Source organism: Aquila chrysaetos, chromosome 14 (assembly GCF_900496995.4).
Source record: "Aquila chrysaetos chrysaetos chromosome 14, bAquChr1.4, whole genome shotgun sequence".
In the NCBI taxonomy this organism is placed as follows: Eukaryota; Metazoa; Chordata; class Aves; order Accipitriformes; family Accipitridae; genus Aquila; species Aquila chrysaetos.
This window is the reverse complement of record NC_044017.1, coordinates 5,725,516-5,797,604: the sequence shown is the minus strand read 5'-3', so window position 1 is coordinate 5,797,604 and position 72,089 is coordinate 5,725,516. Positions and strand designations below refer to the sequence as shown.

Here is a 72,089-nt window from a genome sequence, read left to right as displayed (position 1 = left end):
TCCACCGCTTCCTCTGGATGTGGAAGAACTTCATAGGGTGGACCACCACCGCATAGCGGAAGGCGCTGAAGCAGGTGAGGAAGAGGATGCTGCTGTACAAGTTGAAGTGGAAGCCGAAGCGGATGAACTTGCACATGAATCCACCGAAGATCCAGTGCTCCCCGCTGGCATAGTAGTGTATCAGGAAGGGAAGGCTGGTGAGGTAGAGCAGGTCTGTGAGTGCCAGGTTCAGCATGATTATGGTGCTGCTCTTCCAAGGCCTCATCTTGAAGCTGTAAACACAAATCGCAATGACGTTTCCTGGGAAGCCCACCAGGAAGATGATGCTATACATAATGGGGAGGTACAAAGTCTTCAGACCGACTTCCACATCAGTGCAGTTGGGAAAATCACCGTCAGTGTCTTGCCAGGTGGTGGGGTTGGCTACGTCGTCATTTGTTGTGTTCATGTTTTTTCCTTAGCGCTTAAGGAAGAGGGAAACGTTTGGTGTTCACTGACAGATAAGACCTTCTTGTAGCCCTTTAAAAACAAATAATAACCGGGTCTTTCCTTTCAACTTCCCATCAGTGCCACTGTTAAAATGCCTTTATTGAATAAGGAAAGGCCTTGCTGTCTTGATGAGAAGTGATCCTCATCCAGAGGCCTTTTATCATACCTATAAAGAGATAGGTACAGTTTTATTTTAAAATGCGTATTTTCAGGGAACAGTCTGCACAGGCACAATGAAGCTGTAATATAAGGGATTCCCAGCCCCACAGCGTGTGTGATGCGTCCCCCCGGTATACAAAGTTCATTTTCTGCTCTCATCAGGGGTCAAGTGGAGCAGGACAGACTAGTTGTGTTGTGCTACTGACCAAAAGCATAGAGACGAATGTCCAGAACATAACTGCTCCATAAAAGCTATTTGCAGCCTTGTTAATTAAGTGGAAAACAGGACAGATATTGAAATGTTCTCATATTCTTTTTGATACTGGAGTTGGTTAAAATTTTTCTCCCTGCTCCATGGAAACAACTGATAGAGGAATATTTCATTCTTTTAGTTCATTAACAAGATTGATGTTGCAAAGAAATAGGTTATTTTTAGGCTTGTCATTAGCTGCTATGTAAATGTCTATCCCTGCAAAATTTTTAAATAGTGTTTTGCTTTGACATTAGTCTTAGATAGAAGTTTTCTGAGACATCAGAATAAATTAATCCAACTTTGCAAAGCAGCCATTTGCAAGATATACAATATTAGACTTGAGCAGGATTCAAGGGAAGTAAAGATAGCCCAGTATATAATCTCTACAACAGAAAAATACGGGGCCACTGAAGCACATGGCAAATAACTGCTAACATGGCATCCAGTAAGTGCATTTGTGTGAATGCCTTCTTTCTTTTGAAGTGGAGTAAATGTCTGGATGGAAAAAAAATATATATATATATTTCTAGTGTAATTTTTTCCAGAGGAATGCAACTTCTTACAGGATGATGCCTGTCCTCAAATTACTGTGGCCTGGATCTGTTAAAATGGATCCTACTGAATCACCGCTTCTATTTCTTGTTCCACTCCGAATTTTCCTGATGTAGCTTCTACCCTCACTCACTGTGAGATCTCACAGAGACGGGTTGCAGGATTGGAATTCAAATTTGTGCAGAACATTTGGTTCAAACATATTTAAAACACTTTGAAAACTGAAGCTGGAGCTTGAGGAGGCACATGCCAAGCGCTGGCATTTGTTTTTGAGGAGCAAAACACCTTCAAACCTCTTCTCATGGCTGGGGATGGTGCAGGGGATGGTTTGGATAAATCCGTTGGCTCTAATTCAGTTAAGAAGTAACGCAGCAATACCGTCGTCCCCAAACAAACTTGTAGCCTCTGGTGTGGCTAATGGTTAACGAGGCTAATGAAAAAGGCCCCATCCTGCTGCCGCTGGAAGCCCCAGGGCTGCGCACACCGCGGCGTTTACAGTGCACAGCCATAAAGCGAGCTGAAGGGCACGGCTGGGTGCTGCTCCCCGCATCCCTTTCTTCACAGTTTTGTAGGACTATCATTTTGTCAGCAGCTTTTTTTTTTTTTTTTTTTCCCCACCAACCGGCGTGCTGCTGCAGCAAACGTACAGGGGCCGGAGAGCAAATACCTGCGATCGCCAAAGAGCACGGCAGCGGCACTCAGCTGCTGCGGTCCCTGCCGACAGCCACACGCGCTCGGGCGCTTTCGGAGCCGTCCCCTTTGCTATCGGTGTGGTAGGGCTGGATTTGGGTCGACGAACTCCCTCGCAGGCCAGGCCACCCCCCAAGCCCTGCACTGGTTATGGGAACGTGAAGCGGGGACGAGTATTGCAAGAAAAGCACGTGGGTGTGAGGTCTGGGTTCCGAACTGCCCCGAGATTGCGTCCAACCTGAAAGGTTTCTGCAGGGACCAAAGCAAGGAGACAGCAAGTCTTTGCTGTTGGCCTTATTATTTTGCTGCCCGAATTACAAATAGAATTTAGACAAAACTTAAATCTAATTAAGGAACAGTTTGTACTGTGGCAGATTTTATCACACTAAGTAATTGGCCATAATGGGACTTCTGCAGCCCAAGCTGAGGGCAAATGATATATGCTGTAGACACATAATGAACTTTAAATAAATTATCCAAGAGCAGAACTTGTAATAAAAGGGAACTAGATTATTGAAACAGAAACCCCCTTTCAGTCTTAATGGTGGAGTCACTGCTCTATTACGTGGTATTCTTTACTGTAACCAATTGATTGGAGTCACTTTAAAAAATGTTGTGATTGCATGTCTTTAATTGCAGTCACGTATAAGGGAAACTTGTCTGCTCCTGCATTGTGATAATTTAATTAGAGCCTGCTGGAAATAAAAGCCAAATGGCTGCAGCCATGGCAAAGTAACCTAATGCTTGTAATTGGACTATATTTCACACAGATGTGTTGCTGAATAAATTAAATAGGATTTGGCTCGCAGCGTTCGACTCTTCCACTGGCTCAGATTTAAGAGACGCAAATTATATATTTAGGGTTGAAGATGTGAGCCCTCTTTCCCTTACCCTTTATAATTCAGGGAGGTATCTCCATGCAGAAAGAGTATGTGGATTTAACTTGAGTATTGGATGCATCCCAAATAAGTTTAATTTGTTCCACGCTTCCACCGTGCTGTAGCCCTTTGCTCATCTCTCTCCACTTCGCCCCGCCTCTAAATTCACACTTTAAATCAAAATACGCGTTTTACCTGTAAATCCTTGGTGTTGCCTTCTCTCCTCTTCATAGCTGGTTCCTTAAATACCCTACTCCAGCTGGCAGAGCTGGCTTTTAAATTCCACGGGCTCGTGCAGCGAGACTGTCTGGGAAAGCCATAGCAACTCGTCCGGGCTACCGGGCAGGTTGCGGGAACGCTCTGCCTCCGTTCCCAGGTCCCTGCCGGGCGAAGCAGCTCTGACCCCTCTCTCTCGCCTACCCGCGGGGTAGCCGTCACCTCCCCGGCAGCGGGGCCGTGCGGGACCTGCCCCGTGTCACTTGCAAAATCGGTCGGGACTGCTCCGTAACCTGTCGGGTCTGGCCGGAGCGGTTTGTTACGGGCTCTTCCAGCCCCCGGCGAGGCAGCTCAGGCGGGGAGAAGCAGCCCCACCACGGTGCCCGCCTGAAGGAAGGAATATCTGCTCCCCGAGACCCCGAGCACGGTGTAGGAGAGGTGGGAGATGGGGGGAGAGCAGGCTGGGTGGCCTTGGTGGATGCTGGGAGCTGAGATCGAACCCTTGCCTCCTCTCAAGGAGGGGGAAGGTACCCACGTTCTCCAAACTGGGAGCTTGGTGGGACAAGCTGCCCCTTCTGCAGGGAGGGACCTGGCTCTGAGAAGAGCAGGGATTGTGCAACCGGAGCACAAGGCGGGTCTTGTGGCTGGGAGACCACGGTATCTAAGACCGTGTGCTTGTGAGGGCAACCTGGCTGGAGGAGGGCTTTGCTGGAGAAAGGGATTGCATGACTCTGCCAGACAATTATCCTGACCGTATGACATGGGTAATACACTTTTCTGCTGGCAAGACTTTTCCAGAGGTCAGAGGAATGAAGAAGCCTAGAAAGGAAATCAAACGATGTGCTCCCTTTGCATATGGTTTGAAAAAATACCCAGCCTGCTGTGTGATCTGCAGCATTTTACAGTCCCCAAGTATCCAGGCGATGAAGCAGAAGAAAGTCCAGCACTTCCTTGAATGTGATAGCCAGCCCTCAAGAAGGGGCTAGCAGAAATCGCCTCTCCCTTTGGAGAGGGAAAAAGGCCACGGGCACCTTCTGGAGTGCGCTGCGGCAGGGGTTTTACGTATTTTGCACAGTGAACTGCAAGGAGCATGGGCTCACCCAGAGGTACCAGAGTCGTCATGGTGTGGAAGTTAAAGGTTTTATGGGGTGACTTAGCTTTCCAGCGTGGGGTGCTAGCTGAGACTTTAACACTGTGGAGATCTCCTATTAGAGCCAGTATTTACACATTTTGCTTGATCTTCTCTCCCCCTTCCTTTTCAACAGGTTTTGACTCTTAGGCTAACTGTGCTCTGTTGACTTTCACCTTGTTTCAAAGCAATGATCCTTACACTGGTTTCAGACTTCTCTTCCTCCCCCCACCCAACCCCGCAAAGAAAACACTTTCAAAAGCATAATCATTCCAGATTTGATTTTGAATTAAATATTTGCAAACTTCTGTGAACAGGCAGGAAAGTTATTATCTTGAGAGGGAAATGTTTAGATGAGGCTGAAAAGAACTTGAATGTTTTCCAACACTGAATTAATTTCAGATCTTGTTCGAAGGTATTATTTACTTTCTCCTGATGTTGAGAGATGTGAACGTGGCGTTCCTCAGGGGTCAGTATTGGGACCAGCGCTGTTTAACATCTTTGTCAGCGGCATGGACAGTGGGATTGAGCGCACCCTCAGCAAGTTTGCAGATGACACCAAGCTGTGTGGTGCGGTCGATGCACTGGAGGGAAGGGATGCCATCCAGAGGGACCTGGACAGGCTTGAGAGGTGGGTCTGTGTGAACCTCACAGCGTTCACAAGGCCAAGTGCAAGGTCCTGCACATGGGTCGGGGCAATCCCAAACACAAATACAGGCTGGGTGGAGAATGGATTGAGAGCAGCCCTGAGGAGAAGGACTCGGGGGTGTTGGTTGATGAAAAACTCAACATGACCTGGCAATGTGTGTCTGCAGCCCAGGAAGCCAACTGTATCCTGGGCTGCATCAAAAGCAGCATGACCAGCAGCAGGTCAAGGGAGGTGATTCTCGCCCTCTACTCTGCTCTCATGAGACCCCACCTGGAGTACTACGTTCAGCTCTGGGGCCCCCAACATGAGAAGGACATGGACCTGTTGGAGCAGGTCCAGAGGAGGGCCACGAAGGCTATCAGAGGGCTGGAGCACCTCTCCTATGAAGACGGGCTGAGAGAGTTGGGGTTGTTCAGCCTGGAGAAGAGAAGGCTCCAGGGAGACCTTATAGCAGCCTTCTAGTGCCTAAAAGGGGCCGACAAGAAAGCTGGAGAGGGACATTTTACAAGGGCATGTAGTGATAGGACAAGGGGTAATGGCTTTAGACTGAAAGAGGGTAGATTTAGATTAGATATAAGGAAGAAATTCTTCACTGCGAGGGTGGTGAGGCACTGGAACAGGTTGCCCAGAGAGGTTGTGGCTGCCCCATCCCTGGCAGTGTTCAAGGCCAGGTTGGATGGGGCTTTGAGCAACCTGGTCTAGTAGAAGGTGTCCCTGCCCATGGCAGGGGGTTGGAACTAGATGATCTTTAAGGTCCCTTCCAACCCAAACCATCCTATGGTTCTATGAACCTGGAAGCATGAGCAATTATATGTGCTGCATAATGTGATGGTGAATCGGGCTCAAATTATTTAGTAAAGATAACTTTTTAAATGATTGCATAACTGTCCTGTGTCTTTACTTGATGCTTTCGGTATTTGCCATCTTCACATGAATGACTTTCAGTTTACTAGTTAGACATAATCTGTTCTCCTTAACTTTCTGGCTTAAGTTTGGCCACATCAACCTTGAATGCGAACATTACTTTTGGACTCCTAAGTACAAATATTCAGAAATAAACTGACAGTTGCCAACATATCCCTGCGTAACAGCTGATGTGAGCCACCATTTTTTATAGAAAGAGTTGAAACCACTTTTTACCATGTGACTAGCTACCAGACAGTAGTAATTTCAGTACTCTGCATCATGGAAACTGTATGTTCTGCAAAGTGCAAAAACACTCTTTGCAAAGGGCGTATAGGGAGTCATGGAGAGTCCAGGTGCGTGAAGCTGTATGTTCTCAGGAGTCCCAGTTTATCCCTACACACCTAGATGAAGAACTTTCTGCATTTTATTTATAAGTTCCTGTCAATGTATGAAGGATATCAAGTTCATTGCTCAGCTTTTTGATTTTTTTATTCATTGTTTGCTATATGGCTGCTCTGGTATGGTATTTTTGAGTAAGAATGGATATTGCTCTGGCGTTATCATTCAAATTATGTTAAAACGGGATCATTACTTGAATACTTCATCTCAGGCTTAGTGTTTGTAGTTAAGGAAAAGATTTTGAAAAATTGTGAGGAACTGAAAAAAAGCTTCAGGAATGAATGGAGTACTGAGAGATGTTGTGACACACCTTGAGAGACTTTTGAGGCTTTAGGGATTCTCTCTGGTTAGTTTTTATTTGAGAACAGATTTAACAGGAATGGGTGATAGCCATGATCACATCCATGGGAAGAGACTCCTGGCATTAGCATTGTTGGAGCTACGCCAATCCAGGCTGGCAGCAAAGCACAAGTATTTCTCCGTGAGGGTGGGATAGCTACTGAAACAAATCGCTGTAGTAATATGGTAGGTTCTTCAACTTTGGAATTTTTAAACCAACATTGAGTGTCTTTTGCATAAATATTGGTACAGTCGAAGAGCATCATGAGATGATACCATTATGCAACTTCACAGGAGAGATTCAAAGGTTTTAAAGGCTAGAAGGACCTCTAGAAAACCCATTCTAAAGGGTTGTATCCCCAAGGCCTTGTATGCCCAAGGCCATAGGATTTAGCTCAGAATTCCCAGTAACTTGTAGTTAGCCCTTTTTTTTTTTAATAGGAGGACAATCTTGATTTGAAGAGAGAGGGAGAATCCTCTTATTCCTTTGATACCTAGTTCTAAAGGTGAATGATGCCCACAGTTGAAATCATGTCCTTAGACTTTAATACGCCTCTCTAGTTTGTGCTTCCACCTTTCAACTTCTTCATACGTATCTCTGCTATAAGGAGAGAGAAGCCCATTTAGCAATGGCCGTTTTGGTTTTGTGGAAGTATTTAAACATTATAATCCAATCACCTTTCATACTTCTTCCTGATTAGTTTGGTAGCTTAGGGCATCCTATGACAAGCATCTGGGCTCCTCCAGCCCGTTCTTTTTCCTCCCACTGGTTTTGTTAAGTAGAACATGAGGTCCTCCAGCCTCTGTCCTGGGTTTCCGCATCTCAGGCAACGTGGCTGGAGCCATGTCTCTGCCTGTGGTACCAGACTCACAGAAATCCCAGGCATTCCCAGTGCGCATGCACCAGTCAGCTCTGCCCAAGCTACCCGGTAGGATTCTGCTGAGGGGTGTCAAAGGTGGCCTGTTCTGCACAATTGACCCTCCTGAACCCTAATATTCTCCTGAAGCAATCGGGGAATCCTTCCTGCTTTGGGGGCTCTCTGTCTATTCATCCACTGATCGCATAGGTATTCCTTCTTACCATGACTGGAGCACCAAGTGATGATTGTGGGCACTCTCTGTCCTGCTGCGGGGGGGAGAGGAGAGATCGTTGAATCCCTGTCCTCTTGAAAAATCTAGAAAGGGAGAAAATCTTCCTCTCCACCACCACAGTGGAAAGACAGGAATGTAAAGATAAGTTCTGGGCTAGGAAAACATCCCATCAAGGCAGGAAAGGCAGACAAAAGAAGAATTGCAATGAATGGAGTCTAAGGATCACAAAAAAAAACATTCCGCTGCTGCACCAGCAACAACACAACATGGAATGTATTATTCTGCCCACTTTTATCATATAAAGCAGTGAAGTCATGCAGCAAAGCAACCTCTGTCATGCAATGTCAGCAAGAAAAGCCTCCGTAACGTAGGCCTTGTCAGAGTGTCTCTCCTGCTTTCCAGGTCTGACTACACTGTGCTACGTTGTCTTCAGCTTGCTTCCAAAATATGTGTCATGGTAAAATACCTTAAGGTGATCCAGTTGTCAGAGATTGCCTCCTTCTGTCAGAAAATAAATGGGATCCCCCTGCTGTCTTTCCTAGCAAAATCTAGTTGTTTTTTTTTCTCCTTGGAAAGAGTTTTTCTTAAATAATTCAGTTAGCTTGGATTCTTTGCTCAAATTTAGATGTTTCTTAGCATGTATTTTTACACAAATTCCATGTGATCCATTGTGTTATCGCCCTATATACAGTTCTGAACCATTTTCATGCTGTGCAAAGAATGACTTTGAAATTACTCTGACTTTGCCATAATGTTTTGGGTTCCTTGTAACTGAAGACTTCAAAGATGTTACCTATCTAGGCGGGATTTCATGTTGACTGATAGGAGGTTTTCAAAAGCGTTATGGGCATCAACAGGCGTTGGATACTACTTGCCCTTGATTCCTCTAATAAATCTCTTCTTCTGACTTCATTGGCCACGTGCTTCCTTCCTCCTCTGTCGCTCCCCTCTGTCTCTTTCCCCAACAGAGTTTTTATACTTGCAGTGGAGACATTTTAAGGGCCCGCCATTGAAATGCGTTCACTGACTGTCATCAAGGTGATTTAAAACATGCACAACACCCGCACGTATTTTCATTCGCACTCACAGTTTTTCCTTTGCGAAAAACTTTCCTTTGCCTTTGATTCTGCCTAAAATTCCCAGGGTGCAGCTGTCCCGTGAGAGCTGGCAGCTTGGCGGTTTTCGCCACTGAAACACCCACACCGCGCGTTCTTCCGGCCATTCATTCCCCTTCCTGCGCTGAGTGCTTCCTTCCTGCGCTCACTGGGAAACTCGGACTGCTAAAATGTGATGCTAATACCTCTGTTTTTTCCTCTTGGTATAACAGCTTTGCCCCCAGGGGAGTACTGGTGCGCCTGCAGGACCTAGCAGGGTAGATGGGTGCGCACCGGCTGGATGCACACCCTTCCTGTCCAGGGCAGCTCTGCAAGTCAGACGTGTATATTCCAAAGACATATATTTGTTCCCTATTTATTTCCCCACGTGCTTTGTAATTGTTTATTGGATTGAAACAAACAAAAAAAATTATTGAAGAATGCCAAAAATACCCATGGGCCCTTGTACAACAGGATATGCAATTGGTACATTAGTCTTTGGTATGTTTTATTTGGAGTACTTTTTCTTTCTTTAAGTTCAGTGGGATTGTAGTGCTATGGCAAATTAGGCAACTACTGCAAAACATGTATTTCAGGGATGGGTTATCGTGTATCGCACTTGGGGGTCCACGGTCTGTGTCTTAACTGGAAGTTCATGCTGCTTAGTTTTATTCTCTGCTTTCACGAGTTTAACTTTTTTTCCTATCTGTTTCTGGCATAGCACTGAGAAAATCCTCCTGCCTTGTTTGTACTTGTCTTGGTTTAACCCCAGCCAGCAATTAAGCACCACACAGCTGCTTGCTCACTCCCCTCCACCCAGTGGGATGGGGGAGAGGACGGGGAAAAAAAATAAAACTCACGGGTTGAGATAAAGACAGTTTAATACAACAGAAAGGAAGACAATAATAATAATAAAATGACAATAATAATAATAAAAGAATTGGAATATACAAAATGAGTGATGCACAATGCAATTGCTCACCACTCGCTGACCAATGCCCAGTGAGTTCCCGAGCAGCAATTCACACCTTTGAATTGCTGGTCAACTGCCCCCAGTTTATATACTGGGCATAACTTCATAATGGTATGGAATGCCCCATTGGCCAGTTTGGGTCAGCTGTCCTGGCTGTGTCCCCTCCCAACTTCTTGTGCCCCTCCAGCCTTCTTGCTGGCTGGGCATCAGAAGCTGAAAAATCCTTGACTTTAGACTAAACACTACTTAGCAACAACTGAAAACATCAGTGTGTTATGGACATTCTTCTCATACTAAATCCAAAACATAACACTATAGCAGCTACTAGAAAGAAAATTAACTCTATCCCAGCTGAAACCAGAACAGTGCTACATCCTGTTAAAGATTTCTCTTATCTTTCAGGGTGTGTATTCTGCCAAGGGTGGATGTTACTGATGGATCTTTCTCCAGCTCAGCTGAGTCCTCCAAAGTTATCTCCTCATTCCCCTTCCCTTTATTGGGTTTGCAGTGTGAATTACTTACATGCCCAGTTCATAGTAGTTAAGGACGAATCTGCTGCTTTTCTTTAGCTGCAGAGGTCCTGTTTAGGCAAAACAAGACCAGCAAGAATGTGGAAAGGCAAGAAGGAGAGAGTGGTGGCCAACAGACAGGCAGGGAAGCGAAGCACGGAGCTCACTGGAGGAAGATGAGGCTCAGGAAGCCCATAAGATCTCATGTTGTGTGAAGGCTAGCTTGGGCAAAAAGCAAACATTGCCATTGATCACCTTTGCCCTTATGTCCTTTCACTGGCAGACAAGAATAAAAACTCTTGCATATGACATCCTTGCCCAGCGCAGACGCCAGTTACCAAACACTGAGCATGCCCAGTGGAGGAGCAGATGATGGTAGGGGTCTAGGTGTGACAGTCACCTCTTGTCAAACATTTCTTAGTCCTAAGCAGTGCCTGAGCCAGGCTGCTGGTGTCTGTGTATGCTTTCCCTTGCACGCTCTGCTGGCCCACGGGCCAGCTGGTGTTGGCAAAGGCCTGTGTTTTCCCTTATTCCCTCTGTTGCCGCCTTTCTGTGGTTAAAAGCTGAAAGTGTCACCCAGTCAAATTTTGTGGGAAGAAGAATTTGGAGAGCACGGTAAGAGAAACCTTTGCTCCCTACCGACAGCCGGGAGGTAGAACAGGCCACCCGGAGAGGCTGTGCAGGCACCATCCCTGGAGATTTTCAAGTCCGAGTGGGACACAGCCCTGAGAAACCTGGTCTGAAATTAGTGCCAACCATACTCTAAGCAGGTGATTGCGTAGGAGGCCTCCTGATGTCCCTTCCAACCTGCTTGATGCTAGGATCTTACAGTCCTCTGAAGTCTGCAAGCTATAAAAGTCAAGGGTAAGATCAAAGAGCCGTAAATTCAACAGAAAGAAGTATCTAAGTATCCTACTGCTTCAGGAAAGACGACTCATGATATAGCAAAGCTACCCTAGGCCTCATGGAATCCTTTTCCACAGCTACAGAGTCCTGTTTACCAACCAGGCTTGTCTGACCATTCCCTGTTTCTCAGGAGTCTTGAAGGCTGCAAAACTGAAGTTGTTAGCTGAAATAGCTTAATTTTCCTACTTTATTAGTTCTCAAGATTGTGCAGTCCTTTATATTCTTTTTTCATAGCTAGGATTTGGGTAAGTGTGGCTTGTGTGCATATGTGCAATATCTTGGTTACTCCCAGCATTCACATGCAGAAAGCAGCCTGGCTTTAATTTGTATCCTGAAATTACTCATTTGACTTGACTTGTGGCCTGAAAAATAGTTCTATTGTTTAATCTAATTTCTGATAAACGAATTGTCAAGCTTCTGTTTAACAGGAATGCTTTCTTTCAGGCCTGTGTATTTCACCAGGGAGCAAGGCTAGGAGTGTACACAAGTCCTCGTGGGGAAGCCTTGAGATCTGCGTTCACAGATTAGGTTGTAATCTGTTTTCAATATCAAAATGCTTCGGCTTTCAAATGGCATATGTGATTTGAGTTTGATTTCACATTCCGGATTCTCATTCCCTGTAGACTCCTCTTCAAAATGAAAAAGGATGTGGCTCTCTGGTTACGTACCCCCAATTCTTGAGAGCTCCCACCTTCTCGATTCATTGGTTTTGAATTGCTAGTAGTACTGCTTTGCTCATACGCGTCCTAGCTTTCGTACTAACAACTGCTAATTTAATTTTTATCCATCAACCAGAAGTTCGGGTGATTTGCTACTGTTTACTAAAATACTGACTCTCATTCATTTTAATTGACATTTTAATACGGACTGAAGACAGAAATGCACAGAATCCACCTCCACACGTGTCCTAACGCGGAGGGGGGGGGGGGGGTCAGCCAGCAGGACAGCGATTCATCAGCTCTGCGGCTGCGTCACTATCGTGACGAACAGTAGATGTCACTCTTGCCTAACGTATTGCGATTGGGTGCTCTGCTGAAGGGATGGCTCCTTTCTAAAGGTATGGGGGGGGGGGGGGGGGGAGTGACTGCTGATCACAATTGCTACTGAGTCAAAACAACTTTATTTTCAGATAAAAAGATGTCTACAAAGAAAACCATAGCTTTTATAGAATCGTAGAATGGTTTGGGTTGGAAAGGCCCTTTAGAGAGCATTTAGTCCAACCCCCCTGCCATGGGCAGGGACACCTTCCACTAGACCAGGTTGCCCAAAGCCCCATCCAACCTGGCCTGGAACACTTCCAATGATGGGCCATCCACAACTTCTCTGGGCAACCTGTTCCAGGGTCAAACCATCCTCATCATAAAGAATTGCTTCCTTATCTAAATCTAAACCTACCCTCTTTCAGTTGAAAACCATTACCCCTTGTCCTGTCACTATAGGTCCTGGTAAAAAGTGTCTCATCATCTTTCTTATAAGCCCTCTTCAAGTATTGAAAGACTGCTATAAGGTATCCTCAGAGCCTTCTCTTTCCAAAGCAAGATGCTGTACCCACACCTTGTTCTGAATTCCTAAAGAAAGGTCTATTGAATTCCTAACAAAACATGTATTTCTGGGGTTTTTTGGTACAGGGTTTTGGGTTTTTTTTAGTTCAGTCTTTGAAATGTGTGTTGGGGCCTGCTAAATTATGTAGAACTGCCCATCTCATCAAAAACTTGTCATTTTGATACATAAATCAGTGGAAACTTAATAGTAAATTTCGGTACTGAGGGGCTGAAGGAGAATTTCTCGGCCATTTGTCTTATGGGTGAAGAACAAATCAAAACAGCTCCAATAAGTGTGATAGGGTAACATCTGGCAATGGAAGGCTGCCAGCCTGGGCCATGCAGGCACAGCCTGCATTCCTCTCTGCTCAACAGCTCTCCGGCCGCTGTGCAACCGCTCCGTCGCAGTTATCCCTCAAGCACAGAGGGCTGGAGCATTCAAAAGGCTGCAGAGAAATTCATACTTCAATCATGTGCGTTGCTACGCCTCACTTATTTTTTAATATGTTCAGAGTCCCTTTGAGTATCTTGGGAGACCAGACCAGTGCCCAGGCAGGGGTAAAACACCTGCAAAGTTACAACCTGTAGGAGCACCTGTGCTATTTGGTCTTTTTCTCTTGGTAGGTGAGAACCAGGTTCCCTGAAGAGAAATCCTAGTTGCTCTCACAGGGGTGACAACTCTCACTGTACCTCACAGTATGCTTCACTTTTTAGCAATGTGTGGAACTCACAGTAATTTCTGACTTCTGCTGGAGTTCTGGCTGGTGGTCTCCTATCAAAATCAGTCTCTCTCTCAAATAGTGACTTTAATATCTCAAATAGTGATTTTAAAGATGTTTCACATAAGATAATTTTCCTTCCAGAAAAAACCCACTGATTTAACAACTACATAAATCCCTCCATTTGTGTCTGGATCCCTAGAGTTTCACTGTACAGGACCAGAAGGTGTTTACTAAAAGAGACACCAATTGTCTTTATTATTAATGTCGGCAGTGGATATGCAATTTCAAGAGCGAGGCAGAACGGAGGAATTACACAACTGGGACATCACTTGAGAGAGATGCTGAAGGCAAGATATTTCACTAATACACATCTGCCACAGACTCCTTTCCTTCTGAATCCCACCCTATACCCACTCCAACAGACATCTCAGTCAAGCATTAAATGCTTGTTTTTAGAAGAATCTTTGAAAAATCTAATCTTTATCAAATTAGCAGTGTTATTAATAACTCTAGTGAAGACAGTGACAGGGATGAATGTCAGTCTGGCAGTTCTTGAATTTCTCCAGAGGAGGTCAATGTACGGCTTCTTTCATAACAGCAAGTCGCATCCACCTAGGAGATTATACAAGAGGATGGTAGTGTGTCAGGAGGAAAAAAAAAAAAATCATTGGCAACTGTACAAGCCTAATTAAACCAAGGGGTTTAGGTAACATGAAGAGAAACCTCATGGATCTAGCCACTTACATTATTTGGGAATTGTATTTGGCTGAAAAGGATCACTTAAAAACAGGATGCTGTCATAGGCAAGACACAGTGAACAACGGCCTGCAGTGGCTCTGGATAACTGGGGTCTATTTAAGAAACAGTAAGACAAGAGTTTCACTCTACTTTCTGAGACACCTCGCTGACCCCAGCACTGTGGTCACAGGGTCTCACCATCCATCTCAGGTTGCTGCTGGCCCGGGATGGTCAAGCAGAAAGTCAGGCTGGTTCATGCCGTGCTCTTCGTTAACAGTCTCAGGCATTATGGGCCGCAAGCTGTCAGGTCTCCTGCATCTTCCCCCACTGCCAGGTTATTCCTTCAGGCAACATCTTTGCTTTCTATTTTCCGGGCTCCCTTCTTCTTTCTGAGACTGCTACTTCATTTTGGGAACCCCTCTCATCGGCACCAGCTCTTCTTTCCAGCACCCTGAGCGTAATTTTCCTGGTCTAAATAGTCTGTGTCCAGAAGCACAACATGTCATCAGCCTCCTAATTGCAGGGTTTGTCTCATGTCTGCTTGTTAATTGGAGGATTCAGGATGTGCCATGTTTGTTCAGTTCAGGTAGGATGAAAATTTACAACCAGCACATACAGGTCGCAGCTGGCAAGCAGCAGGCTTCGGCTTGAGAATTTCAGAGGTTCACCCCCACACACGTACACCCCGTTTTCTGCTGCCTGTTTGCATTCACAATTAAAATGATTTTTCATTTTATTCTTGTTTTTGCATTATGCCTCCATGTCAAGCATAGAAACTCAAGATACCTGATTTTCGATCCAAGATTTGACACCAGGTTTGCTATGTTCTGAAGCCTTGCCACTAGGTTGTAATGCCTTCATCCTTAAAAACACCAAAACACCCAAACCGCTCCCTTGGAGGCATAGACTGAAACATGATTTTTTTCTGTAAGGTTTATATGTTTTTATAGAGGGATCAGAAAAATTATGGCTGCTCTGAAGTAAAGCCTTTGATTATCAGCTCACTGCACAGCCACATGCCTGTCAGGCAAACAAAAGATGTGGGAGATATATGCTGGCCTCACACTTTACTTTGAGCAGAAGTTTGGTAGGACAGGAAAATTGGACTTTGTAGACATATTTTGAATCGAATATGTGATTATAAAACATCATGCAAGGGTGTTCTTTTTCATATTTCTTGAAGTAGAACTATTATACTGGACTGTAATGCCTCTATAAACACCATGCAATAGCTATACATGCATTATACCATGCCGAAGGGCAATATTCCTGAGCTTTGTGTGCTTCCTTTTAGGATATTAATACAGAGTATAAAGCAGCTCCTCAGCGGTGAAGACTATGGCAAACAGCTCAGCTGTGCCATCTCCCACTTACGATGACTTTCCACTCAGCAGCCACTCATGATGCTTCAGTGAAGCTCATCCTCAAGTGCTGGGCAGCCGAAGTGCTAAGGTAAGGATCATGGCCTGTCCTGAGAGGAGACGGGACACTGTGACACCTCCATGGTGAAAGTAAACCTCACCTCTGGGAGAGGGTTCCTGCAGGCTGCAAAAAGGCCCTAGGGTTGTCTCGCTGAAGACCCACTTTGCCCTGAATATCAGCGATGCCAGTACCACCAGCTCCATCCCAGTACAGGTACTCTGCTCTTCACTTTTTGACTTCAGCACTGAATGCACAAAACTGATCAAACATCACCAAAAAACCTTAATAAAATGCATTTTAGAAACTTCCTAACAAGGTAGTTCCCTTGGACAGGAAAGTTAAACAAATTTTTTTGTAGCAAATGGTCTCCAGGCCACTTACAGCCCTTTGAGCAGTGTCCAGGCACCGCAGTGGTGTCTATGGTGCTATGTGAACACTTAATGGACTATATTCTTGGCAATAATTGTGGGGTTTTTCCTTCCAATCTCACACTGTGTTTTTGTTTTAAAAAAAAAGGTTAAAAAGTAAGATCCTGAAACACATCTTAATCCTCTTTCACTTTTCAGAAATAGAGTGTACACTCAACAAGTAAATGAAAAAAAACTAAAGTATGTTGTAATATAATACACTAAATTTTTGATCATCAGGACAAACAAAAGAAATAAAATGCTATACTATATTACTGAAAGCTGACCAAAAATTATATTACTGAAAGCTGGTCCAAAAGCTGACCTGCTCCCGCTAGCTTTTACTCAACGGCTCAAGGAGAGCACAGTTGCCTGTCCTAAGGTTTGAGGGTGTTTCCCCTGCTCCATCCTCTGGGTCTTATAACAAGGAGAGTGCAGCATGCTCCTGAGAAGCAGGATATTCCAGCTTAAAACCCTGGTGGCCGTTCCAGAAGTTAAACCCAGTTTCCTCCCTTCCCATGTGAATTCTGTCGATTGCTGCCCACCCAGTCAGGGGGTGGCAGAAACTTGTCCGGAATGCCTATGACCATAGCTTCCCATTCCACTCCAGCCCTGATTCCAGATTGAAAAAAAAAAAAAAAACAGGAAAATTGGTATTGGCTTGGGGAAAAACAAACCCACCATTTTTGTCACGTTAACTGTTTTCTCAAAAAAATGTTACCCAAATCGAACAATAGTAATTCCCACAATATCATTCATTGCTAGGAGCTCAAAGGGAAAGCTCCCAAAACAGTAAATATGGACATTAAAATAATTGCTGGAAGGGGCTTTTTTCCCCTCTCTCTTTGCAACTATTTGTGCTCCTACTGATATGAATGTGAGAGCTTACTCTTATGTTTGCAATCAGCCTTGCCTTTACCTGCTGTCATCTACAGAAGCCTGCTCCGTACCTTGCTGAGTGCGTGACAGCTGAATGAGAAGTAAGCTATACAGTGAACCACATGCACATATGCATTGGGGCCTTAGAGTCACTGCATGGCTAGTTTATACAAAGCAAAGTAAGTATGGTATTGAAAAAAAAAAACCACTTAATTTTTAAAGGATCATCACTATGAAGTAAGACAATATACACCAGAGTGCCAAAAGGCCCTTTTTGGCTATATTCTGGCCAAATTTCAGTATCTTTCCCTAGTCACTTTGCCTAAGTAGTTTTTTAGAAAAATCAATAAGGTGTGTATATACAATATATGTATACATTTATGTCAGAAGAGGTATTTTTGCCAGTATTTTCCCTGCTCAAATGTTGTCTAACATTTCTGCTTAAACTTCAGAAACAGGTTGCCTTTCAGCAGGGACCAAGACTGGGATTTTCAATGAAAGTCAAGAAAATGTTACAAAAGTCAAGAAAATGTTACAAAGGTGCAGCTAGAATGGAATTAACTATAGTTGGAACACTCCTTGGTCATTTGCTGTCTTTTAATGCTGACAACTGGATATTTTTAATCAGTGCTTTCAAATCACTGGTTAAATTGTTAACCAGCTCCATATCCTTCAATGGCAACTGATAATCCCAACAATAGAGTTTAATGACTTTTTTACACTGTGTGAACTTTATGTATCATGGTTTAAAATACTTTTCAGTGGGCTACTTATACTGCAATATTTTCAAGGTAAAAAGAGTGTTTTCCGAAAAGATATTCTCAGCTGTTTTTAGTCGGTAACTTTGTTCGTCAAACTCTAGCCTACAAGGAAAGCACTGAAAATTTTTTCACCAGTGGAGTTACACTGGAAAACTCTCCTGGTGCAGCCTAGATTTTTTGCTTCTGTTAAAAGGAAATACTAAAAAAGCAACTTGGAGCTGCTAATAAGACACCAATTTATCTGTTAAAAACTTAGTCTGAAGTTTCACACAGGAAAACGAAAAGGTAGAGTTAGGGCTACGCTAAAATTTCCTGAAGTGAAATAAGCACTGAAATGAGTGTTAAGGGAAGAAAACTGCAAAAGAGCCACCAAAAAAACAGGGGAGGGGGGAGAAAAGTTTGTTGTATGCGATGCTACACCTAGCATGTGATTAAATACTGTAGCATAGCGAAAGCCGCACGGCTGCCAAGGGCACACATTTGTTTCCCCCTGCAGTCACGAGCAAGTGACTTGGCAGGAGCTAAAAGGCATCACGGATACTGTGCAGTTTATAGGATATTCTGACCTTCATAGTCTGCCTCATCGGTAGGCACTGCAGAGGCACGGGTGGCTAAGGCCAGCTCGACACCAGAAATATTTACCAGAGTCATGCTGCTACAGGGCACAGTATTTTTAAACAACACCTCTGTACTAATGCAGCTCGATGCAAGTGCAGAGCAAAAGACCGCGGTGCTGCCAGCGTCCCTCGCTTTGTACAGAAAACTGGAATAACGAACGCTGGTCTAATTTTGGAAATCTCCACCACCTTTCTGGGCAAACAGCTTCAACGCTTAACCACCTTCATTGGGAAGATTTTGTTTCCTTATGTACCACCGGCATTTTCCTTGCTGCCACTCGTGACCATGTCACCCCTTGTCCTTTGCTGGGCACCTGGGAGAAGGTTTGGGTTTCCTCCCTCTCTCCCCAGCCAAAGTTTGCCTCCCCTCCTCGCAGCGCAGCCCGGCCACCCCCCCCGATCATCCCTCCCGTGGGGCCTGGATGATTTTTTCAGCGGGGAAGCCCTACGGCCGCACTCCTCGTCCCGCGGGGAGGAGGTAATGGGGACCCCAGGGAGGCCGTCGGCACAGCGGAGGCAGGGAAGGGCTCCTTCCCTGGCCTTTAAAAAATACTCTTCTGACAGCCTGCTCGGCATTCTTCTGTCATTTTGTTTTCATTTACGGTTTAAATACTAAAAGCTTCATTATGATGCCATTCATTATTTGTATCTCGATCTAATAAACTTCCCACTCTTCCACCTTGACATTTATTTGCTGTTAATGCACAGGCCAGAATCATTGCAGTTTATTTGGCCCAGGTGAGGGTTATTTGCCTGTGAGCAAGAGGCAGACATAAGTTATCATTGTGCTATTTGCAGGATCTGTAGCTGAACTTGCTTTACGACTCTGCATCACTTGACTGCAAACAAAAGCGGCACCGCTATGTGTTATTTCCATGTTCTGTGCACAGTGCCTAGCTTGTGTACACTTAAAACCATGAAAAAGTCCATTTAGGCAGTCACTTTCTACCTCTTGCTAATGGAGAGACAGAGAAAATGGAGAAAAAATACACAAATCCCTGTAACAGCAATAAAAAAAATTATAAAAATAAAGATGACAGTTTAATGGAGATTTGTTTGAACAGTATGTTTTTCTTTTAACCAGTTATTGTGGTGCATTACTAATGGTTTTCGACAGCCTGAAACGGAGCTGCTGAGAACATTATGAGGTTTGCAAACATCCTACATTTTGGGCTACAGGTTAGGCACGTAAACAGTTTGTCTGAGCTTTCTGAGCTGCAATAAATGTGCTAAACCTTGGAAAGCAAGTCATCTTGCTCCATATCAACCATCACGCTTCAGTTGTCAGCCTGAATTTTTTTTATATACAAATTAGCTCTTCTGAACAAAGAAGAATTTGTCTATTACCATGGGATAATGCTGTCACTTGATAAGACTTAATTTTTTGGTTGTTATAAATAACTTTGTTGTAATCAGTCTTCACCCTCATTTCGGCCTGCTTTCTTGGCAAAGTCTTCGGCTTACAGCAAAGGCTGTGCAAAGGAAAGCACTGGAGAGTAATCACACAAGTGACCTACTACAACAGTCTCGCTCCACAAAGCTCATCAGAAGACTGGGATTTCCTTAAAAAGCTTGCATGAATTTATAGTAAGTGCTTCCAGAATAATACTATAACATTGAAATGAAAAAGTAATGTCACAGACAAATCCAAAGCAAGGTGCCTGGAGAAACATAACAATAAGGTATTTAAAATACACGCATGTATTTTTATGAAGCAGACATGTAAGTCTTGGTTCTCTTACTATTTTTTCTGCTTCTATTGCTTCTCTTATACACTACCAATAGAAAAATCAAGGATCTCGACAACCTGATAGGGGCATCACAATATCCCATGCAGCATTTCTCTTGTGCACTGTTCTCTCGCTCTTAAGCCATGCTGGACTTTCCTCGGTGGCTGTCAGAGTGCAGAGCCAGCTGTTCAGCTCTGTAACAGTAACAGCACAAAAATAGCCGTTCTGCTCAGCACTTCCAGCCACATCAATCTCCATAACAGGCATTGGGATCTGTGCGTGACACCCCTCTGTAAAATTACTGCGTGATGTGATGGTTGGCACCCAAAATAGTGTTTGAGCCCTGGCTGCCAAGGATAAACCTCACTAGTCGTTAGTGCCCTGTCTGCAGGACAGCGGGGTTTTGGTGTGACGAGGACAGAGGCATCGTTGCTCCCCACTGGTGGAGAGGAGGTCGGTGGTGGAAGCTGGCTCACTCATCCCTCCTTCCCCAACCTGCTCTAGCTCTCACGACTTTTTTTCACCTAAATTCTAGAGCAAGGACATTCATCTCTCCCAAAGGCCTGCAGGACAGCCTGGGCACACCTCCCTCCCCATCGCCCTCTTCCCCACGGCCATACACGCGTGGAAACTCCCCCACTCCAGGTGCCTCCACACCTTCCCACAACCCCCACGAAGGGGAAACCTGGCTTCCTCCAGAAGCTTTCATTTCCTACCTTTGCACCAACAGCAATGAGAAGAGGCGATGTATTAGGAGGAGAAATGTTTCCAGAGGAGACAGATCACATTACCGAGGTCTATTTGTGTCTCCTGCGGCATCGTGCCTCCTCTTTCTCCTCCCCGCAGTCGCCTTTCCTCTGGTTCAGGCCCTACTGAAACCAGCGCACCTCCTTTGCACTGCGTTGGGCACCCAACAGAGGGAACATCTGCACCCCCAAAAAGCCTAATGAAAACCTTTATTTATATTTTTGCAGGCACGGGTAGACTAAACTTATTAACAGCAATCTGTAAAAGGCCCGTATTTTCTCTTAGTCTCACTCTAATCGTTCCCGCTGTCCATTGACAGACCTTCGTGCGTAGCCTCACCAAGTAATTTTTCAACTAATACAGCTTGTCTTCTCAAATGTGGCATTATTTTGCACTTGAGTCAGCCTGATTAAAGCGATCAAGGCCAGAAGTGCTACCCAAAACCTCCACGCTGCACTGACAACAGCCCTGCCAGAGCCGGGGGACAAAAGTGAGCCGGCGAAACACCCCGTGAGCAGCTCAGCTGAGTCGTGCTTAGCATTGCTCTTCTGCCCAGACAATGACAACGGCTTCTACTTCTGCTTATATTCTTACCTGTGCTGTGCCAGGTTCACGTGCTAGCATCTCTGAAACACGCGAGTGATGTAAATACCCCGTTCAGACTAAACTATTGGTATGAAGTTGCAGGGAAGCATAACGCAGCCCGCATGCGTTGTAGCGCAGGTATCCCGAGCTGGGCATCCAGGTGCTGAAACGGGATGAGCTTCAGCGGCGTTCCGTGTGGGTGATAGGAAGAACCTTCTCTGCAACACAGGGAAGGGTCAGCTTTGTGGTTTTCACTCTTCTGGACCTGGCTTGCCACACAGCCCCGTAAGAGCTGTTGTCAGTAGCTTAGCTAGATTTGCTAGTTCTGCCACTCGCCTGGTCTCATACCTGCAATAAACGTAGAGCTCTCTTTTTCTCCTCAAGATTTCACTGTACTGATCCAGCATAAAAAACCTGCATAAATATACAGCTACGACAAGGTGGCTTTCCAGTCTGCCCGTGCCCTGTGGTCAGCAGGAACACTGGTCGTGAGTGGCTTCACCTCCGAACAGCTGAAGAAATAATCCAGGTTGTCTTCATGGGAGGTGGAAAGGTGAACAATACAGTCAGTAGTGTATAGGCTGCAGTCACCTCATCCTATAGTGAGCAATTCCACTTGATCTTAAAACACCTGTGACTTTACTAACTGAGGAGGCCAGTTTTGGGTTTAAGGGGAGACGAGATACCCAGCTCAGGTGTGGACCCCCTCACTACAGGCACCTAAACTGAGGCCAGATAAATTGGGAGGAAGGTCACAGCTTGGTTCTAGTAGCTGACCTTGGAGGGCTCGTGAAAAGTGAATGCAGGTGCGTGAACAGCTATTTTTTTCCCCATCCTTTACAACCATAGTGCAAATTCATGTGGTTTGGCTGATGGTCAGCTTAAAGAACAGCTTCACCCTGTTGGGAAAATGGTGCTGAGGACAGGTATTTCTCCAGTGGATTTTACATCAAATAGACTAGAAAAGCCTCTGAAGTTTGTATTCTGTATTTTATACTGTAAAATCTAAGCCATGGTAAATAACTTGCAATAACGCCATGAGAGCTGATAAGGACAGAAAGGAGCAGGATTTCCAAACTGATAATCTGAAAAATGCATAACCACATGTGTGCTCAAGACAAGCAAATGTGATACTTATTAAATATTATCACAGAGCTGAAGAATCCCAACTGAGTATTAGACCTCCAACATGCTGGAATTTGCACAAATATACAAAAGAGACAATCTACATCTTATGGAATAAAAACGTTCATAGTGGCTGAATGAACTGCAACAGAAGCGTGGAAAAATGGCGCTCGTATTATTTAAATTAGTAATTTTAATGTTGATTACATCTGAAATATACTTTATAGGATTCTCATAACATTTTCACTGATTGTATATGTGTATATATCAACGTACTCACTTACAGGTGAACCTGATGGAAGACTATCGGTATTTGATGCAGAGACCCAGGACCATCGCCTACCATGCAAGTTCTCACCACTGAGCTGTAAGGTCTGTTTTTTCTGCTTTCTGTTTTTTCATTTATTTCTTGGCCTCCCCCTGCACATCCTCCTTTTTCCATTAGTTCTCTGACTATTTGATGAGAAAGGTGTCATATGGGAAAAAGACAAAATCTTCTTCTCACATGTTTTACAAGAAAGCAGTAGTGGGATTTTGATAGCCCTTCAGGGCATCATTACCCAGGACGGGATAGTCTGAGGCTCCCTTACAGTGTCAGGGCCCAGAAGGAAAAAGAGCCGCTACTTCTTGCATCTCTTTTGGGCTGAGACATGGCATAGGTACCAAGTGGTTTAGACAGAAATGCTTTCTGTGTCCAGAAACACAAACTGAGGCATTTGGGGAACTTTAAACTAAAAGACCAAAGTGGTTGTAGACCACAGGCATCCCCAGCAGCTCAGCGGGGGGGGTGCAGGATCTTTTGTGTTGGGCAGCTAAATTCTACCCAGGTCTTTACAGGTTGTGTCTGGACATTAAAAATTTCAATCTACAGGCGTTCCAGGACCCGTTCATATAACAGACTAATGACCTGTAAAATTTCAGTTTAAAATGCCTTTGGAGAGTTATAGTAAACATTTTAAAACGTAACTGAAGATACATTTCCATTCTGTTTTTACTCTTACATCCCGTAAAGTAGAAAGCATTTCATATAAAAAGACAATAAACCAAATCCCCTCTTCTCATTTTAATTTTACTCATATAATCTATAAATGGTTTTATATAAAAACACTGTAAAATGCATGCCTTTCTGCTTCTTCGCTATGTTGAATTTTCAGAGTGGTATGAATTTCTAAGTCTAAGCTTCTGGAGAGAAGGGCTTATACGAAAATGTTGATGCTATCTTAACAACCGTGCTCTGACCAACACTGCAGTAACAGAGAACACCAATAAAGTACTGCAGTGCTGTATAATTGTCTTATTAATTGGAGCATTATTTACAGAGAGGGCTGCCTTCACAGCATGCACCTACTTTCTGAAATGCTCGCAGCTCTCAGGACACAGCAGGCAGCCAGCATAAAAGTTCAGTTAAAGAAACAGTAAAATAGCCATCCATATAAGAGCAAGTTAATGAATTGAGTCCTGGCAGGAAGATGTGAATGTGAGCAAGCATTTTCAAATTCAAAGAGAGGTCACCTTAAAAGCCTGCCAGACCTCAAAAGTGATGCAGCATTTATGATGATGGTGGTGGGACCCTTTGATTTTTAGATGAAGAACAACCCATCTCTGCTATTCCATTACAATATGTTGTATGATATGTTATAAACTACATTTTGACACAGGTCTTTTTTGGAAACCAGAGGGTAAGAAAGAAAACAACCCTTTTGAATGTGTAAGGCACTACCTCACATTTAAATTAACTGTACAATTAGCATTGTACATACTAAATCCTGCATATGGCAGTTGTTTATGGAGTCCTTCTTTGACGAAAGTTCTCCAGACACGATGAAAAGAACTGCTACGCTCTCTCTATGCTCTTAAAAAAGACATTAGTGCCAACTATTCAACAAAGCATTTCATATTTTCAATGTCCCCATAAAATCCTTTCAGCTGGCAAAAGGGAAATTATGATGTCTGTCCCTCTGCCTTTGCAGTGTCCAACTGACTTCTCAGCAAATTCAGTGGCAAAAAACCAAAACCATGCAGGACCAAGGCTTAGAGCTTTGAGGGATTGTTTTGCCCAAGATTAATGTTTCATTATCATATATGAAGTATAGCACAGCTACTATGTCAATACTTGCATTTACAACTTCGGTGCTAAGTTCATAAATTACTATGTGGTTTATTCAGCATGGGTACACAACACTGGGTTTTTAAAGAGTCTTAGGGCAGTCAATATTTTCACAAAATACCTTGTAAAATCCTTTTTATAATTTACTTCCTAAAATACCTGATACTTGCAGACTTTTGGACAGATTGCCTATCTTGCTTAGGACTTTCCAACCTAGCTCAATGTAAAGCAGGAAGATGATTTTTGACGTTAACGCTGAGTTGCCATAAATCAGGCTTTCATTGTGGCCTCTTTTGATGTGTCATTCATGATGCTACAACTTGCACTCCGTTCTCAGAAACAGAAGCCAGTTGCTTCCTTGGCAATTATATGGTATAATAGCAGCCTGGATCCCAGTTCATCTGCAATGAACATTAAAGCGTTTTATGTTAGGTGGAAAACAGAGCACTCTAGTGCCTAATTTCCTCTGCAGATCTAGTCATTTCTCTTTTCCTCCGAAAACGCTGAAAATCAACATTGTGGGTTTTTTTAAAATGTTTTCTCTGGTGCTTTGAATAAAATCTACTAGTTTGTGGTTTAAAAGGCACCTGTGAGTGTAATACAGCCCATCTATGTCTGGGTACCTATCTGAGACAGACCTACTTCTGCTTTCGTTGCTTTATGCAATCCGACCTCCCTTGCTCTGCAGCTCACGCTTGATTATGGCTGGGTCCACCACCATCCATCACCACCAAACCCTACCAGCCCAAAGGGAAGAAGTGCCTAGTGATTCAGACAGCACCCAGATGCAGGCAGGTTACAGGTACTGCCAGTTTTTGGGTCCCCCGTGTGCATTTGAGAAAAGGTATGATGCTCTTTGGAGAGCAGACAGCTGGAGAGCAAGGAAATCCAAATTTCTGACTTCTCTTTATTTCAAAGCCCAATTTTTTTTTTTTTTCCCCTATGGAGTAGCTGTATTAACTTCAGTGTTCTGGACCACATTCAGTCGAGATAGGCCATAGGCATATTACTCCAGCAGTTTCAAACACTGGTGGCATTTCCTTGGCTCTCTGCCAAGTATAAAACTATTACATATTGTTGCTAGGTTTGTATAAATAGTTACCAGCCTTCCTCTGAAAACCAATTGCACTCTCGCAGTTAGCATTTTGCATTAGCTAAGGCCGTAAATAGTATTATCTTCCAATGTGATATCCTTCCAAAAATGATGCTCCGTATCAATGGTTCGGTATTTTTTTCCAAAAAAAATCTGCCTCAAAATGGAGTTTTTCCATGTTTCCATTTAGCAAAAGGAATTACAAAAGACTTAAGGAAAGTCAGTGTAACCTATCTCAGTAAGGTAAGCACATAGATTTAAGTGGGTGTATAAGTTAGACTAGTGTTCCCATAACATCGATCAGACCAACTTTGGTTCATGGGTGAATCAAGTTACTAGAAGCTTACATGTCAAATGCAAACAACTATGATGAAATCAACAGTTTTTATGTTGCGATGCTACTGTCTAGTCTTAATAGAGACGACCCAGACTCAGGCAAGCCCAGAGCAGGCTGGACCCATACCATGGCTGTCTCTTGGGCTATATTCTGGCACTAAGCCTCTTGTAGCCATCTTCTCCTGTTTCTTTCCTTAATCCTTGTCGCTGACAAAGACATTTACAGGCTGCTGTAACTGTAGTGCCTCTTCTTGTTTCTGTCATAAAGTCATGGAACAAAGTTTGAGTTACAAGTGTGAAATATGAGCTGCTGAAACGTGTGAATTCATACACTTTTATTCTCTTTTATGATTTCTGGAAGCTTTACCAGTTCTAGTTTTGCTTCTGAGTCCAAATATATCAAAAGCTGTTTATGCTACCAAATGCCAGAATACACAGATGGCATCCATTTAACTGAGTAGATTTTTACTATTGGTTATGGGCATTTCATGCTATCAGTCTGACATCTTCCTGAAGCAGCATTAATTTTTTTTTTAACTCTTCCTTAAGGTAAATAGGTGTTTGGCCAAATCCTCCTGGCTCTACTTCTATGAATTAATTTCATTCTGGCTGCTACAGGATAAAGAGAATGCTGTTGGGCCCATGATGCTTGATTTATTATTTCAGATGAAGAGCTCTTGAAATGCCTAGTAAATTTGTTCTTTCTGGCAATTCCAAATACAGCATCTATATCATAGCCATATGCAGGCCACATTATACTTTTACTTGACAGAAAAAAAAAAAAGCAACCTGCAATCTCCTCAAATGTAAAAGAAATTGGAAGAAATAAGAACCACACCTCTATACATGTGTTCTTTGGCCTAGAATGTATTTATTAATGCAGGATATGGATCTGAACCAAAAAAAAATTATTCTGTAGAAATGCTGAAGCTTATTCTTCAAAGAGCCTGAAAGCGTACCTATGGAAGAGGGTGAATCTTACAATGATTTCCTAAGCTTGAGCTATATTAAGAATAATAAGATTATGTTATTACAACTCTAGCTGTGATAGGGCTGGAGAAGTTTACTCAGACCCTGTGGCTACAGTGCTAAATAGAAGAGAGCCAGGAGCTAATCGTCAGCGCTGAGGCCAAGTGGTAAACACAGACGGATCCATGCTGCACAGCTCTTGTCCCTTCAACTTGTACCTTCCCATGTGGTGCCTATGTGGTCCAATGGCAAATGCTTCTTCTCACGTGTTTTTGTCCCGTTCAGCATGTCTGAAGTAATGTATAACCTGTGTTGCAGCTTGCCAGAGTGGTGGCTTTGCAACACGAGGCTGCACGTGTGTACGGCGTGTCTGAGGGTGTAAAACCTGCTGGGATGGCGTTGGAAGATTGTGTAAGATGGAAGGAGTCACGCTGCGTGCAGTCGTGTCCATGCTGTCCTGGAGTGAATTAGTTTGCAGAAGTGAGCTGTGGGAACTCAGCAGAGAAGTCCATCCCCCATTGACCTGACCTGGGGATATGATGCAGCTTACCGTGGTGTACAACTCTCCACAGTTCAGCCTGAGACTTACTGTCTGTTTTGGGGTCCAAGGAGCTTAAGAAGTGGCAAAACGTTGCCCATGTCTCTACTGCTGACTTTTTCTGCAATAACATCGTGAGCCAGCTGCCCAGAAGCCCAGTGTTTCAAAAGCTGGGGAACGATGAGCTGAGAGCGCTGACCACGAGGGCTAGGCTAACTACACCATAATCTCTGTCAGGCAAGAGGAAGACATTGCGTAACATGCAATATTTCACTTTCAAGCATGGAGACCCTTCCAGCTGCTGTTCCAGTCAGAGGTTGGCACTCGCAGGACAGAATCCTAAAGAAACTGGTTTGACTGAGAAGACTCTTGCCTGCTGTCTGGGACAAAAGAAGCACTGCTCCCTTCTCAGGACAGAGGAACAGAGGCACGGAAAACACCAAGACTGGGGAGAAACCTTTTATACCAACTCCGGGCAGAACTCCCTGGGATTTCAGGCTCCTGCAGGAACATTATGTTTTCCCCCTGGCACACACAGTCACTTGCGTTAGGAGAAGAAAGCAAACTTCTCATGCAGGACACTCTGCAGCCGTTTCCAGACCAGTAAAGGCAATTCCCAGGGAGCAGAGGGTTTTTGGTAGCATTCCCAGATCTTGCCAATGAGCAGCACAGCACATGCCAGCAGTCGCTCAGCAAACCTAGCCAAAGCTCTATTATTGATCTCAAATGTCCTCTCCTTTTCCCAGCAAGACACTGGAAGTAGCATAAGGCTCTCCGTTGACTTGGCAGTGCAGCCTACAGACCCAGCAGGGAAGTGCCATGGGACTCATCACGTGGCAGAGACAGATGGGGTCTTCCTGCTCTTTACCTCCGTTCCCTTTGCCTGGGCTTACTTGAACACCCTTCTCCCCTTCTCTTGCAGACGAAGCCTTAGGGATATTGCACAACTGCACAGTTAGTAGCATTGATACCCATGACCATGCCATCTCCTCGAGGCTCATGGTCTCAGAGTTGCCATGCCATCTGCTCTAGACCTTCTCTCTAAGCAGGTCTTGGGGCACAGTTTGCAGAGGCACCAGTCCAGCTGAATGTTCTCCTACAAAAAGTCACACATTTTAGGTGGGAGATGTATGTGCAGCCGGAATTTTGGTCTAAATAACCACGCTGGGTTTTTAGCATCTCCACGCACTACCAAGAGTACCGGGGATGTTGGCGTGGGCTTGTTCCTCCAGGTCCTCCAGCGTGGAGCTGGCCGCCGAAGGCACGCTCCCCCTCGGGGCTGAAGGAGGTGGAATCCTGGTTAAAGTCTTCTGAGGGACTGCTGTAGGTGTCAGGTAGGGCTGCCTGTCTCAGGGGGATGGAGCATAGGCCGCAGCCATGGAGATAACACTCATACTTACGATGCCTGCGTCTGGGAGAATTACATGGGAAAGACCTACTCCATCTCCTGAAGAAAGCATCAGATACTCAAGTTCGATTCCAAAATATCTTGGCTCGATCATGCTAATCATAGCTAATGTATGCTACAGCTATGGTCTAAGACTATAGTGAACAGTCACCTTGCTGTCTGATAGTAATTCCCTCCTCTTTTTCTCACTGGTAATTCTTCTCTTGATCACTGCCATGTGGCCACTACTATTATAAGGAACTTAGAGAATGCAAATAAAGGGTTGTTTGTTGTTTGCCTCACTGCTACTTTGAGACACTTCTCTTGTGCTTGGTGCCCATCACTGAAGCCTACTCTCCATCCCCCGAGTCTCATCTCCAGATACACTCTGTGGCCCCAGAAAACACTTTGCATAGTTTAAAAATTAGCACTCAGTCTGAAGATGGAAGGATTCCCGGCTAGTCAAGCAGCACTAACAATCATCCTTTTTTTATTCTGCCTGGCTCAGTACTCCACCTTCCAAAAGCAAATTATATGCTTCAATTTCCAATGTTTTCCCTATTCTTGCCTTACTGCCCTGTACTCTCTATTGAATTTTATTCTTACTTGTGCAGAGCCCTACCCTGCTACAATGAGATATAGGACTTAACTCTCCTAGCGCTCTTTCTGGTTTTTGTTGTTTTGTTTTTTTTTTTTTTTTATTTATTTTAGTTTACTCTTTAGGAACATGGGTAAAAGGAAATAAGGAGGAGAGGGTAAACACAAGACTGATGGGACACTGAGGAAGAAGATTAGAGGAAGGAGAGAGTCAGATTAGCAGCCAGTGGCCAGAAGTCAGCTGAATTTGAGCTGCGTGCGTGGGCTGTTTACTTCACTGCTGTTCGGGGAGTGTGAAAGAATGAGGTCGTGAGGTACGTCTGCTTGGCTTTTTGCTACTATTGCTTTGCTTGCGCCACCTCTAAGTTGGTTTAATCTCTGGAAAGGCTTTCTCTGTTGTCTGGTGGTCATTGTAAACAGAAAGAGGGTGAGCAGGAGGCCATTCAAGTCCATGCATTACATATTTAATCATTGTTTCCTCTAATGCAAGGCTTATTGCTATATGCATGCTTTCCCTTTTATGTATCCCTCCCATGGGCCGCATATAATTCTTCATGTTGTCGTTGACATTTGGGCATTTAAATTATAGCTCTCTATCTTGCCTTGCAGACTGCAATGACTTTCTTGGCTTTAGAGTATTTGCTGTCCAGATGGTTGCTGTCAAATAAGAAACAGGTGGCATCACTGACATGTGGTTTGCCTATAAATTTCTTCAGAAAACAGAGTAAAATTTCAAATGTTCTTAAGCTTGATGGTCTGTATTATTAAAAGGCATTTCAGTGCTAGGTAGTTTACTAATCTCTATGGGACTCGGGGAGAGTAAGCCTTGAAAAAGTCTCTGCGCAATTTGAAGACAACTATTTCTTGTGCTTGCATCTTCTTTCCCCAAAGAACTGACACTGCCCTGATGAGCTTGGCTCCCACCTTAAATAATTTCTTCTTTCATTTAAATCTCTCTCCAGCTTTCCGTCCACTAGATGGTACTAGGGCAACGCATTTGTCTTCACAGGCTTTCCTGGCGATGGTGATCATCATAACAAAGTGTCCCTGCATATAGAAGCAGAAAACTGCCAGGCTTTTCAGGGTGCAAGAAACTTCTGGTGAAGACCGTTAAACTTTCGAGGTGAAATAGTCAAAATTTAGCAAAGAAAACAGGTGGCCTGAGCAAGTATAGCTTGCTTTTGCATCTGTTACAACCACCTTTGGTTGCATGTATCACATTCATTTTTCCATATTTTTCTTTTTATTTGTTCTCTAAGGGCATATATAATTTAGAATATTGTTACAGAAAACAAATGGTGAGAATTAGGTTAAAATTAGATCCTACCACTATCCTTCCCCAAACGTTACCATTTAACAAAAAAACCTAATTAATTTGCCTGTCCTTACCAACATATACATTATTTACTGCAATATATGGCATCCAAAGCAAGGCAAAACTAACCCTTACAGCTTATATAGCTTAATTCAGTAGCTCATTGGCGTCACTGGCAGCCAGCAGCCCAGTGAATGATAGTGCCCACGCACTTCACAAGATTCATATGTCTTACATCGATGTTTTTAATACCTGGATTTTTCTACCTTTGGGACTTTTTCAAGTGGAAGGCTGAGTGAGAGTGTAGAGAGATGAGTGAATCTACGTATTCACAGTTGTATCGGGATGCTTACATCCTAGACTGAGTGTGGTAACTTATTCCATGGGCAATGTTAAAATCTATGGCTATTTGAGTTGTAAGATCATGTGAGTGAGGTGGGTTACATTTTGCCATTTCTGCTCCAAGACAAACAGAACTGCAGTTGTACAACTTGTCAGCCAAAAATGCTGTACAGCAATAAAGGAGCAGGACTCCCAGGCTGTGCTGGAGGCTCTGACAGCTCATCTGATGAGCGCAAAGCTGTTGGAAAGAAAAAAAAAAGATGAAATAAACACATAGCTATTAGGGCACGCTGTCTCTCGGACTTTTAAACCCAAGAATCACTGAATTTTTTTTGAAGAAAAATTTGCAGACTATATGCAACAATTAGCCTCTTTTCTCTGTGTGTGACTGGAGGCTTTAAAGCATTTTATATACCTCCTTCTCACATCCTCCGACTGTAAGACCTCCCTGAACTCTAGAAAAGCATTAGAAGAGACAAAAGGAAAAGGTATTGTACCCTTCAGGTTATTTATTTCTTGTAACTCTAGAAGCTTTTATTGGTTATTAGTGTTACAATAATGTATGACATTCCTCAAGAAGCTTCAGGTTGATAGTATCAATCTCTGGCCAAAGTATATGTAAGATGCTTTGAGGGCATTTTTAATGAAGAAAAATGGGATTTTCATAGATCCTGTTCTTTTAGTGTACACATTTCAGAATTCTATTAAGAAAGGTTACTTGAGGGAAGACAGTTTGAGTTAGTTCCACCAGCATTAAAGCAAGATTAATTTTTCCAGGTTTGATTTTTTTTTTTCAGAACTGGTACCATTTTCATGCATGTAAAGAGCTTTTCTGCCTGCTAACCACTCTTTACTTTCTAATGAACCTATGACTGACAGAAAGTTGAGCTTTTCTTTCCTCCCACTAATACCACCATTGTATGTGTCTTGTTAACCAGTATTGTGTATCAGTCACAAGCTGACTCCTTTGTGCCTTTGTAAAGTATCAATTTAGTCAGCATTATCTACTGGGGACACAATGCTGCCGGTAAACGAGAAGGCGAAAATCCCGTAGCACTATAAGCCCTAAACCCAGTGGTTCAGCCAGGAGCCCCGGAGCCCGGGAGGTGGCGAGGCTGCGGCCGGAGAGCTGGCTGCCCCTCCGCCGCTGCGGGGTCCGAGGGAGCCGGACGGGACCGGGGCGCAGGGCCAGCCGGGAGCTCGGGCAGCATCTTCGTTCTGGCTGCCGGTTGGGTTGCTTGGCTGGAAAAAAACCTATGCCATCCAGATCTGCCTGCCAACCTGCCTGCGACTCGACTATGCCGATGTTTGACCGGACTGACGCGTTCCCGGCGTCTGTTTTGATTTTTGCGCGGTCAGGCTTTTCCAATAGGAAGCCGATTTCTCTGCATTAAAAAACCAACACCAAAACCAGAGCCTGTGGCGTGCGCGGAATGCGGCGGCTCAGTCGCTGGACGCTGCACTCCGTAAGGAGCGTGTGGCTCCTTGTACCTGCAGATGCGAGTTACCTCCCCGTCGGTCTCCAGGTAGACTTTAAAAGGGAAGATTAGACCAACGTAGTCTCTCCTTTCATGTTTTCCTGCCTGGGCGATGGTCAGCAGAAACACCCAACCCCCATTGCACTGGAGAGGGGGAGGGCAGCAGCACTGTGGGGGTTCTGTGTCTTTGGATGAAATTGTCCCTTTGTTAGTCCAAAATAGCTCAAATTGGGCAACTTTCCAAGCATGCAGTGAAAGACGTCTGTTTGAGACAGTGCTTAGAGAAGGCTGAGGATGGAGGACTGAAAAAGAGGTGCCTGACTGGCTGGGTTCCCACCGGAGTGATTAATGTAATGTTGCTGGGATTTTACTGCATTATTAATGAAGTGTTAGGGTGCCTGGAGCACTGGAAAAACATCTCTGGAAAATTATTACTAAAAAATCTGAATCGGTGTATTGGATAACCTTTCATATTATTTTTTTTTTTTTTTCTTGCCTGTAGAGTCCTTATCATGCCGGAGGAAAGCTATAAATAATAACGAGCAAGAGCAAGACTACGCAGGCGCTCCCCAAGGAGCAGCAGCCCTGCTACCAGTGGGGTCCGGGCGCGAGCAGCCCACGGGAGCCTTGCACAGGGGCTGTGCGGGGGGCTTGGGGCTGCACCCGCCGAGCCCCGCCGGAGTCCCGGCCAAAGCTCGGGGGGCCGGGGAGACGATGCCTGTGGAGTTCTGCTTTGTGGAACAGTATTGGGACCTGACAGGGAATAGTCTGGGTTGGTTTAGGGCTATTGTTTGCATTGATGAAGCTTGCGTCTAGGATGATTGGTGTAAAATATCTCTACTTTTTTCTCTAAGCTGTTACCTCCTTTTTTATTGGCTTTGTCATGCCTTTTTTTTTTTTTCCTTCTTCTTCTAAATCCTTAACTCTTCTGATCTATACTTTAATAATCTCATCTTTTCTGACGGTAGCAACTGTGGGTTTGTTGGGGGGGGGGGGATTTTTGTTGCTTTTGTTTGTTTATTTTTGTGGGTTTTTTTTGTTTTGTTGGTTTTGGGTTTTTTTTCTTTTTTTTTTTTTTAAACTGCTGTGCTTTAAACCATCCCTGCCTGTCTAAAGCTTCCAGTTGCTAAGCGACTTTTTCCCTCCGCCCTTCCCGCAGCCCGGTTGCCATAGCGCTGCCAGCCTCGGCTATCAAGTAGCAGAGAGCAGTCATTACTCACCGGAAAAAAAACCACCCAAACCACCAAAAAACAGGGCTGCACGGACAAATAAACATTTTCTTTCCTTTTTAATTCATTTTGCAAGCCGGCGGGAGGATCCCTGCACACATTAAAGCTGCGGTTCCACACCGCATTATTTTCTTGCGGAAGTTTTTTAGTTCGGTCTCTGCGTTAAAATAGGATGGACTGCAGTGCTGACTCATGGACACCTGTGATGTTGTTCATGGCAGCAACAGATATTTGAGGATATACTTTCTAAGAAGCTGTTTTCTTACCCGAGTGACTGGTATCGCACCCTCCGTGACTGTAATTCACCCCAGCGCAAGCAGGTGCTCTGCACCTCTGCAAATCTGAGCATCTTTCCTTAGAAAAAGGGTGATATGGTTAGAGCTTTTCTCTTGAGACATTTTTTAGTAACAATAACATCAGACGTACATAAAATGTGTGGTGTGCTACCATCAAAGACTAAAAGAATACACATGGGTTAAAGATTAGCTTTTCTTTTCAAATGCACTCAAATTTGTATTAAGAATCATATCCAGAGAAATAGAGAGTCTTCCATTTTTTAAAGCAAAATCCTATCCCCAGTGGCTTGGGTGAGACAAAAGTTAAAGTCAGCCCTAAAGCATAGTGAACAAGAAGGAAAACCTGACATCTTTCTGCTCTAAAATGGTGAGCTTCCTTGTTGTCAGTATGCTAATTGCCAGGCCTTACCAGCTGGGTGCTATAGGGTGACATGGAGCATAGAAATACAGACCTGGGGTCTCTATAATCAGCCATGTCATCCATCATACCCAGTCAAAAAAAAGAAGTATTTGACTTTCATATAAAAATGAAAATGTGCCAGCTTTAAAATACCTGCTAATAAAGAATTTGGTGGTATAAGATTACCTGTGTGAGAATACAAATCATGTGAGTTAAATTTGAGTTGATAGTTGGGGGAGAGAGGCTTCTCCACCAGTAAATGTTACAAGCGGTAGTTGAGTTGGACACAGACTAATTTCAGTTGTTCTGTGACTTTAGTTTCCATTAATCACAGCAAAAGCCTCCACCTCGGATTGTCAGTATAAAGTCTCTCTTAACACCCAGGGAACTTTCTTCCCACGTTCTGCAGTCGGTGAGATATTGTGATAATAAATGCAGCGAGGAGCTAGACTCCGTGTCCTTACATGCCCTTCCATTTATCCAATCCAGCATCTGCCTATTTGAACAAGTGCATCAGATACAGGCAGCGTGCCAGCTATTAAAATGTTACACCTACCGCCACGGAGCTGAACTGTACATTTTGTTTTTCCTTTGTCCTTGAAAAGGACTCACTCCTGAAGTAAGAAAGAGGAGTGTGCTTAACGGCTCCTTGTCTCAAATTCCCTATTTACCCAACTATCTGTTCCCTGATTTGGTACTTTGTATTCTTTTCTCTTCATGCTATTCTTGGGAACATTAAATATCATTGTGCAAGAAAAGTCATTTGAGAAAGAACCTACCTTTGCCAACTGTATGGAAAACTGATTTCAAAATCCATTTCTACTCTGATGAAGCATGCAAATCAAATATTGTGAGGAAAAAAAAAAAACAGGATTATTTTAAAAGTTTCTTTTTTTAATCAGGATGGTTTTGGTCTTCTTAGGAGCTTCAGCTGGGGGTCCCTGTGCTGTGGTCAGAATCCAGACATCACTGAGGTTTCCAATAAACAGACATTTTCTTACTGAGAAAAAAAATGGCAAAAAATGATTCTCATCTTTACTATCTGTTGTTCTAAAGGAACTCAGTATTTGAGAATGGTTATGTTCAATAAATTAGGAATTGAAGGTCTACAGAACAGACCTTTTTGTCCTGGAAATATTGATTTAAGGGAAAACATTGCCAGATTTATTACGTGAAGACCCTCGCCTAATCACAGAATTAGGTGAAGATCCTTATTCTCAATTAGATTGCTTTAGCTCTAGGCTTCATTTCATCCCGAAGAGAAATTACTGGAATAAAGGTTAAATATCCAAATCAGAAATATTATTGTCTGTGTTCCTTGGTGTTTGAAATGGTAATAGAACAAATTGAACATTAACCTAGTAGGGCCAAGGCATCTCTATTTGCATGGTTTTGACATCTGAATTAGGCAATAACTTCTCCATGCTGAAATTGTGCAATGGTTGTTAGTCAGTCTTTCATTTCCTCAAGCATTTGTGCACAGATTACATCCGCATATTATATTTTATTATGACTCATTAAAATGCTAATTGACAAAAGTATGCTATCACAGTTCCAGCAGAGATCTGCATCATTAAATGGATCTCCATTTTGATACCTTTCTCATAGACAACACAACACATCAACTGAAATCCACATCAACAGCTTGCTGTCTAAGTCTATGAACAATGTTCATTTCGTGCATTGCCAGTCTCGCTGCACCTGTTTTGTGCAAGTCCTCTTCTTCTGATTTCTTTCTGGTTTCCTAACCTTCTCTCCCAACACCCCCAACCTCTTCTCAAGGTAAAATCCCTGTATCATGCTGCCTCCTCTGCTGTCCAATTCCCGTACTTCACCTAACCTATCACAGTCCCCAAACTTTTTTCTCTGCTCACATAAAACCTCTGATTGCTGCTTTTCCTCTGTCAATTCCAGATCTGCTTGTTTGTTCTTGTATTTTCTCTTCCTATCTGACTCTCCTCTCCAGTCCTGTCCTATGCAGTTATTTGTGTTCACTACAAAGTACCTCCACACCTAAGTTGTTTATCAGGAAATGCTTTCACCATCCATAAATTCTGAAAGCCAAGATATCAAGTTGACCAAATAGTACATTGTCCTTAGAGCTAACAGACAGGACACTTACTTACTTTCTCCCTTAAAACTTTTAGGTAATGATAACTTTACATCAGCAGAATTTCCACTTTGCTGAATCTTAGTTACTCTGATGCTAGAATTAGATTCTGGGAAATTGTTATTTCTCAACAGGTATATGCTTATCCTGTTCCCCTGTTTTCTGCCATTGACCATACTTTGATGTTATGTTGATTATTTTCCTTGCCACCCAGTCTGTTTCTTAAAAAATGTTCTGTAAAATTACTTCCCTCTGATAAGTTAAAATTTCTCAATCTTAACTTCTATTTCTTGAATATTTACATTAAAATCTAGAATTTGAATCCAAATATTCAAAGATATTTTCCTTTGCTTAGCAAAAATTATTGAGAAGGAATGCCCAGTTTTAATTCAGAGTCGCCGTCTACCTCTTTGAAAGACACCACTACACTGGCAGGAGTCATTCTTGTCCTTCAGCTCCACCAAAGCAATTATGTCGCCTTCCCTTGGACTTTGTATCAACTCACTTCTTTGTGTCACTGGTTTATTTTCTTGTGTGCCTGGGGCTACTGGGGCAGGATTTGTGGACTTCTCTGTGTTCTAACTTGGACGTCCAGTTATACGAACTTAGGTCGTGGCGTTAGTAAGCCCCAGGTTTAACTGACCATGGACAGTGAAAGCAAGCAACAATGATGGTCATGAGAAATGAGAAAGTTGGCCTGAGTAAAAGAGGTACTCTTACTCTCACCTGATAACAGAGCCAAAACCGGGATTAGCTGAATCTGGGACTACCATGACTTAGTTTAGATAGTTGTGACTGAAGAAGGTTGAGGCATTCTGGCTGCTTTCAAAACAAATATGTCGATCATCTGCTCTTACTGGCTCCTACTCCACTTGGCTTACTTGAGTTTTTTGAAAGTAGCATGTCTGTTTGTTGTGCACCTGGTGTAATTCTATTTTTGTGCTACTATGAGGCATTTTATCAAGTACATAAATCATGCTGAGTACTGCAGTATTTTGAGCATGTGTATGTGCATGTAATTCTAACACATAGCCTCAAAGAAAAACCTTTGCCAGAATTATAGATCGCTAGATATTCATTATTCACCATTGTTTCGATTTCTGTCCAAAACATTTTATTATCCTTTTAGTCTGATAGCAGTTTTCTAGACCATTGTGCAAGCTTTGGTGTTACTTAGCAGTTAATCTCACCCAAAAATGGAATAATAGGCTTCTTTGTCTGGCCAAATTCACACTGTTTGCTGTTCGATCTAATCAAAGAAAAATAAACACCATTCATTTTTATCCTACTACTTTTCCTTCCACTGTACTCTCCAAATACTAATACAGTCCATTTATCCCAGTGGAAAGTGAAAAAACCCACATGTACAAGAGGTTAACTTCCAGTCTGAAACAACTTGTGATAGGAAATAATAATATCCATTAAGAGTACATAAGAGAAACTCCAGCATGTTCTGTGCATGTTTTGAAGTTCTGGCTGGCATCCATAGATGCTCAGATGTTGCTGTGATGGAGACCTTCAGAAATGAGTAGATAGTTAAAAACCAGTGTCTATCTTTTCCTTTTTTTGTTTGTTTGTTTTTGTTGTTTAAGCTCTGTGTATATGGGATTTCTTTCTCAAGTAACAAACATGTAATAAGGTTCCTCTTAAAATGATGGTGACTTTAGGTAAGCAGTTTTTCTGAGTGCATTACAGGATGAACTTTCTATTCCCTTTCTAGAAAAGTGATTATTTAGAGCCATCAATATCTGTTTCCAATCCCCTACTTCCATGTCTTTCAGCTGAAGATACCCAAGTAGAATTCTCATTCTTTCTTGCCTCTACAGAGAATAAAATGTAATAGCCCATGGCTTCAGAGATAAATGTGTTTTTGTTGCTGTTGCCATGTTTTTGTCTCTTGTATCATTCTTTTTTTTTTTCTATTTTTTAGCCTAATTCCCTATTCTCTTGTAGATTTGTAATTCAGATTTTAGCCAGCGGCATGAAGTGCTTCTCAGAGAGCCTCTTGAAACTTCTCAGTCCATTCCCTGAAATCAGCATGAATGTTCTTGTCTCATGGGACTCCTAGAATAGATAAAAGCCTGCAAGGGCATCTACAAAGTGAAAAACCACAAAAAGAAAAAATAAAGTCAAGCTGACTACAACTCTGCCTGCCTTTTTACCATGGGTGATAAAGACCATCCTCTTATCTCAGAATCAAGGCCTCAGCCCAGCTTTCACTGAAGGCAGTGGAATGTTTTCCCTGGACTTGGGTCAGAGCTGCATCAGAGCAATCTTCCTCAGTACTTGGCATTAAAGCAAGCACTTACGTATAGTCAGGCCATGGAGATACCCCAAATCACTATTTTCTTCCCAGACTAAGCAAGTCTGGCAATGTTTTGTGCTTGTACATTTCTTTAAGGCTTTTATTACTTTATCGAAGCTTTAGGAGTACAGGTTATCTTTTTCAAGATGCCATATGCACCATGCAGCCTAACTTTCTTTAGAAGTTATTTGGACTTTAAAGTCAGGTTGATGCAGAAGGAAAAAACTTCCTGAGTCTTTGAGGTATGATTTACAAGTAGTATTATTCCTCTTTTTCTTTTCAGTCTTTTTGTGGACCTAAGTCACAGTCTTGCCATCTTGTACCACTCCATTAGGGCACGATGAACCTCAAATTAGTTTAATCTGGCCTTTTAGGAACTGTCTTGTTCTGTGGGATCCACTGTTTCCACAAGGAATACCAAACAGAAGCCGTTTACTGTTAATACAGGTAACAGAACTAAATTTTATTCTCATTATTAAATAAAATGTATCTGCATTATTTACATGCCTGTAAACAAGGCCTTTCATAAATAGATCATCAGATTTTCACATCCCTGAATGTAGTGTCCATAGGCCATGATGTACAGAGGCAACCAAGCTCCTAACTCTAAGTTAGGTTTTGGTAGAAGTTCAGGTACTTCAGTATCAGCTGGGAGCCTTTGAGGATCTGGTCGTAGAGAATACGGAATACACAAAAGCATTCCAGAGCAATATATGTTTTAATACCACTGTTCCCCTCCCCTTGCCCTGGAAAACCCTATAATGAGCCTCGTTGGTTGCTTAACAGCACCTTTGTTCACACATCACCCTGATCGGGGCACGAAGGCTTCCTCATTGTGTTCACTTCAGGAGTCTCGAAGTTGCAGATGACGACGGGATGCTGGGAAAGGTGCGTGTAAGTCCTCCGTCTGCAACAGACTCTATAAGGAGCCTGGGCCGTGACTAAAGACATCTTGGAGCAGTAGTTCAAGATCTTGGATAACAGAAATTCCAGGGAGGGATTTCTGTTTGAGGGCTTTAGGAAAAATTCATGCTTTCTCATTTTAGCTACTTAACTGAAATACTTGAATGAGAAGGCAGATTCTTAACGTTTCCTATAATGGTATCTCCAGAAAGGAATTAATATCTCAACAGGGCAAAACAGACACCTCTAGAGGGCTGTCTCCCTCCACTTTCCCCACAGGGACCATGGGGAACTAAGCTTTCAATGGATGCGCCTCATTCAGATGCCTTAACTTAGACGGTGTGAACTTTTCTGAGTTTGGTATATGCAGGAGGTGACTTAGATGTTGAACTAGAATTTGCAGGAGATCTAGGAAAAACTTCTGCTCTCTCTCAGTAAACTAAAGTTGGGTCTTCAAACAGAGGGAAGAGTGAAGCTTCCTTCACCCGCTTCCTACAGTAAGTGATAGAGAAATGTATTTTTGCTCCACACTGGAGCAAATTAATATCTGGTCTGGCACTGTGTAGTTCAAAGCCTTTTGCTCTTTAGAACTTGTACAACAACTACCACACTGCACATTCAGCAGAACAGAAAAACCTGGAGAGAATGTGCCTATGGAGAAGAAGATAGGGATTGTTTTTGTACTTGTGGACACACTGTATACACAGTTACATATACCACAACTTTCTCTCATTCCTGCAGGAAAAGTGGCTCACCATTTGTGCTCAGCGTACATAGTGGTTCAGAAGCAAAACCCAAACAGTGTTTGTTTTTTTCATGTCAGGGGACATTGGATAAAGGAACTATGTAATGTACTGTCTAAGGTACAATACTTAAATATTTTCTATCGTCTTGAGTTGTGTTTTTTGTCATCCATTCAGTGAGTCCTAAGTCTGAAATCCCTCTGACAGAAACTTCCCCGTTCCCCTACCCTTGCTCCCAGTTTGCCAGAGATATAAATCTTTTCAAAATAGCGGCTCTCCCTGCCCCCGAAGCTCTTTCTGTGATACCACAAATACAAAAATAAATACATAGATAAGGATGGAATTCAGATGTCTTTTACTCTGTAAAACTAAGACGGCAACATTTTAGCTTTCACCATGCCCAGGGCTTCCAGAACACTGCCAGCAATCACGAATCTGTTCAAATTACTTTAAATATAGCTGTTTAACGTTTGAAGACCTTGTATTAGGAATTGACGAACTACTTTCAGCAGCAAATTAACTGTATTTTTTCAGCTTGTTAGTGGCCTTTTTTTCAGAGGTTAGTAAACACTTTCATGTGAAATGCAGGATATACACTTACTTAGAGATATGTAAGAGAGTTTTCAAAGTAGCTGCTTTGCATGGAGTTTAAGTAATGTATTCTAGGATGTTTATGAAACCCTAAGAGTTCTCAGTAGCGAAGTTTGGAAAACCTGGCGCTGCCTCTGTACTCTACCTTTGGTTGAACATCCTGCTGCTAGGATTTTTGCCCAGCCAGCTGCTGTTTGGGCCACGCTCAGCCAGGGCTGAGGTCCCGTCCCAGCCTCAGCCCGTCCCCACGGAGGTGCCCGGTGCTGGGGCTGCCCCCGGATGGGGTTTTGGGACAGCCCTGCCTGGCAAGGCCCTGCCCTACCACCCACCCAGCCTGGGGGACCACCTCCACTTCCATCACCCCCAGCCCCAGGGAGCAGCCAGTCCTCCCCTTCTGAGGGGGGCATTATCTCTGCATAGTGGATGCTGAGAATACACCCCGGTTGTCTTGGGCACATGGAAACAAAACCAACTTCATCTGCGCTACCTGTAGAGGATTTCCTTCAACATACTCCTTTCCACAAAGCTACTGCATGCTATATGCGGTCATCAGCTATCACTGCTCCCCAGCGGGTCAAAACGATGCAAATCAGTATCGCAGTACAACTTACACTGAGAATTAGGTTAATTTATAGGCAATGAGACTTACTAAACGTGTTGAGATAACTGCTGAACACGGCAGGGCTATTTCATCCATGAGTACCAATGATCTAATTGGACTTGGCCATTTCACCTCTGTTAAAGCACGGCCATTTCACCTGGTTAAATGGGCACTGGAAATCAGCTGTTTTGGAGACGACACTGCTCTGATAATCTGTGAATTTTCACTGGATTCTGTTGTTCAAAAGCCCAAAAGTAAAATGTCATTAAAGGGCATCGTTTTCAGGAGTAGATGTGCCAAGTAGTGCGGGCACACGCACTCACTCACTAGCCCATAGACGAGAAAACATGACTCATAAAGGAGTGTCAGTGGAAAAGCATGGGAGAATGGAAGACACATGAATATTTTGGTTGGCAGATGTCATTTTGCATAGTATGGGTTTTTGGCAGACCTAGGATTTTGTATCAAAAGTGCTTTGGATTTCGATGAGCTGCACAGCTGGAATAAGAAGATGAAGAGAATACCAGGCTGTTGGTAGCTCAAGGTCTCCTTCCCATCCTATTGCTCTCACAATGGATCACTGATAAGAGCTAGTATATTTGTTTTCATTAGTGGGTTTGGGTTTTCTTCCCCCAGTTGCAGCCATCTGACAAAACCACAACATTATTTCCCTCCTCTTCTGTCCCTGACACACTACGAAACAATGACACGGGAGAAGGCAGAACAAAATAGCAGATGATAAAAATGCGAAACAGTGGTGCAGTGGGAGCACAGAAGTTCAGAGGTACTGAAGAGCAATGCAACACTCTGGGAGAAGAGAATACATTAATTATATGGACAGTTTTATTTATCCAGTCTCGTGTTCTCATACAGTTTTTATTGATCACAGAACAGTTTAGCATACCAGCAGGAATGCTTTTCTGCATCCCACTGGGTATTATTAAAAACCCAGTAGCAATATTTTACATTCATTGGGGTCAAGAGAATTTATTTGTTACATGTAGTCCCTTTGCCATACCCAATTTTTAGCAGTACTAGTCACCTTCAATGTTTCCACTGATGAATGCATGTAAGGGTTTAATAGCTGTTAACAGCAGATCACAAAATATTGATGGATTAGTTTAAACCTCATCTTAAGTTCAATAAACCAAGGATACCAGACACATCAAGACAGTTTTAATGTCTCTTCAAAAATATTGATCATTGCATTGTTGATTTTTTACAAAGTCTTCAGTGAGACCAAAACATCTACACATTCACTTAAAGTTTAGAAGAAAATGCCACACAGAAGCAATCTTTCATTCCATAGGATTTCTTTTTAAGGCCCAGGGTGACAGCACTTTTCTGCGTTCACTTTCCTCCAAATAAAACTCACAGCCAGCATTTTCTTTCCACAAAAAGTGGTCTCAAGGTTGGAGTCTCAATCACGTGTGTGGAACTTCACCATGTTATGCCACTGGCCATGGCTGCATCCTTTAGCTTAATTGTAAGTCAAGGCTTGTATGATGAGCTACTGGATTGCTGTTGGCATGGACTTGTTTCCGTACTCTTGCAGACCTGCTTGGGAGTAGAAATCAAGAACTTTCTACATCCTCTAGACACTGGCTGGCCATGGCCCTAGCAAAGTCTCCTTCCTCAATCCCCATTAACTGCCAGTGCTGGTCTTCTCCTTCATACGTCCTGTCTTAAGTTTTCTAGCCTGCTTCTGGGGCTCCCTCTTTCTTTTTTCCCTGTCCAAAGGAACAGACAGCTGGTTCTTAATTACACTATAGAAAATCTCATACTAGACATCCCTTTTTCTCTTTCCTCAAGCAGGAAAGCAGTTAATCTTTGCTTCTTGCTTAGTAGAGGTGTGCTCCTATACAAGATTTTGGTCCTAACTTCTGGCACACAGTCTTGTCTCAAAATGTTGGGAGTTACACTTGTTGGTTAAGATACTCGTTACCTGAGAAAAGCATCCTTATTTCTAATCACTGCCCTAGTATTATTGCTTCTAAAAATAACCTTCTTGTCTCCAGTCTCAGTTGCATTCTTCCAGTGCTGTTATTGAGAACCACTGAACCTGAAATATGGTTATCACCTGTCTCATTAGGTCAGTCTCATAATTAATTATTGAATATAAGTTCTGTTGACATTAAAAAGTTAGGCAGTTTAACATTTGTCTTTGTTTGGTTCTCTTGGTAAACTCTGAACCTTGTGTTTCTGCTGACATAACACGCAGCTGTTTTTCAGGCAGCGAACAGTGTTGGTCTATTTTAGCTATGTGGAGAAACGCTGGATTTCTTTTTATCTTTCTCACTTATGCCCAGTATTTTCTGCTTGACTTCACTGGCTTATTGTAGCTCTCCTTCAAAACAGTGACAGGACATACATTGAGGTTAGGAGCCAAAATGGTCTTCAACTTTCCTCAGAGAAAACCATGCCCAGAATAACATCAATTTCGAGCACTTTTATATAGCTAATATTATTTAACAAAAGCTGTTACAAAATGGATTCGATGACCTCCACATTTACAAATAGGTCATTTGGATTTACTACTGTCTTGCTCTCCCTCTTGTCTCTTCACTCAGTAAATACAGAGGCACTGTTCAGTGCCACTGCCAACGTTTCCACGAACTCGAGACAACTTAACAGTTCTTGGCACAGGCACCATTAGTACCAATCGAGCTGTCTCTTCTCCTGTCTGGATATGTCCCCTCAAGTGTGAGGTCTGACAACTTCAGGGTGCCAATTCTGCAATTCTTCTATCACCTTGTGCACCAAACATACTGGCAGTCTGGGTATAACTCTCTCCCTTGGTAGTCTGTGAACACAAGATTGTTTTATCAAAACATCATTCAGAGATTAAAGAAAAAAAACAGTCAAGGGAAAGGATAATTTAGAAGGATTTGCCATTCCCCAAACACTATAAGGACTATAGAGGTACCCAGTTTGGCAAAGCTTTGCCATCATAAAACCCCCAGAACGTATTCTTCCACAGTCTTCTGCAGCCTTCCAGGCAGATGCTTGTTCTGTGCAAACAGCTCCCCAGATCTCCATAGAAAAATGTCCTTGTCAATTTAGACTGTTTTCTGGTCCATTTCCTAGAGTTTTTGACCTTGCTAGTCAAAAATGATTTGGTGAGCTCTTTGACAAATAGGTCCTAACCTTCTATGGGCAGCTGCTGTGCTCTGTATCAAATTGCAAGGACTTCGCTAAATGATTGTTTTGTCTTCTGATTGCGTTCTCACAGTGTCAACAAACAGCTACCAAACTAAAGTAATATAATCTGGCTGTGACTATGCTAATAACCAAGGCCAGATCCTCAAGTGTTTTCAGCCCTACTGAAGCCCTATTAAAAACAAAGATGCTTAGACATTTAGAAGAGTGTGGGTCCACCTTGCACACCATATATATAAAAATTACCACAGAGCTGCTGTATCCCTCACAAACAGGATGGAAGGGAGAAGTCAGAAAATACATATTCAAAATTATATCACAGGAAGGCAAAAATCTGACCATAACTAGAGCGAGTAACTCTGCTCCTTCCTAAGACCAATCGCCAAACATAGAATAACGTAACAGAATAAACCCCAAACATTATTAAAGATGAAAAACTGGGCTAAGGAAGAGGAGATAACAGTGTACGTAAGGCTATGCTGTGTAAAGAGAGCGCAGCAGGCAATTCCAAAATGAAGCAAAGGAGCTGCTACCGTAGTTTTGTTTTTGGACGAGGCAGGGGCAAGAGTGACCTCCACAGCTGCAGGACGGATGAGCGGAGGGGACCGAGGGAGCAGAACGGCTGGCCTGGTAAAGCCAGCTCACCAAAGAGGAAAATAGTTTTATAAAACAAGTGGGCAGAGCTGACAGGACAGAGAAGGACCTTAAAGTGGGAGAAACCAATATGGTTGTTAGTGCTTCTCTGCGTCTCTGCTTCCTCTTAGGAAAAAAAAAAAGTAAATTTGTGGCTAAAATTATAGCAACTGCTCAATTTTTTCTTTCTTTCAAAGGGGTTGTTTGCTCCAAGAAACTGAAATAAAACCATCCCTCGGTTTTATGTTGTACCCCGACCGCACCATGTGGCTTTCTCTTCTCCACCTGTACTGCCAACGCAGGGTTACAATTGTCTTCAGGGTTGTGGGGCCCAACACGCCCGAAAGCCACACACCGCAGCGTCGCTTTCCTGCCGCCTTCCGCAGCCCTCTTCTAACAGCGAGCCCGGCCCTCACCGCCCACGGTGTGGCGGAGGGGAGGTCACGCTCCTCGGCAAGGCTCCCGCCACCTTCGTGCCCTCACGGCCCGGCCCCGAGGTGAGCAGCCATGTCGCGCACGGGCCTCGCCGCCGCCGGCGCCAACCGCCCGCGCCTGATGGCGGCCCCCGAGGCCGCCTCACAGCGCCGGCCGGCCGGCCGGCCGTCCCCCGCGGGGAGGGGAAGGAGCCCCGCCGCCCGCGGCCGGAGGGCAGCGGGACCGGCAGCCGCCAGACACGGGGCGGCAGCGCTGAAGGGGAAAGCGAGCGGCGGCGGGGAGGAGGAGCGGGGACGACGCGCCGCCATGGTGCCGGCGGCCGGCCGGCGGCGGGAGGGAGCGCGGCGTCCCTCAGCGAACGGACCGCCCTTTCCCTCCCTCCCTCCTCCTCCTCAGCGTCCCCGGCTGGGATCCGCGGCCCTCTGGGTCTCGCCTCTTTAAAGGAGGGGGCTTCCTCCCAGCGCTCGGCTCTGCGGCCTCCGGGGCGGGGGGCTTGGTGGCGGGGAGGGCCACCAGCCCCGCCATGACAGGGGCTGGGGACCGGCGTGCTCTGGTGTGCGGCAAAACTCTCCGTAGGGAGAGGCCGGTGTGTCTCATGGAGACACGTTTTGATAGCGAGGGACTACGGGAGCCAAAAAAAAACCCCACCGGTGAAATATAGCTGCATCCGGCGTAGTTCTGTTCCGCAGGTCATTTGTCTTTAGCAGGTGACAGGATAATGTCACTTGTCAACAGTCTGCTTTGAAATGTTGCTTTTTCTCCCCCCTGTGAAGTGTTTTATTTGCAGATTTTTTACTTAATTCTGACAAATAACAGCCTTAGATCTTGTTTCCAAAGTGATTTATTTTGATGACTTTATGTGTTGGTCTTCGCTGCTTGCCCAACGGTGGGAGAACAGGAGTTGTCGCCTCAGCTCCGTACCGGGGGTCAGGCGCATCAAATTGGCCTAAATCTTTAGACATGACAGTTTATCTCTTCTGAAACAGAACAGACGTTCTGTGGTGGTGTATCTCTTCCGTAGGCAGTGAAAGTCCCTTTGTAGACCATTCTTTTTTAGGAAATCCACATGATTTCTGTGCTTGCATACATTTAATCCCATAAAGTGAATGTATTTGACTTCCTTTGAACAGACACCTCTCAGGCTATTCAGAAGATGGGACGCTTGCTGTTTGTCAAATTACAAACCCCTCAGCAGGACAAGAGGTGGACGGTTACAAGTTGGGACGGAGAGCAAGATAGTGTAGGTCGGCAGCTGGTGGCAATCAATGTTTCTCTGTAGTAACTGCTTAACTTCATGCTTTTTTACCTTACCTTGCATGCTAAGTAGCTAATTCTTTCACTGAGGGGTAAGAAACCTCAAATTACCCCACACACCCCACCGCCTGCATCGGCACCGCCTTGTCTAATTACATATTGTGCTAAAAAGTGGGGTTTTTTAAATCAGTTTTTAATTTGCTACCTTACAGTTTCACTGAATGGCTTCATAGTCTTGCGTTGAGCCAGGGAACAAAGCTGTCTCAACAAAGCTTTTTATCTACCTTGCCTGTACCATTCCTTACTTTAAATACTGTTATCATGTTCTCTTTTAAATGTCTGCTTCCTGAAATGAACAATCCCAATCATTTCAATCTATTAGTGCATGTTTTTTCTGTACTCCTAATCATTCCTGTTGCCTCCCTCTCAATACTCACAACCTCTGTTTTGTACCATGTTCTGTTGGCAGATGGTGCGATCACTTCTGCAACCTGTTTTAATATAATGGGTACGTAGAATTTTTCGGTGTTCTTCTCAGTTGCTGTTCTCAGGAAATCTAATGCCGGGTTTTGTTTCCAAATATAGTTGCATACTGAAGAAAGGCTTTCACCTGAGCTGTCCCTAGCAGTAAGCAGGTGTCCTTCCTGAATGAGAATTCCAAATAATTGCTAGTTTCCCTTCACATGTGCGTTATCTAGTGACATTGAGCCTAGTCTGACATTGTGCTATTTGTTTACCTTCCTAGGGTAAGTGTTCCTTGGGGTGTTTTCAGGACTTGACCAGCCTGAGTAGCCATCACGGCGTGTGGCTCATAGCCAAGTCTGTAATTTGAGGAACTCTTTAAGCCAGAATAAACTTTCACTAGTCCCCAGCTGCTCACTCCCTGCTTTATAGAGTCATATATGTTTGTTTGCATGGTTATGCCATGAACTAGGCTGGAGAACAGACCAGGCTGAAAGCTAACATTGGGCCTCACCCGATGTCCCGTCTGGCTGAGCTGCAGACAGTGGAGGAGATTGGGGACCTCTTCGTTCAGTGGCAGTGCTATCTTAAACTGTTAAGCACTCTTTGACTTACAGCCTTTTTTAGGAATGACAAATTATGGTTTTGTTAGAACAAGCTTTGTGCAGAAGTATCTGTTATCAACAAACAGACTGATGAGACCTGAGCCAAACACCTCAGGTGAAGCCCCTGTCACAGCGGGGTTTGCTGTGTGTGCCTCTCTGTGCCCCAGAATTCTCCTTCCTGGAATCCGGTCAGAAGGCAGATTTCAAGAACTTTCATCTAAATGTTGGTGTTAGATATTGTTGAAAAGCAGAGCCGCAGTGCTGCATTAAAAATCAAATTGAATTGGTTTGGTATATATCAAACGTCAGATACATAGCAGAGGCTATTAGAAACTTCCAACAATAGGCATATGAAGAATCATTAGCCTTGAAAACCTAGAGGATGAGATCACAAACACACAATCCAATAAATCACACAGGTCGGTTTTGGAAAAGCTGATGTGGTGTAGCAGCAATTTGTTTATACTGTGACGGGTCAATTGGATCAGTGTCAGATCTTCTGTGGGATAAAAGATTTTGCTTTTAATGCATGCTCTTTCCTGAACGGCTTCTATCCAGCCTTTATATCAAACACCTCTGGTCAACTTCAGGATTACAAATAGAAAATCTAAAATAGATGAAACTGCTAAAACAGAATTATTGCAGGATTATTTCAAGATGCAGATTTGGCATTGAAAGATCTCCAGAGTAAAGTCGCATTACATGATTTAAGTTCAATTCTATCCCAATCGTTTTTAAATGTTTCTAGTATATTCTTAAAACCTCAGCTTTAATCACATCTCCTTTTGAGAGAAGATTCCCTAATCCATAACTTTCTGAGGGAGACTTCAGAGCTAACATGATTTTCTTACTACCTTTTCTAAAACCTTGATGAGAATTCTCTAATCACAGAAATAGTAATAAAGTTGGGAAGCGTGATATGGATAGAGAACCTTATGCTTTTAATGATTGTAACACTGCTTCAACTGCTATGAATTGATTTGATAGCAAAAATCACTATACATATGAAAGCCTTCCCTGCAATAACATCCAAAATATTTGTAGCATAAAAAGCAGATTTATTAGTGTAATAATGAAAATAAGAAAATGCAATTAAGGCAAAGAAGAGTTGATACTAGTCTACTATCATACCAAGCAAAAGACAATGTGGCTACTTTTTTTTGGTGTTTTAACAGAGGTGGAAGCAGTATTTTATGCTTTGTGCCATCTCTCCTTTTGTCCCAGTTTACTCTGGACTTGTCACTACTAATAGATAGGCAAACACTTAATCTGAGTAAATCTTTTCCTTCTTCCTGTGCTCACTTTCTACTGGTACATCTCAGATCACCATCCCTTTTGTTGTCCACATATTACATGTCAGAATTTCAAATGTAACCAATAGGCAGATCAAAAATATTTTTTCAGATTGCCTCTGTACTTCATTAAAAAAACCCAAACAAAACCAAACAGATCTGGCATAATCTCAACTTTATTTAGGTCACCTTTTGGTAGGAAATGAAGCTTTGATAGTGAGAGTTATCTTGCACTTAGGGTTTTTTCTTTTTCTTTTAATGGTGGTTTCTGCTGCTGTAAACCAAAAGGGTGATAATTAATGTCTCCTATTGTTTATGCCTGCTGCCATCTACAACGATGAGCTATTATTATTCTGTCTGCTAATACTTGGAAAGGATATCACTTGGACGACTAATCCAAAATACAGCAAGTAAAGATCATTGTCACACATGCCTGAAATGGAGACACTGTTACAGATGTTAGAAATGAAAGGTTTTCATTATATTGGATCATCCAGTCCATCTGCCAAGACTGTGCTTTGCTGCGCACTCTCTAATGTCTCACACAAGTGCTAGGATACCATAAGTATTAAATACATTATATTCCTTGAAATACGTCATGTTCACTTGAAAAACTGTTCCATAATTACGGTGCTAGGTAGACCTGATCTTGAAAGGTGGTCCAGTTCAGTGGGGTTTTACAGCAATGCGCTGGTCTTCCCGCTCAGATGCAGTTACTGGCCTGGAGTCAGTCTGAGGCAGTTGTTAGGTTAGACAGGCTTCTTGTGGAGAACTAGACTGCAAAACAGCCCAGAATAAATAGCCAGGCTCATCTCTACACTAGTGGGCTGGATAAAGAGGAGGGGAGAGGAAGAGAAGAGGAGAGGCTTCTCTTTTTTCTCCCTTTCCTTTCCTTTCCTTTCCTTTCCTTTCCTTTCCTGTCCTGTCCTGTCCTGTCCTGTCCTGTCCTGTCCTGTCCTGTCCTGTCCTTTCCTGTCCTGTCCTGTCCTTTCCTTTCCTTTCCTTTCCTTTCCTTTCCTTTCCTTTCCTTTCCTTTCCTTTCCTTTCCTTTCCTTTCCTTTCCTTTCCTGTCCTTCTTTCCTTTCCTTTCCTTTCCCTGATTTTTGTTTTAGGAGTTAGGATTTTGTTGAAAAGAAGTCCGCACCTCTGTAAAAACTCTGTCAAGCTGCAATTCTGAGTCTCCATATGGTTTCTTCACAGGGACATGTTTGTCAGATGAACACAGTATGTTTACTGTTACTCTCTCGTGTTTTCTGGTAGAAATCCAGAAGACAAGGGCCACTAGAGAGCTCCCAACATCTGGATTTCAGTCTTTTTTGCGTGCACTGCCTCTGGCAGTGGGAAGGCAGAGAAGCTGCCATCTTCAGCCATTTGGAGGAAGGTGTCTCCTAGCGACCCGGAGTGCTGCATATATTACCCTGCTGACTGCAGCACTCCTCGTTGCAGTTGACCACAAATGACATGGGATCCCCTATGCTCTTTTTTTTTTCCAGCTCTTCTCTGCTGTGGGTGTATGTCTCAGAAGCCGTGCCGGTCCACGCAAATGACATAGAAGCCACCCCTCCTGGCAGTCCTCCTGTTGCACATAGTAGAGGACCCCCTCCACCCCTCACAAAATCTTCTTTTACCATTTCTCATTGCCTTCATCCCCCTGAGAAAATCTGTCTGTACATTACTGACAACGTGTTGCCATCGATACCTAGTGCTAATTAAGCTCTGGCTGCTACCAGAAAGTTTCACCAATGGGTCTTTGCTGATTATAAGCCATAAATACAAGACAACAATTTCTGAGTATTTCAAATAGAATTTAATTCTTGACTACAAGTCCTTCCAATCTGGTGGTCTGTGGAGTCTTTTGTCTTGCTTCCTGTAAATAAATGTGACTGAAAAGAATTGAATTCCCTCATAACATGTAAGGGAGGAAAAAACAACATTTTCTTATTGAAACTCATGAATGACAGCAGCTGAAAGTTAAATCTATTTGATCGTTCCATCAGCCTTCCAAGCCAACTCCTTAACTAGATTGAAATGTTTCAGTGGGATGTTGAAATGCTGAATGTATGTGGGAGGGATCTACACTTTACAATGTCGGGGACCGGGAAACAGTGTTGTTCACAGTGCACTTGTAAAAAATAATGTAAGTAAGTGTTTTCTTGCAATCAGTACGGTATTGATTAAAAAAAATAGGATTTGAGAGCATACTTTACTGTAAGGATCGTGTTCAATCCACGCATCTTGGATATTTGACTTGTACCTCAATTTTAGATGCCTGTTGAATCACCATTCCCAAAGTAAGGGCTTCGGTTCTTTAATAAAGTGGTGGGATAGAGGTCTTCAAGAGACACCCATCTCTTTCTTTATATGGATACCTTGATGAACCAGTCCTCTTAAAGTAAGTGTTTAAATGCTAAAGTATAGCACCTATAGTAGGCAGACTGTGTTGCAAAAAGATTCACTAACCACATTGCTGATTTTTTTTCCCCTCAGAGCAATTCCTTAAAATATGATTGTTGTAGTCTGAAATAATAATATAGTATGCTGTTTACTGTATCTTTTATGTAGTTGTTCCTACTTGCAGTCTATGTTTGTTTAATGGAGAAGCTCAAAATGTAATACACTGCTCCTGCTGATCAAAGTCGCAAAAGAGCTGTTTTCTCTCTTGGCTTATTCAACACGTGCAAATCTCTCTTGCTTTTCCCTTACCTCTCTGTCTCACCATTGTTTCCTTGTTTAAGATATGTTTACTGTCACTATACATTTTTAATACGGTGTCCACAGCTGCTTTCCTAAGAAACTATTGATTCTGTCTCTCTGCCTGTCAGTCGGTCCGTTTCAGTCTGCTCTAGACTTGGTATCTTTTGAAGCCGTGGCTCAGGTTCAGCTGAATTTGTCAGAGGGATTGAAAGTTCAGATATTAAGTTTTCATGAGTTTTAAGGAACTAAAAGTTTTGCTGGGTAGGCAAGCACATCAGCAGGCCACTGTTGGAGAGGCTCCAGCACGACTTTGATCTGTTCAGTTTGCCCGTTAGTCAGCTAGGATGTGTGTACTGGCCTGCTAGTCAGCATTCACACTGCTTGGAACAAGTCCAAGCACGTGACATGAATCATAGTCCCCCATAGTCACCCTTTTGCTAGACTAAGCAATCCAAAGCCTTTTAGTTTCCTCTTGTAAAACAAGCTCTCCATTCCCTGGATTACCTGAATATCATTTGCAACTGTTGGAATTTCAACTCCTCTCTCTTAAGGATGGGTGGGCAAAGCTGCACACGGGAGTCCAGCTGAGGTCACATTAGGACTAGGTGGTATTAATTTTTGCTTGACTCCAACAGGACTATCTTGGCTGACTCATTCTCAAAAGCAGCGAGTGCTTACATTTGTGCAGCAAGTGTGTTTGAAGAATTGCTGAGGGCAAGAGGCCCTTTTTTACCCACAACTAACTCTTTTTTCACTATTGAGTTGCACTAGAGAAAACTACCTTCTGCTTCTGTACATCTCCTTAAAATGCCTCTGTGACATTTCTGCTTCTGTACATCTCCTTAAAATGCCTTGAGCCATACGATGACTTCGAATTTCTGGCTAGTGACAACAGCTTCAGTGCGTATCTCTAGAACAATGAAGATGACTTGTCTTGGTCTAGGACAGTCAGGAGTTACTTATGCTTTTCCTTCCTTTTCTTTTATTTGTTTGATGTTTTAAGCAGTAGGATCAAGTCTATGAAAGTGAAATTCTGTGAAATGCTAAAAAGCTTTTCAAGGTTGCGTTCAGAATTTATGTTTTCAGGGAGATTAATAATTTCTTGACCTCTCCCTCATTTACTTTATAGGAATAAATCTCACAGTAGCAAATTTTGCTGCTTGGCCATCCAGTCCTCTGTACCCTGCAGGAACAATGCTATTTTTTGAACAAGCTGGTACAGATATTAGTCTTATGATGTCTCTATGTCTGATAAGAGAGATGAGTACAGGCAAGCAGCTGAACTGACTGGAAGAGAAAAAGAGAAAGTGAAGCGCCTTTGCATGATGGCTGTAGACATGGCCGAGCATTTAATGTTGGGCATTAGAATTTAGCACTAAAATGTATGCTTGAACTGTCATTTCTGGTTAGTAAAAGGTTTTCTGGCCAAATGAGTGGGTGTTCTGGTAAGTGTCCTTCAAAGTTGTGTCACGAGAGGGAAACTGTCTTCTGACCTGTTTGAAGTTTGGCTTTTTCAAATACACTGGTGGATTTTGAGCTGAAATACTGAACATATGTTTGAAGTTTGCTCATCTTTACTTTGGTTGATAAAGAGAGAAGAGTGAAATGAAAACAGATTTTTAACAAGGAAGGATTCATTTTCCTACCTAGCGGAAAAGTATTGAGTTATGCTATTTCATGTGAAAGCTAGTTCTCAGAAATGAAAGTGGTTTTCCTTTTATGTGATAAGATGAGTGGACTATAAAGTATGTATAAAAAAGAGGAATAGGAAATATATTGCTATAAAGAGCTACACCGTGTGCTTTTTGTTAGGATTGTTTTGTAAAACTGACTTGCTGGAAGTAATCCACAAATAGGCTTAAAAATAAGCCTCAGAATTTTATTCTGAATATCTCATCAACAACAATAAGGGGAACATTATGCGTATTGACAGAGATGACTTTTTGTGTCAGGTATTCATTGTAGTTTCAGAGCTGTTGCATTTTTAAGTGTGTTTGCAAACCATCTTTGGACTTCTTGGACCCACTGCAGTCATGATTATTTTAATCTCTTATCTGAAGGCTTCCCATGATTTCTATTCATTAACGTGAAAAAGGCAATCAACCACATAGATTTAGATAACCAGAGCTATGAGGAGCATCTGTTTTCCAGACATCTCTGTGTTGTACGTGACCTATGGTCCGATTTGGCTGAAATCTGATAGCGTTGTGTAATTTTGCATGCCATCATTAGAACATTCCTCCGAGGGGCACCGGAACAGGCCCCAAGCCTGGGAGCAGCGTCTTTGGGTGATCTTCCTGCTCTTAAGGAAGCTGCCTGCAGAATCACGTCCAGCACGTGTTGTCGCAAAATGGAGTGGTTTGGACTGCTTAAAGAATCACCTCCAATGGTATTAGCAAAAATGATTTAATAGGAATTTATAAAAGCGCAACTTCACAGAATTAAATGGCAAGGTTCACTCTATTACTTAATATGTGGACGAAATGTACACAGGAAAATTAAGTTAGAATCAAACTAAAATTATGTATAGAGAAACCATTGATGCAAAAGGTTAAGAGAGAAACATGCAAAGAAAAATTGGGTTAGAATTGATTTATCATGATTTGTATGGAGATTGGGAATGAGAAAAGGTAGGGGAGGCCCCCCTGTTGAGTCATGAGGTTCAGAGAAGACCCCCTTGCTTTCTAAACTCCTCTCAGAGTCTAGGTGCGGCTGGATCAACTCCTTGCCCCAGACTTGGTCAACAGTTTATGTCTAAAGGGATTATGAGTATAATAGCAGCCTGAGATTCATTCACAGTTGAATAAAGTTCACAACAGTAACTTATGTATAGATTTGAAAAGCAATATTTGTAATATACTTGCTATAGAATATTCAGGTTAGTACACACATGCACAAAGAGATATACTTATAAGCAAGTAAAAGAGGTATACGTGTTAAAAAATTCCCCTTGAGTTCAGTGAGAATATTCATGTCAAATGCTTCGGCATCTTTCTCAGCAGGCAAAGGGTTGAGCCTGAAGGAGTGGAAAGCATCAGCCCAAGTCTTGTTGGCTTTCGGTGACAGACCTCCAATCTTCGCAAACAGGAAAGTTTGCGAGCTCTGAGAGGCGTCCCACTCAGAGGGAGATGCTGGTCGCAGCCTGCTGCGGTCCGGGAGAGCTCAGAGGGTCTCACTTAGTACCGCTGCTTATATGTTTGGAAGATGATTGGCTTCAGTCATCAACAAATTACTGGGATTCCAGTAGCACTGGTAATGGTTCGCATGAGTTATGATTTCAGATAAGGAAGGCTCCAAGGCTGTCAGAGAATGACTTAAGATTCAGATATGGGATGTTCCAAGGCTGTCGTGAGAGGACTGAGATATGTCCCAAGGTTGTCAGGAAATGACTAATTATCCCTACTCCCATCCCCAGCCTCCGCCAGGCAACAGGAGTCCTTGGGACGGTCAGTGCGGCTCCCCGTCTAAGCCATGCAAGAGTTCCTGGTACGATCAAGGGACGCTGAACTGCCCAACTCATTACACTTATGCTAAGGCCTAACGAGACTTCCCAAGTTCACAGATCAGCCCAGAGAGGGGGAAGAAATGCATCACCACAGATGTGGAGCAGTGCCCTGAGGATGGGCACGCGGTCTTTGGTAGGCAGGCATGAGCTGGCCCGCGCGCTGAGCCGCACAGTAGCCATGTAGCGGCGTTAGCGCGGCCATCAGCACGTCTCACAGCAAGGTTTAGTAGCTGTGATTCAGTCAACCACAGCAATGGCTGTCTCAGCGCACAGGTTTGCACAATGGTTTGCAAAAAGCATGCAGACACATTCCCTCCTTCTAGCTGCACCAGGCCTACACGTGCAGAGAAAACGGAGGCTATGTGTATGTCAGCCAGCGACTTGATGCATTTGGAGTGGATCAATAGATCTACTGTTAGATGCTGAGCCTTCTACATCTTCAATAAATGTGGTCTGAAGTTTTGACTCAGAGTAGGTCTAACGTGGTGCTCTGGACCAAATGTCTCTGGCGCACATGCAGCTAGAAACCATCTGACGTTTGGTTTGGGCATTGTGGTTTGGATTCCCGCATGAGGATGGAGCACATTTGCGGAGCATCTGGTGTGGGGGCTTGAGATTTTGTTTCTCCGAAAGAAATCTAGTTTGTATATACAAACCCCATTCCTTTTACGCAACAACGTGCAGTAAGTGTGAACAACTGGGGAATTTGATTCAAAACTGCTTTAAGGGTCCAAGCCAAAAAGTCAACGTAGACACAGCCTAATTAATTTTCTAGTTATATTTGGTCACTTGTTCAACATTTCCTTCAGATCAACAAGATGTGTACGATACATGTAACTTAAACCCAGTGTAATTCCATATGCCTTCTCTTGAAAGAGCATGTAGAAGTAGCTTGAAATTGAAGAATGGGCTATAATGAGGTGGAAAAATCCAAATGTATTATTTCAATGGCTTCCTCTGGAAAGAAGCATGACTTTTATCAATATGAATTTTACTTATGTTGTGATGCTGCATAGATAATGGTTTTAAATGCCAGAGAAACAAGTTAAGCTATCAGAAGTCCTGAGATATTGGCTACCACTGCAACGTGATTGTTTACACAAACTTGTAAGTTATGTTATATTTTGTTAAATTTTCCATGCAGTTTATACAGGAGGTTGGACAAAGAAAGGGATTTGAATGCAAAGCCTACCTAAATCTTTTGAAAGCTTAAGTGCCTCTACCTTTACAAACTTGGGAAAAATGCAGCAGAAGAAAATTTAAAAATATATATTTTAATTGAAATTATAATTTCTAAACAACACTGGGAGTTGTGCCCAGGATGAGAGGAATACAAATTATATCCACTGACATTCAAATAAAAAAAATCAACTATAAATCAAGTTTAAAGCTAATCCTTTGATCTGTGATTCAAATGAAATCCAGGTCAGTAATGACTGAAAGCTGTTATCATCAGGATGACCATTCCCTAAAACAGTTGAGGTGGTCTGGCTGATTTCCCTGAAGACTGGTGGGTGTATCACAAAACTCTCCATCACGCTTCCACCAGACCTAACAAATAACATCGATATCTGGACAGTAAGCAGGTTGAGAAGCATAAAGACAGAAATGCCTTCTTAAGCCTGCTGCCGCTTTCATTCGAGGTTTGGGCAGAAGGGTGAGACAACGTACGCAAACCTGCAGTACTGCGCTACTCAGCATTGTACCTTCTCTGCGAGTTAAGATTGCGGGGCTCTCCCAGTCCATTGCCTTTCATAGCTATGTAATTCTTCTAAAAAATCTATTTATTTGCATACAGGTTGCATAAAAATTGAGTAATAGAGTAATATTTTAAAGCAGCTTACCAATGTTTAGTACTGTTCAGTGAAGTTCAGAGGTAGTAGTTGTAAACATTTCTCATAAGTCTCAACAGAAAAAGAGCATCTGTAAGGGTAACTGAAATCTTACCTCCAATGTAAATCCTCCAATGAAGACATAAAAAAAAAAAAAAAAAAAAGAAAAAGTCTATGTAACATTATAATAAAATAAATTCCAAATTTTTACCTCATATTTTATTAATCAGTACCTTTATGATCTGATATGTGGCAAATCTAGGTTTACATCATTACACATGAGGATAAAAGTCTGAGCATCTTTAACCCATGCTGTCTACAGATCTGGTGCCAGAATTATTATATTGAAGTCACCACTCCAGATGACAGCAATCTAATGCGTTACCAGCCAAACGAATATAAAAGGGAAAGATTAAAAAAAAAAAAAAGCATCATAAATAATCCTCTCTAGCAATATTGAAAGTGCTTTGAAGCAACAGTTCACTCCTTACTCAGAAAAGCTGGAGGCTGCAAAGGTCTCCTAGATTACCATAGTAACTAAAAGAACAATTTAAATCTGCCTTTTAAAGAGTTGTAAATAATGCAAGTGTAATATCAGTCACTGCTCATTGCCATTTCACATGCTCCAGAAGACAATTTGAAGAAGATTGTGGTATCACAGTTCCTCTTGTTTGTAATTCCAGCATAATAAAATTATGTGTCCCAATCTATCCCTTTCTCTGTTGTTTCTTTCTGGATCTATCTGATGAGAAATAAGAACTTGTACAACAGGCTTCATTTACATGTCTCTGTGAGAAGCTGAAATGGTTGTAGACATCCACTTCTCTGTCCAGAAAGTGTCATTATAAAGGGTGGAGAATATTAATCAGACTCTCTCTATGTTTGTGTGTGCCGAGTGTTGAAGGATCTGCTGGAAGCCTGGAAGCACTACAGTGTTGGTACACAGCTGCAAAACGCATGTAAGGGTCTTCAGCGTATCTGCAAGAGTAGAAACACACAGCTATATGGGTGCTGCTTTCAAGACTATTAAAAAGATTATCAGAGAAAATCTTCTGGATGAGGATATAAATACAAGGACAAAATGGTACTGATGATCTTGTACAGATTGCTGTAAGTAAAAAGGGACCTAAAATTCCAGTCTTGTGTGTTGGAAGAAAAAATACAGCAGGCCAAGAAATTCCTGAAGAACCACATAGATAGCCTTTTTTGTCATCTAGAAAGTAGGTATTATAAATAATTCGGAAGATATCCAAGGTATATGTATGAATAGGAAAGATATGGCTGAGGATTATATGGAAACTTGGAATTCTGAGCCAATTCCCAGATGCTGTTTTAATTCCATATGGTGTGCAGTGATTTTATAAAATACAGTAAAGCAGTGGCATGTGATTTGGAAGAGCGAATGAGTGCGTGCTTTTAAGCATTAGGCCTTAGCCCCTCTCATGGGTAGGTGTGGAATTTCATAGCATTCCTCCCCTTTGACTGGAATCAGATGGTTCTGTATCTCCTGGGTCAACCTCTCATTGTCCTGGTAGTCATGAGAGGGATGAGAAAAGAGCCTTCTGAAAGCAAGCTGAAAATTATTAGCAAATTAAGTAAAGCGCTGCTTAGAAATTATTTTCTTTAGCAAACAACATATACACGTTTTCATCTCATCTAATTACTGGGGTGGCCCTCTTCAGATACAGGAAAGGAACAGATCCAGTTTAAATCCTTAAGACAGCCCAGCGTGTTTTGGGATCTGGACAAAACTGTTTTCTTTCCAGAGCCTCTGTCACCCACATTCATCTTCCCCCTGGAGAAGCCATGTTTTCTCAAAAACATCATTTTCTCCATGCTCTCTGGCTCTTGATTAGTATATTGCTTGTTAGCTTCATCGCAGGGCCTAGAGATAAAGTCTTCCTTTTGCTCAGACTGCTCTTGAGCCCAGGCAGCCTGATGCACTGAGAATATATACCTGTGGTGTGTGCGCCAAGGCTGTTTGGCCATGATCCAGGCAGCTTTAGTGTCTTGTCCTAAGGGGAAATGTTTCGTTGCTGCCTTTTCTCCCTGGCACCATCTCAGGAAACCTATGCATAATATGTATTTTCAAACCAGTAATATTTACCACTAATCTTTACTGTATTTATTGCAGGCGCAATGGGAGCAAATAGGAAAATCCTCTAGTGTAGAGTGATACATCCATAATTAAAAGACAGAAAAAGAAAAGAAAAAGGTTGTTGTGACAGACAGTCTGCTAATATATATTCAATACAAAGAATAAAGTTCAGTGCAGATTATTAAGGCATGAGCCTTTGCCTCTTTAAAGGTATGGGGACTTTGTTTATATTGCAGTATTGGTATGAAGTGTACAAACCCTATGATGGCTCAGGCAGGGAAAGAGTAAAAGAAATAAGGTGGTTTAGGATTGGTGGTAGTCTTGTGTTAAAATAGGCAGGACCCATATAGGTGGGCATAGCACTGAGTCTTAGAAGAAAACGTAGCTAGTTGTAATCAGTAACACAAATAAGAGGACTTACTTTAATGTAATTTCTGACTTGACAGCATTCTCTTAAATGAATATAATCCTTAGCCTGCTAAACTTCAGTCTAACACTATGTAGAATTTGTAGCACTTCCATTGCACTTTGAAGAGGCAAAGCACTGTGAAGTATTGATCATGCAGCAAAAAGATGTAACTGAGTATTTAAAAAGACTGTGGTAGTTTTACTTGGGGATAGAAAAGACTGCATCAGTCTCCCAGCTCTTGTTTTTGGCAATGAGAAATTGAAGCCCCAAACTGAGATTTCCACTGAGTTAATTATTCTCTGTAATCCTCTGGTTTTCCAAATTTATTAGAAAGATCAGTAACAGAAGTAGTTCTGCAACAACCCCCTCAATTTTATACACAATGCACTTTTTTTATTATCCAGTGATTTCATATCCATTTTGCCTGACTCATTTTTTCTATGGTGCCACTCTTACTTTGTATTATAGCTCCACTGAATTGAATTTGCTTTGTGGAGAACTCAAGTGCCCCAGCAATGGTACATTTAAAGATAGATAATGGTAGGTAAAATAACAGAATAAGAAGGGCTAAATCCTGCTGACCTTTGTTATTACCTAGGAATTCATATGGTTGCAATTTTTAGCTGCAGCTGGTTTTCACAATCCAGTTTAAAATCCATCAAAAAGGAACAGAAATATTCTTATATGATTTCAACCCTACCCAGCTCCCTTAAGATGTGTTGCTATAAAATAACTATACTTTTGAAGATGGGTGTTTTATCCATAAGATTAGGTGAAATGAATTTATATTGTATATTTATATACTCTCTAACATAACTTCTTCTAGCGTCACAAACCACAGCTGAACTTTCACTGGTGAAGTACCATGTTTCCATAATGCTTCCAGGTGAAATGGGTTTCACAGCTTCATTTTTTAAAGTTTTTTTCCCAAGTAAAGCTCTATTTAAGTTTTTAAAATAAAGAAGACTCTAACCTGGGTAAGCAGAGGACATCCACTGTTAAGTTTCTTCGAGTTATGCTGGTTAAAAAAAAAAAAAAGGGCACTCAATAAATTGTAGGAGAGAAAAGCCTACAGATAAAATAATGGGGATTATACCCAATGTGTGTGCCTCTTCAGGTTCGTAAAACACAGTATTAACAGCCATTTAAGTGTAAAAGCATACGTTCAACATACTTAAGACACCATTTGTACCCTACATGCTGTAAATTTGGTCCAGACTAGCCAAATCACAATTAGAAGTAGGATGCTGCCAAATCAGTTTTATTCCATATGTAACATCAGTACAAGATGTAAAATCAAGTACAAGGTTTCCCCGTTCAGTGCCAGCTACCCTATTAGTTAACCTACAGATGCATTGCTTCTTCACAGCGCAGCGTTGGATTTATCCACAAGAAAGTGTTTCTATGAATCATACATTAGTGGTGAATTATGTAGATATGAAAGCATGTATCACTTTCCCATCTGCAACTTCACTTTGTATTGCTCTCTCTATTGATTTGGAAATAAAAACCCTTCTGGTTTTGCTCTTATCGGTTGCTCATTTGCAGTTCCACGTTCTGCCAGGGTCGCCCGACGTGATTGTCTCATCTGCAGCTCCTGGCTGGCCTCTCCGAGCCTTTGCTCTCGGACTGCACTGAGCGTGTGACAATACCCAACTCAGATGGCAGTCGGAACAGGGGCACTCTGTATCGCCTCACTGTGAACCTGCTTCGTTGCAGCTGGGACAGTTCTACTCTACTTTTTTGGTTTTTAAATTGAAATGCATTTTTTTTTTAAAATGGGTCAGCTACCTCTTGTTTTCAGCGCTCATTTTTCATGTCAGAATCTACACAACTTACTTCATTATGTTACTTTTGTACCTTTGTGCTTCCAGAAATTCTCAACTGTTTTTTCACACCATAACTGAGGCGTAGGTAGCTAGCAGGGCACCTATGCCTGTCAATGCATTGCATGTAGAAGGAAATGAATTATTTAAACATTACCCATTTGCAGCAGTGCTGCATAGGTATAAAACTCTGACATAACTTCTGTGAACTTGTGCCAGTAGCTTTAGGGATCTGTTAAGTATTCATTCAGAGTATCCCTGTAAGAGTCACTTGCACATTTAAAAAATTTACTATAGTTTATAAGCCACTGGATATTTCAATACTTTGTTCTGTATTTCAGAGGATAAATTATAAAAAATATTTGCATCTTTTTCCTAGGTAATTTTAAAATCAAAGTTCTTAAGCAGCTATCTTTCTTAGATATTTAGTAGGAGAAACGTGGAAAGTGTATATTCAATTGCAGAATAAGTCTCTATTTCAGAAAAAACAAAAAAACAAAAAAAAAGTTTGTACTGAAATTCATCTCTATTCAGCAAACCATTTAAACATACCACGGCTCCACTGGAACTTCAAGGCATACTTAAGTGGCCTGACAAATAGCGATGAACTTAAACAAATGCTTAAAGTTAAGTGCTTTGTTGAAACAGAATTCAGTGATGCAATTCCCACCCTGTAAATTATTAAATAGATGCAGGTGAAACTGTAAAGTATGAACTTGAGCAACCTTACTAACGAGCCTGAGAAAACTTCTCTGGTAGGGAATCAACAATAGTTAAAAATATGTGTGCTATCTTTTTACAGAGTTATACAGTTTGGTTACATTTAGGTACAAACCCGGTATTTTAAAAAGCATGTGCAGAAACAGATATACGATGGAGTTTTGTATAAAAACAAACAAAAAAAGATTTAAAAAATACAGCTTCCCTAGCAGATGAGCATCTGCAGCATTAAATCCTGCCCTGATTTAGACAATGTCATGGCAGTAGGAATAACTGGTGCAACATCTGACCTCTTGATGCTTTGAGTTTGGGGGGATACGGCCTGGATGTAAGTTCTATTTTAACGCGGGTCTGATTGGATTATTGCTGTGGTCTCTACTAGCCTTAAAAAAGCTATAGGGTAAAACACGTGAAATATGTTCTCCTATATATGAGTTGTCAAAATATTTGAACCTGACCTAATGACAAATTGTTTTATGCTAAAGCTTATGAACTACATAGAAAACGCCAAGATGGAAAATGCATACCATTAGTAAATTTGACCTAGGGAATGTTTGCTGGATAGTTTGTATGGAAAAAAACAACTGACAAACTTCAAGGAGAAGGGTTATTTTCTTTTTAAAGCTTCTTAATGCAGTATGCCCTGCTCCCAAAGGGAATGACTCATTATCAGACCTTCTCTTGACAAAGAATAGTTAATTGTCACTCTAAAAATTACTCTGTTGTTTATGTATTTCTGATTAGAATCTGATTACACTCCATTTGCCTAAACGTGTAATGGTAGCACCAATATTCATCTATGAAACTCTAAAAGAGCTAATTACCCAAAGCTTAGACTAATTGTCAGCATAATAGACAGAGAACAGGGCTTTGAAGTAGGAAGTATTAAGAGAAACTGCCAGTTGTTCAAAGATAGCCAGTTGGATATGTAGATAGCCATGATTTCATTAGCATGTAAAGCTTTTACTGGGCAGAAAGCCACCCTGGTTAAAAAATGAAATGAGGAAATGAGAAAATAGAAAATCCATTTGTAAAGACTCAGGTGGGAAACAAAGAAATTAATGACAGGGATTAAAAGTAACAAGGTAAAAAAAAAAGTTACTTACTGGAGTACTTGCGGGCAACTGGATTAAATGCAGTAAAAGGGCACTTTTAATAAGCATTAGGAGGAAAAGAAAGTAAAAGAAAGGAAGAATCCTACATCAAGTACACATGAAGTACAGTAGGTAAACAGTACAAGAGATTTCTGTTTGGTATTTGGAGCAAAGGGATTTTGTATCCACGTGAGAAAGAGGCAAAAAGAATAAATATCACCTGCAAGAGAGCAAGCAGGCCAGGATCTGTTTAAATTAAACTTCAGCCTTAACAGAGTTAGGCGAGTACCTGTCTTCAGCTGCTAATAATGTATTTCCTTAGGTCATGGGTAGTTCCAGAAGAGTATTGTCAAAGTTGCCTCAATTTTTAAAAGCTTGAAAGGACCTATTGAATAATTAATGATGTCATTCATAACCATAGCAAAGAGATTGCTAGTTTGGCATCTTATTAACAAAAATTAGACATTAAAATATAATTAAGACCAGTCAACACGGCATCCCAGAAGGTAGATCTTACTATAGTCCTCTTGCTGGGGGTGTGTGTGGTGTCTGTGCTTCTTCGCTTGCTTTGAAAAGTGTGTAATTCTGAGTGCTAGAGACGACTGTGTTCACCTAACAGCCATTGATTCCTTCAAAGCTTTTTAGTCGATACCACAATAACACTTTGATTTAAAAGAACTTCCATTATACGAAATTAACATTACACGGATTAAAAACTGACTCACTAGTTGATCTCCAGATGTCACTGTTAATGAAAAGACATAAACAAAGAAAATTATTGTGATGAGGGTTTTTTCCCAGAGATCGATATTTTTTTGCTTAATACTTTTATCAATGATCTAGACAACATAAAATATTACAGTAAAATTTGCAGATGATAGTAAATATTGGAGAGCATGTACTACTTTTGCCAGTGGGGCTGAATCATCTCATTGAGAGTCACAATCCAACAAAAAGGCAAATTAAAAGAGCCAAATACAATGTATTACACGTGGGATCTGACAACATTAGCTGTATCTATAGGGTAGTAGGCTCGGGGTCAGAAAGAGTTTTACAATGTGAGGCTTGAGAAATGCAGTGCGTATGGTGTATCAAAGACTGAAGAGAATTAAACTGACTGCTAGGTATAGCAACGAGCAAAGGAGAGAGCTCAGTCAGAGCTGGCTTTTCAACTTGGATGTCAAAGGTACAACACTATCCAGTGGCTGGAAATTTGAAGTTGGCTAAAAACAAACTTGAAATGAGAGACGGCCTGCTAGCAGCAAACCTAACAGTGGGAATAGGTTATTGGGGAAGGTGGAGGACTCGCACTTACTAAGTGGGTGAAAACCTAATCAGAATTCTTCTCCACACATACAATTTAGCCTAGTTTCAGGATGGGTAGTCATAGTGCTGCATGTTTCTTTTGGTTAAGGACTCTATGAGGTTACCTGTATCCAAGTAAACTGCACAGGGCAAGAGTACGGGCTCAGCATTGGCAATTTGCATTGGTCCATACTGTTTAATGACTACCTAACACGTGGTATAGTTACACGACAGTTAACACGCTTTCAGACAATACTGAACGTGCAAACAGACAGCCCCATCCCCTAAGCTCAGGGAATAAGTGTGCACACCAGGCAGCACAAGTGTGGCCGGCTTTACTGGGCGTAGAAGGAAGTTTAGCCACGTGCATGCAACACACTGGGTCACTTGGCCATAGGGTCAGAGAAGAGTCGTATGTAGTAGTGTAGAGATGTCCCTCTGCAGTCCTGCTGGAGGATAGGACCACTGTATTGCCCTGAGCATGTTCATTACGTTTGCAGCTCTTTGTTAAGACAATGAATGTATTAAAATCTTGTATGTCTGGACTTCAGCTGGTTGGCCGTCACAGTAAGGAAAGGCTCCTCTCTGATGCACAATAGCCCAATTGTATTTTGTGGGTAGAGGGTTATGTCCCTCTGACACGCTGGAAATGAGTCTCTCCTAGATCTGGAACATCGGTGGGAAAGCATTTAATTTCTGAAATCATATGGAGAACCTTCCTTCTCAGATGCTTGTCTGCTACGGCTTTTTCACACGGTGAACAAAGTGCCAAAGCGTTCAACAAATTTATAAATGGGAAAGAAGTTGCTTCCAAGTCAGGGGGATCCTATCTTCCTTTGGAGCACAGGGCATGGGTTTTCTCTTAGGATCATCTGGAGATATGGCACCACAGTTTTATGCAGGTTAAAGAAGCAGCCAGCCCCTACCAGGCCCTTGGTCAACCTTAGTTTCTCCTTTTCTTTGAGTATAGCACGCAAAGCTCAGCCTGCTGTGGGACAAGATAGCTTCTGCTGTGACTGCTGAAGATGAGTAACAAAGTCATTGGGCTGGCTCTCTGTGGCTGTGTCTTGAGAAAATTTAATAGCACATGGCACATGGTGTCTGTAATCCATCGACCCATTATGGCCTTAAGTGCTGAAATAATGAAGGTCTGTGAAACTTCCTAATAAATGTATCATGAAGGTATGTGAAGTATTATTTCCAAAAAGCATCCTGAACAGATGGGGCAGGTGCCCCAATCATCATACAAACAAATTTAATATTGCATACATGAAAAAAAGCGTTGCAAAACTTGTGCAGAAGAAGCAGCTTGCAGACTTAGTTTCCTTGGATGATGGCATTGCACAAACTTTGGGTGAATTGTTTATGGAAACCTGATGCTCCAGCATTAAATAATAAAATATTTGTTCAATTAACTTGCATGAGTTCATAGGTTAAGTTTCATGTTTTCTCCTTACTATGAAAAAAAAAAAAAGTAGGAAAAGAATAAGTTAAAGCACTGGCTATGAATCCTGATGGCCTCTGTATGTACATGTAGGTGCCCCCATATAGGAAAACTTCATACTCAGCTGAATTTTTCTCTTCTTTAAAAAAATGCAGTAGGGTTGAACTGACTTGACTGCTTTTGAAAAAACAAATTAATCTCAACTTGTGTAGACAGGCATAACGTCAGTGAACGCATGCCAACTTTCCCCTGCTGCAGCATGTGAATATATAGATACTAAAAAGGGTCTTTTGTAAAGTTTCTTTCTACTGGTAGCCTTGCAAATTAAGGGGCAAAGAGAATTCATGTCTGAATTTAGGAGCTTGCCATGATCTAAAACAGGTTGTTGGATTTTCTTGGTACCTACTATTATTCAATTAAAAGCATGGCTTATGCCAGTATGGGCTCAAGTTATTTCACTCCATACATCTTCCCTTGTCTGAAATTCCCAAACCAATCTGAGGCTCCAGAGAAAGGGGCTGCACAGCATACGGATTGCATATGCCAGGTTTCTAGCGTCACGTAAAAGTCGAACAAATTCCTGGAATCCCAATGTTTGAAATTCACGCGTGGGGACACAGGAGGGCACCACTGGGCGGAGGGATGGCTGCTGGTGGAAAATTGATGGCTGGTGGCACCTTCTGCAGGCTGCTCCTATGACACTCCTGGACCCCAGGCAGGGGACATGGCTGGTGGCCTCAGGGCAAGCCCCTGAGGTGCAGGTGGTGCAGCAGGGGAGCGGAGGCTGGAGACCAGAAGAACGGATCTCATGCTGTGTTAAAAGATTTAACGGATCGGCTTTAAGGGTATGCAAAATTTCTGAATATCATTTTATCGTTTTGTAAAATATGAACGGCCCTATTCATACACCTTGTTTTAATGGTAAGATACCCCCAGTCTTTGCGGTATGTTCTTAGTAAAATGTAATAATAGAAATAAGACAAAAAACCCCCTGCAAATGTTAAAGAGTCAATGGTATTTAACTTTGTCTTGCTTTCTCATCAGTTTTCTAGGCTGCACCTTTCAAAGTAGGATAATATTGACTAAGCCTCATTAAACTGATTTAGAAATTATTTTTTAAAGACAAATGCAAAATTAATGATCCATGTTCTAATATCAATAAGCCACTTCAGAACGTACATTGATAAACTATTGCTACTAAAAAATACTCTCCATTGGTCAAGAGTATGCAGAATGAACAAGATAAGGGCAAGTGCTGGACAGGCAGTTAGGAAGGCATGAAATTCATACAGGGAATAGCTGGTGAAGAAAGGGTGCTGTTGGCACTGACCCCCTATTCAATGAGTCAACATGAAGTTGCCATTGCAACAAGAACAATTCTCATCGAGGGATTTATTGGCAAATATGCTATACATAAGTCACCACTAATTATTCTACTTTCTTCAATACTGTTGAGGCTCAGCTGGTCCACAGTGTCCTATTGTGGACGTTACATTCAAGTCTCTGGAGGAGAGCAACAAGAATGATGAAAGTTTGGGAAAAACATGACAATTTGAATCAAAAAGAGAAGTCTGAAGGGAAAACATAGCTCACGATAGCTTTAGATGTATATGTAAAAGGTTGTCGTAAATAGGATAACATCAGTTGTCCTCCACAATCACAAGAGGAAGACAAAATTTAATTGGGTTAATTTGCAGAAAGAGAGGCTTGCGCAAAAACAGTTAATGGGCACAATAAGTTGCCTGAAGAGAATAGGCGCTTTACGTGAGGTTTTCAAAAGCAGGCTAAAAAAACATGTTGGATTTGGCCTGAAATATATTTAATCCTGCCTCACTGTGAATAGATGCCTAATAGAAGGCCTCAGGAGATCCTGTGTTTTATGATATCAGCTGTGTACTAAAGGCTTACCGATGGAATGTCCTGCTGAGGCTTTTTGCATATTTAACAATGTCTTTTTCAGTTCTGCCTTCTGTCATTTAATGAAGATTAAAAAACAATGAACCGGGAAAAAATTTTACCACCTCACATATTTTCCTTCACAGAACTGCCATTCACCAAGACCAAAATTGTACGAATGGAGGGAAGGAATGGGTAGAGTTGTTGCTGTTGCTGCTCCTGGTCGCCTGGGGACTACTGTCTTCAGCAGTGGGTTAAGCTGAAGCAGCAGCAGATTTTTTTTCTTATCCCGCCCCCCCCCCCCCCCCCCCCCCCCACTTCAAAGCCATTCTCTCCTCCTACCAACCGGGGGAGGATGCTTATTGTACCTGGTGGCATCCTCAGCTAGGCTCTGGCTGGGCTTTTTATTTATTCCATTTATCATATTTCCCTTTCAAAGTAGAGCAATATTAACATACTTTCTCTCATTGGTTATATTCCAACACCTTTTTCCACGGGGTCAGACTGGTTAGAACTGGTTTCCAATTAGCCTTAAAATATTAATTCATCACTCTGCTCATTACTTAAAAAAAAAAGAAAAGTATTTTCTTTTCGTCTCTTCTGCAGCCTCTGAACGCCGAAGGAGGCGGCTAAGTTGACAGGCTCACTTTCTTTCTCAAAATGTAAGGCATTTTGCAGTAGCAGAAATCTGAAAGTTCAGTTACTGATTCTTGCGGAAGACCTCAGGGACAGACTAAAGGAATTCAGTTGAAGTGCAGATGCTTTCTGATTCACGCACACAAGCACTCCCGCCCCGCTCCTTAGATTGTGATGCCGCAGCAGCTGAGGTCCACTTAGGATGGGGCCGCCGTGGCCTCACTCCTGGCCATGCCTGACCGTCTCCTTGTTGCCTGACTTTCTGGACAGTCTGCTCAGGAACCTGAACTGCCTGGGAACGAACCGTGGGGTTTGTCAGACGAGGCTTCGGCCCTTCCAGCCCCACAGAGCAGGGGTTGGGGGGCGAGGGGGGGGTGCAGGGCTGGAGCCGGCAGCGCCCCGGCAGCTCCGCTGAACCGCACCTTTAGCTTCACCTGGCAGAGCAGGAGCGCGGTTCGGCGGGCCGGAGGCAAAGCGGGAGCCGTGGCAGCTGCCCCTTCTCTCTGGCTGGGGACGTTCGGTGATTTCGAGGGAGCGGTGCCAACCCCCGCCCCAGGGAGAGCGGCCTGCGGCAGGAGGGGAGGCCGAGGGGTTCCACGGGCCTGCGCCGGCTCCTGCGGGCGAGGGGAGAGGGCTCTCGTCCCCTGTGAACGTCACTTAAGGGGAACAGAAACGATTCGGGTCAAAATCTGTGAGGAACGAGCTCTGGGAGCCGAGCCACGCTCTTGTTCCCTGCAGAAAATCGCCTACCCCACGGTCTCCAGCAAGAAAAAGACCACCGCGCCTCAAACCCAGGACTCCGGCCCCTCTGCGGCACCCCCAACGCCGAGACAACCGCTCGGGCAAAACACCCCAGCCCCTGCCCGCAGCCCCGGCAGCGCCCGGGCCCCAGCCCCGCCGCGGGACGGCGCGGAGGGCGGTGCGGGCCGCGGGCCCGGCCCGGCCCCGGGGCGGTGCGGCGGCGCGGCGTTCAGCCCCGGTAGGGAGGGGCCGGACCGCCCCTACGCGAGCAAGCAGCAGCCGCCGCCGCCGTCGCGGTCGCGGCGGGAGAGGTGACAAGCCGCTGCGCGGAGCCGCCTCCGCTCGGGTGGGAGAAGCGGCTGCCTTCCCCCCCCCCCCCCCCGCACCGCCACACGCTTCCCGCCGCCCCGCTCTGAGGTAAGGCAACCGGCGGCGCCGCCGCCCGCCCCCGCGCCACGGCGAGGCGGGGGGGGGGGGGAAACAGCGGGTCCTGCGGCGTCTCCGTGTCCCCGTCTTCCCCCCCCCCCCCCTCAGCCGCCGGGCCGGGCCGTGCGGGGAGGTTGCGGGTGCGCGGCGGCGGGACTTTTCGTTCCCTCGCCGCCCCGGGGGAGGAGCGGTGCCGGCGGCCCCGGGGGAGTCTGGTCTGGCGGCGGCCCGCGGCGCCTCCCTGAGCGGGGGGGGGAGAGGCCGGCGGGGAGCGCCCGGCCGAGCCGCTGCCCGTCCCGCCGCACCTGGGCGGGTGGCGGGCGGCTCCGAGCCCGCCTCGGCCTCTCCTCCTCCTCCTCCTTTCTCCTTCTCCTGCTGCTGCTGCCGCCCCGAGCCCGGCACTCCTTCGGGTGCCCCCGCCGCCCGTTTCCCCTTCGCTTTTCTGGGGGGGCCGGGGGTGAGGCGGCGGGCGCTGCCCGCCCGCCCGCCCGCCGCATCGGGTTCAGCGGTGATTTACGGTTTTGTTAACTCAGCATTTGGCACGGCGCGCTTGCGGGGAGCAGCGAGCGAGCGAGCGAGCGGGAGTCGTTAAGTTTTTGTTACTTCTTGGAAGGGAGAGGGAAAGGGGCTCCGTGGGGCCGCGGCAGCCCCAGCGGCTTCGTCCGCATCGTCCCCCCCTCCAGCACACACACCTCACGCCCCCCCCCCCCCCCCCCCCGCTTCAGCCGGGGGTCACTGCTGTGGCCAGCCGTGAATAACGCTGGGCCGGTTTGGGGGGGGTTGCGTGGGGATTGCCACCCGTGAAGGCGAGCGAGGCAGGAGGGAAAAGCTGTCAGAAATTGCACGGTTTTCGTACTGCTAGTTTTGTGTGGAAACCCTACGTATTCGTTCCTTGTATGTACATGCATGTCTATTTATCTGTGTATACATGCAACGCATACACGCATTTTTTGAGCAATGAGAACGTTGCCTGTCGGCTTCTGCTTCCAGATGTTTTGTTTTCTGTTTCTTTTAGGCGTATTTGCATTTCTGCTGGGAGGGGAACAGAGAGCAGCGGTGTTGTTGAGTAGGTATTTGAACAGTAGCATGGAACAACTTGTGTGCCTTTAATTCAGCTGCAGAGGATATCCATGTGGGATTAATATACTTAAGCGATCATGTCACACTGACGTATCTTGTTCAGACTTGTAGATTTTTAAAGCCGTGTGGACTTGTAGGTAGTAGCGGAAGTGTAATTAATTTTAAACATGTGACCTGGCCTAGTGCTTATGATTTTAACGTGGTATACATACCTTGGTAAATATGCATAGGTTTAGCCATCTGTCCTCCGTTTTCCCTTCGTGAGTGCACATACCACGCTGCGCAAAGGAAAAAGGTACCTGTGGTAGGCTTTAGGGCCAAATACATATTTAAACTTTTCCAGGAAATGCTCTAAAGTTACTGTCAAGAACTAGCGGAAAGCTTCTTTCACACAGTTTTTGAGTACGTTTAAAAAAAAAAAAAAAAAAGTTGCTTCAGCATCAGTGATGCCGATTTGTAATTTGTATTTGGCACTAATTCTATTTGCATACGTCCAGTACAGCTGATACTGCTGCTGGAAGGCATGTAATTCTTCCTGCTGTGGACAAGGCCCTTTTGTGTAGCGTCAACCTTGTACACTTTTGGAGGGTGTATGAACCCAAGGTAGAGCCCTGCAGTTTCTCTCTCTCGTGATAAGGTGTGTGTGTGTGCGGTGCCAGCCGGTCTTGCTTGTTGGAGATCTTAGCAACAAAACTT

General features: G+C 43.3%; 1 protein-coding gene and 1 long non-coding RNA gene across 4 annotated transcripts in view; one reads left to right on the top strand and one right to left on the bottom strand.

Moving 5' to 3' along the window:
- LOC115350677 (2-oxoglutarate receptor 1-like) overlaps positions 1–448 on the bottom strand; it is a 1,032-nt gene extending 584 nt beyond the window's left edge. Inside the window, exon 1 of the mRNA XM_030036510.2 lies at positions 1–448. This exon is cut by the window's left edge and continues 584 nt beyond it. Coding sequence (XP_029892370.1) covers positions 1–448 — 448 coding nt within the window.
- Positions 449–29,816: 29,368 nt separating this feature from the next.
- On the top strand, positions 29,817–52,317 carry LOC115350656. Of its 3 annotated transcripts, none has more exons than XR_003926546.2 (4): positions 29,817–29,848; positions 47,205–47,314; positions 47,798–47,836; positions 51,181–52,317. It is a non-coding gene; the product is annotated as an uncharacterized LOC115350656 (long non-coding RNA). The 3 variants fall into 3 exon arrangements; XR_003926545.2 differs by lacking the exon at positions 29,817–29,848 and adding an exon at positions 46,074–46,136; XR_003926544.2 differs by lacking the exon at positions 29,817–29,848 and adding an exon at positions 46,527–46,763.
- The last annotated feature ends 19,772 nt before the right edge of the window (positions 52,318–72,089 follow it).